The 72,089-nt window shown below is 37.5% G+C and overlaps 1 long non-coding RNA gene across 1 annotated transcript; it reads left to right on the plus strand.

Moving 5' to 3' along the window:
• The first annotated feature begins 5,180 nt into the window (after positions 1–5,180).
• Positions 5,181–35,568, plus strand: LOC134174999 (uncharacterized). Its single transcript, XR_009968860.1, has 4 exons — positions 5,181–5,276; positions 34,839–34,904; positions 35,355–35,405; positions 35,500–35,568. It is a non-coding gene; the product is annotated as an uncharacterized LOC134174999 (long non-coding RNA).
• Positions 35,569–72,089: the final 36,521 nt, after the last annotated feature.

The raw sequence follows: 72,089 nt of genomic DNA on the forward strand, positions 1-72,089 counted from the left end.
CCAGGACAAGCTACCAGGAGCTGTATCTGATTCAGCAAGTCTGGCAGCATGGGTGCAGCTGCTGAGGTCCCAGTGGACTGCAAGGTGTGATGGCTACTTCTGCAACGATGACTGCCTCTAGAGTAGTGGTATTACTCCATCCACAGTGCCACACTCACAGCAGAACAGGGACAGCAAGCTAGGGTCCTTAGACCTTGTTCCAGCTACTGCACCTCTCCATCTTTTTTCCTTTCCATTCCCGTCCCATGGCTTCAGTGACTGTCCCTTCACACTTGGAGCATTTAACTTGTGTTTGTTTTAAGAGATCTGGGCACAGAAAGAATGCAATGCAGTATTTTCCTATAAAGAGCTACTCACTGATCTTCAAACACTGCTTCTCTCCTTAACTGCTTCAATCTTTTTAGTTTAACACATCCTTCCCTCTATACATGGCACTTAGAAAATGATTTCTTTCTTCCCCACCTATAAACCATGCTGAGATTTCTTTGCTTTGTTGCCACATAAATGAGAACATGTTGTGTGTATGCCAGGAAATAACAAATACCAATCTATTGTCACTTACTTTTTATATGGCTACTTTCATCTGAGGATATTAAATCACTTTAGAACTATCAGTTAGTTGAGAGCAGGTTTCACTGTATCTCTGAAGTTATAAAGTAATGAAATAAGAAGGCACTTCAAATTTTTATATGTTTTGTTGCCTTTTGGGGCAGGAGGATGGGCTAGGATTTGTTTTCTTGTTTGTTGGGGGGGTTGTTTTTCTGGTTGTTCCTTTTTTTTTTCCATTGGGTTTGCAGAGCTCAATGAACTCTCCTAGACTCTGTGTTTTAGAGCAATATGTAATCTGATCATCATGGGTACGGGGGAGAGCTTCAAGCCAGGATTGTGTCTACCCTCTCATGCACCTTTGCAATAGGATTGCCAAGTGGGCCACATTGGCATATGTCTTTCTATTTACAATAAAGGCATGTTCCTGTGAATAAGATATTTGCATGAAACTATAGCATAATTCTTTTTCTGTATTCCAGAGAACTCAAAAGGATTTCAAGTTTATTATACATGCATTCAACTCTTCACACTTCCAGAAATGCAGCCTTTCCCAAGATTCGTGGTGGGAGGGGGAAAGGGATTAAGGTCACTTATTTTAAATCCTGTTGTTGCCATTTAGATAAACTAGAGCAAACCAGTATTTTAGGCTTGAATGAAAAGTTCTTTGACAAGCCTGTGATACTTCGGTTATGCCTTATACATTCCTGGCACTCTGCTGTCAGACAGAAAAGTTAGATAGAAATAATATCAATATTTGCAGTTCATCTTTAGTAGAATCTGCACAGGTACAATTGTTCATTGTCTAACAAATCAAACAGTAGCTTTTCATCTTTAAGAATGTGCTTAAAACCATCATTCCATGTATTTTCTGTGTTCTGTTGGATTAAGACAAAGCAGTCAGTGCTGCTAAGTGCTCAGTGCTGCTCAAGGGAATTTCTCCATGAACTATGTCAAATAGTTGTATGTCATGAACTTGATGAAAAATCATCATCATGATGTTGTGGGTGCCTTCCTTATGGGTAGGTTTATCTCAATGAATGACTCTACTGCTATTTTGATATCTCTCTCATTACCATCAATCACTTGTTCAGTGCAAAAAACCCTGAATTCTTTTTCTGCTGTCTGAGAGATAGGGTTATCTAAATTGTTCTCCTCCTTGCTTTAGCACTGCAATTCATAATGCTATGAGGAAAACAATTTGTTTCCCATTTCACCATAAATTAATGCCCTATGTTTGTTTCTAGAGGATTTATTTGAAACAGTCAAAAACTTTTAATGGGACTTGGGCACTTATTTGCCCTTCTGTGCCCTTGAAAATTCTTCTCTTGTGTCATTTGCCTTTGTAATGCCCTCAGAAGAATGGAAATGATTTTCAGCAGCAGTGAAATGACTTTCAACTTCCATTAATTTTTATTTTTTCCTTCTTAATTGCTTTTAAAAGACATGTCTTATGTTCATGGCTGGTTTTAGAGCAATATTGATCAACCACCCCGCAGTGTTAGGGATTTCCCTGCCTTCCCCAGATTTCTTCTGCTGTAACAATTTTACCTTGAGTTAATTGAGCTCTTTGTAAATGTAATTTACCAATGGAAATAATGGCATTCATGAATGCAAGCTCATTATCACAGGAATCCCTTTGTACCATCTTAAATGAGTTTCTTAGTTAACACTACTATAGAAAAACATGAATATACAGCAATAATTTTTCTCTTTCTAAAATGGCACCTAATTTTTTAATTTGCATTTCATTGGCTGTGAATTGTGAACTAAGTTAAATTTTTATCTCAAATTCTTATGATATTTTTGGCCATTCGCAGAAAAGTAATCATTCACACTGTCATAAACTTACATTTAAATAGTTTGCTTTAAGAATAAACCATTCTGCATAGACAGCTTGTAGGAAGATGAAAAAAAGAATTATTCTAGGGTCAAAGTCAGTATAAAATTCATATCAGCATTAACACAGAAGACATATTTGAGTGTGTTATTTAGTAACTGAACATTTTCAGTATTCAGTAATTCCATGCTATACTAAAAGGGATGATTTATCAAAAGCTACTGCACGATCAATTTTTAGCAACAAAATAGATTATTTGCCTGGCTTAAGTGCTGCTGAATTTTCTATGTGTAATTATCTATAGTGTAACTATGTAAACTGCTTTGTAGGACTGCTAAAAAACTTTAGTATCTTCTAATAAACATTAGTATTACTAGCCACTCTCCCCAGTCCTACATGGAAGTGTCAGTCCAAGAAAGTACCTAAATTTCAATGGGAAATGATAAATTTATAAATTATTTGGGAATTAATTGAAGGCCCTGAGGGCATTTTAGTTTTATTCTTGAAATATTTTAAAAACTTCAGTCATAAGAGGTGAGATTTCCAAAACTGTTTAAGCAATAAATGACTAAAGGGTATAAAGTGCTGGTTCTCCAGCTTACAGCCTGGAAGTCTGGAAATGTACAACTACCAGTTGCAGGACTTAGAGGGGATGTCCCAGAGAAAGGTTCCTTGCATTTCTGCTGTGTTTTGTGGTCCCTGCCGGAGAGGAGAGAGTTGGCTTTCTTCTGATTTGGCTAAAAAATTTTATATCCCTCTTAAAGTGGAATAGTAGAAACTGCATAAAATACATTAAGTAAATGGCAAAAAGAAATATTAAAAAAAAATTATTCTTAAATTATAAACTGTATATTATAATCTGTATTACAGGAAGTTAAACCAGCACATGAATGGTGCATTTTGACTTTACTGATCTGTTGTGCCAGAAATGGACTCTATCTGGCAGGTTAGAGGATGTTGATACAAAACTGCTCTGTCAAAACATTTTCTATCTGATTGACTTAGGATCACATGCAAATGACTGAGATACACATTTGTCGGTAATGTACAGCTGGATTTGAAGTTATAGGAGGAGCTGAGTCATGGATACTGGATGTCTGACTAGGGGCCAGGTTTGTAAATCCTAATAAATGCTTAGCTGTGTTGTTTGTACTTAGATTTATATGTTACAGGAGAAAAGGTGCTCAAGCAGACTTAGAATGAGCTCAGGCTGAGACCAGAAATGATACTGCCACATTAGGTGGGCTGTGAAGAAAAAAAAACAGTTTCAAGTTCTGATTTGGTACTAGCTTGGCTGTCTGCATGGTGCTCTATCATCTCGATGCACCTAACTTTGACTAATTCTGAGAATACCAGTGGATTAGTAACTTCCCCCTACCTATTACCAAAATAAATGCATGAAATAGTCATTAGAACAACAGAGAAAGGAGAGCATAAAATCAGAAGCTGGGTATTTTTTTCTGGCAATGTTTCCTGACTTCAGCTTGGAATTCTAGCACTGCATATGTAAGATCTCTTACTGATTCAAGTTAAGTTAAAGCTGAAGAAAATGGATGCAGAAGCCCATGCTCCTGAATCTGTATTCTGAGAATGGGTTTTACAGTGTGTGCTTATTATTAATGTATGCTTCTCTCTACTTCCTGCCTTAAAGTTGGGAAGTTATTGCAATTCATCATTTACAGATCATGCAAGGAGTGATTAAGCACGTGTATTTTGTGACAGATGTAAATTAAGAAAGAATGCCAAATACCCAGAAAGCACCTCCCTGAGTGCTTTGTAAATATGTGACTGCCTTTTTTATCTGAAGAAAAGATTTAAGATATCCAGGAAAAACCGTATTGCACTTTGTTTTTAGTTGCACCTTCTCATGCCAGAGTGAACACCCGGACACCTGAAGACAGCTAGATACCAATAACCAATGTTAACAACTAATAGGTGTGAATCCCCTGGAATCTTTTTCATTCAACACTCATGATATACCTTGCTTACCAAGCATGAATGCTCACATAATACACTATTGATTTTGGAGAATATCTGAGTGCCATATGAATACCTGCACAAAGGTAGTCATGCTGGAACACTCAGTTCTGCTGTTCACTCTTCTTTATTTACTCTTCCCTATTTTCCTGAACGATACTTCAGGCATCTGTTTGGACAGCAGAAAAAAAAAGAAGTCATTTGGCTTAGATCACAAATCACATGCGATGAATAATGGCTAGCAGACAGTTAAAGGGGTCAGGAACTCTTGAGGAGGGCTGAAATGTGTTCACCAAAACTTTGCCTTCATCACTGAATACATCAGTTTGCCAGTGTTTCACAAGTAAAAAGGGTTAAGTTCTGTTACTGAGCCGTATCAACCCCAGCCAGCCCAAATACAATCAGTTCCCTGGTACAAGGATTTGAGATCAGCATGAAGCAAGACTGTAGGACTGAGGTGTTAGGGCCGTAAATCGTGGCGAAAGGATTAACGAGATGTAGTAGTTGCAACACCTTAATGGGCTGCTGATGGGGTGATTAGGCGGTCAGGCAGAGGCCCAATGGCCCTTAATGCAGCCTCACCCGGCTGGAAGGAGGGGTGATAGGAACGTTTGCACCGCCCTTGCACACGACCCGCAGCCTTTGAGCCGGTTGACCTAAGGTAACCCAAACTCTCATTACCTCTCATTTGATATAAGAAACACACCAGGGTGAGAAAGTGGCTGTCCGTCCTCCCCATACACGTACACTTTTGACGGCAGGTAATGACTGCAAACTCCTATCTCCTTCTCTCAAAAGTACAAATCTGGCGTTTGGACTTCCCTATGGCAGAGGATGAGAGCACAACTCTACCAGCCTGCAAAGTGCTTGCTTCCTTCTTCTCCCCAAAGCACGGGCACCTCTTTGCTAAGAGGTAAGATTTGTGCTCCCAGACTTCCTGAAATTAATTTATATATCTATGTATTTTCAGGCAGATCTGTAAACTGATTTGTCCATCTTAAAAAATCGGGAAGAAACAAAATCTAGGAGGTTTGGGTCTGGCTTTCCAGATCTAAATAGAGGATTTTGGTGTCTATTCTATAATCTGAAAAAAAAAAAGTGAGATTACATTAAAGGGAACGTTAAGCACAAAGTATTGCAAGATTGTGATGATATTATAGTCTGCTTTAGTACAGAAATACGATTTTAAAAAGAGAGTTTTCAAAAAGCAGCAGTATGCAAATATTTTTCCTATGTTGATTTACCTTTTCCCTTTGTAGCCCTTTTTACATCTTGAAAGCATAACATAGTTTTTGGTAAGGGATAGTAGCCCTGTGCTGCCTGGAACATCTTTCATGGTCTAATTTGAGTAGAAAATAGAGAATGTAGTAACTGATCAGGCTTCCTTAGATGTTGAAAAAGTACAGAGTTTAGTCTTTTTGAATACAGTGTAAGATTTCCTCTTGGTAGAGCTTAATATCTTATCAGTATATAACTGTTTTCTGGGTAATAAAACTGTATGCTCTCAGAGTTAAATATTCGCATCTTCATCTGCTGAAAAAAGCACACAATCATGAAAAAGATTTATAAATCCTCAGCTGCTAGGGCAAAGTGTCAAGTTATGTTGGTAGTAAAAATGTGCCACCATACAGCTTTTCATGCAAAGCCTGAATCATCTAAAAATACCCTAATCTAATTACAGACTTCCTTTGGCTGTTATTTATGTGTACAATGATATAAAATGTTATAAAGCCTCCCCAGATTCTTCCTGATTACTGGTTGTTTCTTTCCAACCTTCCACTTCCTCTACTGTGAAATCAGATATCCTGATACCTTTTCCACCTATGACTGCCCCGTGAGCAGGGCTTTGTTAAATGGTTAACTCCCAGAAAAGAGGAGCTGGATCTGATGGACCAGGAAATCTCATCTATTCTCCTTGACCTATGAAATGTTTTGGCTAAATGACAAGGAATATGTCAGAATAATTACCAAAGAATATAAAAAGCCAAATTACTTTCAGTCAGTGAACTGCCATGAATCATTTTTTAAAATAAGGTCGAATTGACTAAAGCATTATTTATTTTCAGGTCTTGTAATTGTTCCATTGTCATGGAAGCTTATCAGAAGTACCAAACCTGAATATTTGTATAAAATGAGCTTGGCTTATGTTAAATCCCCAATGAGTCTGTTTGTGACAGATATGGCTGCTAGCTAAATGGCCATCCAAAACACCTAACTCTTGTAAAATAGAAACAAAACAACAAATAAGGCTTGTTTAGTTTTCAGCACAGACCTCATATATATATATATGGGCAAGCAATTCTTCCTATTTAAGTGGCTATTTAAATGAGCTGGGATTTTCTAGCACCCTTGTTTTAACTTAGCTTTAGATCATCAAAGTCAACAAGACTAAGTGGAGTAGTAAGCTGAGCAAGGCTGAAACTCTTAGGAAAATCCGTCTCATTCTTTAGAGTAAGGAAGAGATGCTGCTTTTTTTTCTTGTGAGTTCTGTGGAACATGTGTCCGGTGTAAGATCCTATAGTTCCTAGTAAGAAATTTCTAGAAGTGGTTCAGTGCCTTTGGTTTTGGTATGCCCACTTGTAGTTTTAAATGAAGTTAAAAATCCAGTCCACAAAGTGTTCCTATGAGGTGTGCTTGTAATGAACTAGGAGGGCTTGAAAAACGCTAGAAAAAATAGAATTAGGCCAAAAAATGATAAATGACAAGAAAAAGGGAAAGCGCTTGTATCATTTGAAGACATTTGATTTAAGTTTCAAGAGGCTATGGACATGATGTAGACATACTGGCTGTACAGCTGTTGTTTTTTCAAACAGCCCACCCCCTGCCAGCCCCTTTCATAGAAGATTTTGTACTTGGATGTTTTTATGCTACTATAATGTAATGCTTTGTCCTCTTTTAACTACATATGCCAATTGCAGCAAGCTGTTTGATGCTTTCAACATGTGAAATAAACAGGCCTAGGGATAAGGTATCAGATTCTTTTAGATGGCAAATTGAGCCAAATTCTAAGTATAGTCTAAAAAGCTGAAATAAGGACTATGCTGTGTGAGGACTATGCAGTTGTAGCAGTATATAAATGCCCGGTTGTTTTTCTTGTAGATGGGAGATTATTTTTATGGCTGTTTGTAAATTTGGTAATGAAAGTTGTCTAATGCAAATATATTATGAGTGTCCTCCCCCATCACCCTGTTTTTAATTCTGTTGATGCTATATAAGCAGTTTTGTAGGAAAGAACACCAGTATTTCTCTGCCTTTTGATGTCTGTGCAAATAGCTGTGTTCACCTCCTCTGGTCCATGGGGGGACATTTGGACAAGATGGAATTTTGAGGTTTGAGAAAGGGGAGAAAGTCATATTTTTCATGATGTACATACAAAATGAAATTAAATATGAGGCTATGACACAATGTAGCAGTGGCAGTCCATGAAAATAATCACATTAGTCTTTAATTATGGGTTGTGGTTGTGTATTAACAGATTTTACAAAAAAAAAATAAAAATGCTCTGAGTCAAATTTGTATCTTTAGTTTAATTTTACCATCCATTTTAGGATTAACTAATTGTGTGTCAGGGCAACTACTTGTCTGCTTCTACAAATGAAAAATGTCAGACCATGTCCAAACACCCATGTCTGTAAGACAGACCCAGCTGTGCTCAGTTTTGCCTGGAATGTGAGTGAGAGCCCACAGCTATAAGGAAGGGGCAGTGCATGTACTCAGTGGTGCAGAAGCTTGCGAGAGATGAGCTGGCTTCGTTCAAACAGCTAGGAATCAGGCATAACATCAGCAATAATCCCTTCCTCTAGGCACTGCTTGAGGAATCCCAGAGGTTACAAAACCACCTGGGTTTAACCCTGCTCCAAAATTCTTTGCAATTTAACTTGAAAGACCATTGCTCTGCCTGGGTCATCTCATTCTCACTGAGAGCTGCAGAGATGCAGTCATCTCAGAGATGTACATCATCTTGCACAGAAGAGCACCAAGGTCCTTCACTAGCAAATCTTTCTTACCAACTGCTTTACTGAACAGCCAGATTTGTTAACTGTCCTTCTGGAGGAACTTCCAAGGATGATAACATTGCTGGAGGCAGGCTGATTATGGAAGTCATGACCATTTCTGTTCTGCTTGGCATAGCTGTTTGGCAGTATTCCTTCTTGACTTCCAAGATTCAACATGTATAAACAGCATTCAACAACTGTATAAACTCACTCATGAAAATAAAGTTGGGGTTTGTTGTTACTTAAAACAGGAATGTTTTGTAGTGACAGGCAACTAAAAAGATGGCACTGTCTGAACATGATATATCGCCTAGTAATGTCATAGCGCATAATGGAGGCACTGTTCTGTGAGATCGTGATGCCTTGTGATATGTCATGAGGCGATTTAGTTGGAAATTAACCTGTGTCTAATCTAATCAGCAGGCTGTTTCAGGTGATTCAAAAAGTGCAAAAGTGTGGATAGAGGGATGCTTTTTTGCAGGCAGGTGGGGGAAGGTGACTATTTTGCATTTTTAAAGCTAGAGATAGCACGATTATAGTCTGTCTCTTGAAACTGCCTTCCAGTAGGAGTTCTAATTGTTGAATTTTTCCTCGAAGGGAAGAAAAATAGAACAGAAATAAATACTTGAAATGTTGCATACATCCAGTTATTGTGTAGTGGATATTAAGGCAATACCTTAAATAATGTAAATCAGCACAGCTGCAATACTGTAGTGTACTTTCATTGCTCTGAGTTTTTAAATTCCATGTTCTTTTATATATATATATATAATCATTTCGTAATCACTTTGACTATAATGTTTCAATCTTTGAATTATTCAGCAGACGATTCAATCAGGTGAAACAGGTTAATACAGCCAGGGATTGTTTTGTTGTTGCTGTTGGGTTCTTTGTTTGGTTTTGTGTTGTGTGGGTTCTAGTTTTGTTTGTTTGTTTTCTTTTATTGCCCTTTCAAATTTGTTGTTAAAAATCTGCTCAAATGAACCTAGAAATGTTTTTGTGGAAGTAATAGTTTTGTTTTGGTCTGTAGACATAGATTTTGTAAAAATAATGTTTTAATGAGCCATCAAGTCAGCTGGTTCTGTGGCTTTCTACAAGTCTAAAGAAAGGAACTGATGCTTTGGAATTTAACATGCTATATTGTTCTTTGTAACCTGGACATTGCAATGTGTCATGGTGACTGATGCGTGTAACCACTTACGTATTTGAATTTCTGGATATGATGAAAGCAACTGAGGGGTTTTTTTCCACTGCCAAATGAGAAGTGGAGGAGAAAAATAACCTAAATGAGGAAATATCTAGAAAACAGAAAATGAGAATAGAGTCAGAGTTCTAAAATGCAGCAATTTCAAATCTTAATATATTAAATAAGCGTGCATATAAGAATTTGCTTTTAATGTGTGTAGCAGTTTTCATTTGGCAGTATTCCTATTGAGTAGAGACCATTTAACAGAAAAATGTGATGGTCTTGACCCTTCAGATCAAGCATGTGTTCTGTAGGACTGCTGATGAAATAATTTATTATCTAAGACTCTAAACTAATATTTGTGTTGAATATTATCTTGCTCCACAAGTGGCCTTACATAATTCAATGGGACCTTTACTGGAGCAAGATGTTCCCACAGCTGAAGGGCAATCACACAATTATCAGTTCCTTCCTCTAAAATTAAGTTCTAATTATGTGTTTCATTTTCTTGAGCAGTCTTGTTTACAGAGTTAAGTTCTTGATTTTTAACATGCAAAAGGGAATGGGGTTGGAATTTTCTATTGGGTGGAAGACATTTCTTTTAGTAACAGAATTACATTTTTCAGGGGCTAGATATTTACTTCACTGCTTTTGCATGTGTAAATTATCATCGAGTGTATATGGCTTTATCAGAACGCGTGCCATATGATATGTCAATGAATGCTAGTGCCAGTTACTTTTAATTCCTGCAGTGGAAAAATGGCCATTTTCCCTGTGTCAAGGAGAAGAGAAAGACCACCCTGCTTCTGTTTAATACTGGAAATTATTAGTGGCTGATGGTTTTCAATACCCACCATGGTTATTAACTGTGTCAAGTAACTCAGCTGTAGGATAGAAGCTGCAAACAAATGGTTCTGACTTTAGGAGAAATGAATGCAGAATGTTGGATGAGTCTCAGAACCAGTAAGATTTTCCTGAGGTCTCAAGCCGTACTGAATTTGCAAACCTTGCTGCTCCTTTTTGAAGCCTAATATTTTCTCATTGTGCTCTTCTGAAAGAAATGTCCCCTCCATTAATAGCAGACACTAATAGAGAAGGTTTGGACTTTTCTCCATACCATCTTGCTTCCAGGACTCCTGTAGGATTATGATTTTTAGAAGCAGACACATCTATTTTTTGTTAGTAGCCAGTAAAGGTTTTGTCTATGAAAGAAAACATCATGGACAGTGCTTGTTGATTTATCTTTAAAGTGCCATGAACTTAATAGAACTGTAAGAATATATATATATATATTAATTGATTAAACCTGTTGGCAGAGAAAGAAATGCTAGAGATATAAAGAGGGAATTGGGAGAAATGGGAAACAATTTCCTGAGCAGAATGCAAACCCCAAAAGCCTTTTAGTTAGGACATGAGTAGACTTTGCAAACAGTTGGTATTTAAAAATGTATTAGCTCATGCATTTCAGAAGGCTTGTTTTTAAGCATCCTTATAGGATTATTCAACACCTTTTAAAATTTAGGATCTGGCTGTACTGAAACAATTTTAAGGTATGAAGTCCTAAATACACCCAGTGCCTAAAATAATATTAAAAACTCCGCTTGTTTGATTCTAAATACAATGTAGTGCAGTTTCATGGGTCTTTTGCAGGCCCCTCTTAAGATACTTGGTGACCTCTGAACCAACTAGGAGCCATCCTGTCATGGTTAATGAGGCACTCAGCCCAAGCTAATAAGCTCAGTGGGAAGCAGGACACTTTAACTGAGTTTGAGAGTCCTGGTACAAGCCTGTTTCTGGTTAGCTTAAAGGAAGGCGGAGCACATCTGCTTAGTGTGCATAACGGAGTATGTTCAGGGTTATGTGAAAAGATCATGTACCTTAATCTTTTTGAGGAAACTTGTAGACATGGTAGTAAAGACTCGGATTCTTGGTTTTCTAAATACTTTGAAATATGCAAAACACATTTATCTGTCACAGAACAGTGAAGTCTGTAATGCTTGTCATAGAGGAATAGCTGTTTGTCATCTCGGCATTCTTCACATTTTGCAAAGGATTTTGGTTGTACGCTGATCAAAAGCCATGTGTTGTAATTGTTAGGCATGACATCTCCCCATCAGTCATAGATGCTGAAGGAATAGCAAACCATATTCTGTCTGGTTGTTTTGCCTTTAGGGTGGAGAAACTCTTACTGGTGTTAGTCAAGTTACTTTTGATGCTCATGTGGGTGAATACAGGCAAAGCTGAAGATAATCAACTTATTCCGTTTAAGTGAATTCCCAAATCACATCTCTACTTCCAAGACTTCAAGACTTGTTTCTGTTTTTCCTTGTAGCCATACACTCGGGGGGGGGAAGACAAAACCAAGTACAAAAATACCACAGTGGCACCAGAACTAAATCTGTACGCCTAACCACTGTGTTTCTTGCAATACTGTAGTAATTATAATCTTTACTGTGACTGACAACTGTAATAAATCTCTGATCAGTAGGTGTGAGTGCTGTATTATGTAAATTGCTTTGAGAACAAAAAGGGAGGACAACGCTGTTAAAAACTGGTTGAAAAGCCACAGTCCTTTTCATCAGGCTCCTCAGTCTACTGAGCATGGAAATTAAAACCCTTCTGGGACATGCAACTGTGAAGAAAAATTTGCATAAGAAGTACTAGTTACCAAAGGCAAAATTCAAACAGTCATCAATAACTCTTCTTTTATATGAGTAAAGGGGGATAACCCTATTAAAGATCCTTCTGTTGTGGACATCCTAGTTTAGAATCTCAGAACCATAGAGTCATTTAGCTGGAAAAGATCTTTCAGATCGTTGAGTGTAAATATAAAGCTAGCACTGCTTCAGCACGTCAGTGTCTTTCTTTTAGTGAGGAGCCCCAAACTGAACACGGTATTCAAGGTGCAGCCTCACCAGTGCAGAGTACAGGGGGATGATCACTGCCCTGGTCCTGCTGGCTATGCTAGTGCTGGTACAAGCCAGGATGCTGTTGGCCTTTCTGGCCACCTGGGCGCAAGCTGGCTCACACTCAGCTGGTGATTGATCAATACCCCCAGGCCCTTTTCCACCAAGCAGCAGTCCAGTGACACTCCTCCAAGCCTGTAGTGTTGCATGAGGTTGTTGTGATCCAGGTGAAGTACCCAGCACTGAGCCTCGTTGAATCTCATGCATTCGGCCTTGGCTCATCAGTCCAGCCTGTCCAGATCTCTTTGTGGATCTTTTCTATCCTCAAGCAGATGAACACTCCTGCCCAACTTGGTGTCATCTGCAGACTTAATGAAGGTACGCTTGAATCCCTCATTCAGATCATTGGTCTTACAAGAGAACTGGTACCAATCTTGAGTACTGGAAAACACCACTTGTGACCAGCTGCCAACTATGTTTAACTTCATTCACCACAACTCATTGAGCCTGACCATCCAGAAATGGAATGACTGTGCTGTCAAACATCAAACACCTGTGAGAGCTCAGTGTGGCCTCTTTGCTGCTTCACAAGTGTTCAGGCAGTTAGTAAACTTTTATCATCTTGCTGGACTTGTCTCTCAACTGTATAAGACATCCTGTTGCTGGATGGTAAACACAAGGCCCTCTGTCAGTCATCTGTCTTTCATAGTTTGTCTGCTTTCTTGTGTTCACAGCTCTCAGCACCCATGCTCTTCAGAGCTACTTACTGTATTTTGTCTCTCCCAGAGGTAATGTGTGTGGTGCTGATTGGTCTTCGTCATCCAGCTTGTGTCTGGCCGGTTTTGTCCACACAGTGATTTTTTTTTTTTTCTGGGGGGATTCTTTTTGTTGTTTTCTTTTAGTTCATTCTCAAGATTAATTTCACTTAAATTTCACATCTGTTTCTTTTCCTTGCTCTTTTGCAGCATAAAGCTGTACTTCTCCTTCCTGTAAATTATGTGCAATAGCTCTGCTGAGTTTGGTTTTATTCATGAGGCAAAATAATTTACACGTGTATTTCTTACGTTCTTTGTGCCAGTTACAGACCAGTACAAATTGATACTTGGTTCCATATGAGCCAAGAATCTAGCCAATAAAGTAATATTCTGCTTTGCAAATCAGTAAATGCCTGTTCCTTATGATGTGTTTTGTCTTGCAAATGCACCCATGTTTTAACATTTGATTATATCTGGAGTAAGTAGTGATCTCCTTCTGCTGCTTGTCAAGGTGTATATATTTCAGGTCGTATTTAATAATGCAGCTTCCTAAGGTGACCTCTTTTCTGCATGAATGTTGGCTCTGACCTTCATTTTGTTGAGCTCAGTTCATTACATATTCTCTCTTGCTTGCTTCTACACTCTCTAGGGAATACTCTTACTTCCACACACAAGGGGTTTCACTGCTAATGAAAATCCCTAAGTATTACAATTAGAATTTACTCTGCTGTGCTCAGTCTAAGACAAAGAGCAATGTATATTGCAGTTAATAATCTAGATCTCATTTAAACCAACTTTAGTTATTTTTTTCCATGTCAAGTCAAAGTCATTTACATGTATATATTAAACTTATATCTAAAGGTTTAAACAAAATAAGCCATATTCTGGCATTAGTCTCACTGGAACATGGACATTTTTTTTTCCAATATAACCTAGTAAAGATATTGCTTCAAAAAAAAAAAAGCTACTTCAATATTTCTTTCCTCAGATAGCACAAGCTAGTGTCACCATTACAGAAAAGGAAGACTTACTCCATTGTTGTGTATCTTGGTTTTCTTATGTTTGACCACTTCATATGCTAATAATACTGTCTAACATGAACAGTCTAGAAATGTTTTAGAGTAAAAGCTTTTCCTCAGAAATTAATGGCTATTTCTTCTGTTGCTCTGACTAGAAATGGATGAGTTTCTAAAACAAGTTTAATTAGAATGAGTAAATAAATGTTGGATGAAGAGAAATGGTGCAGAGGGATTATCTCTGTCCATTTGAGTAAATCTGAATAATAATTTGTGATAAGAGTTGTCTCTGTAAGTACTTCCGTATTTCATATCTCTGTATATATCTCTGTCTCTTGTTCTCTGCTGAAAACAGGTTTTTGAATTAATGACCATTTAGTAATGGTAGAGATCCAATTCATCTCAATTTATATCTTGCCAAGCTGTACATAAAGTAGCTGTCCCAGCCTTCTGAATCATTTGTATGGAGCACCTATACAAGGCCTCTCTGATGCTGGAACGGAAGTCAAAACATGGATTTAAGCCAATACTCCCCCATTTTGTTTCCTCTCCCAAGAAAGAAGCCTGAGCTTCCTCCCACCCATATAAATCTCAGGCAAGCATCTATCCCACTGGCATTTCCTGAGGCAACCCAGCAGGCATTGCTACAGCAGTAATGGCTGTAATGTTCAATTTAGTATTTATCCTTTGTTAGGAATGTATCTATGAGTCAAATCTCCATCTTTGCCAAGCACTAATTATTGGCATCCGTGCGGATGCCTTGTCCATTTGGCTTTAAGCCCCTGTATGGGCAGCAGTCACAATACCAGCAGCATTTATCAGCTGTTTCACCATCATCTCTGTTACCACTACGCTGTAATTTTAAACAACTGAAAAATTAACTAAATTCCATATGTTTTAAGGGAAGATCCTTACTTGATCACAATGCATGAAGGTATTCTACATATTTTTTCTTTAACAAAAGTAAAAAAAAAATAATTTAGAATTGGAATGGTAATTGAATTAATTGAGTCTTAAAATTAATAGTCATGGTAAGCTATAATGAAAGTGTGATTTAAGTCTCTTTAGTCAGCAGAGTATAAACTAATTTCATTTTTTTCTCTATATTATAAATTTAGTTCTTCATTATAACTTTACATTTAAATGATATTTTCTCTTATAAACATCCAAAAGAAGTTGCATTATGTTTGTGAGATGTACACAAAAAACATGCTTAATTTCTTAGCATTTCATACCCTTTGACTGAATAAAAACAAATCTTCCCCTAGAGATCTTTCAGAGGTCTTAGATTCAGACTTAAAGCCAGGACTCTGAAGCTCTCAGAATAGACAAAGTTAGGCTCAGTGCTGGCAGAAGTACCAAGAAGAACAACATTAGACTTCCCAAGTTCCAATTAGTTCTCCTTCAGGAAGAAAGAAAAGTAATAGAAGCCTTCAAGGTAAATATATACAGTGAAGAAATTTCAACTGAGCCCTTGACAAGTAAGCATTTTTTGAAATTATTAACAAAACATTATAAGCCTGAAAAATCAAAACTGTTCTCTTAAAGTCATATGAGATTACACTGGGGATTGTCACTGGAATATTTCATATGCAGGTAATTTATTTGCTAATTCGTTAATTGAATTTGAAATTGAAAAATATTTTCATTTAAGAATAATCATCAGCAACTCGTATTTTTTTGTCTGAGAGCTTTTCCTTTCATGTTAGAATACAGTGGAATGTAAATCACAGTGTTGTAAATTTTTAAAACTACTGAAAGACTAATGCTTGAAACTTTTTAAGAAGCAGAGTTTATTACTGTTATCATAGTAAGGCATTTTGTATTACTGTTCATATTTGCCTATTTTTAAGTTCCTGGGAAAATCTGAAACTGGTGTAGTAGCACTGTGTTATCTCCAGTGATTTTTTTGCAAAAAGAGCCATCGTGTGACTAAAATAAGACAATTTTGGCATATAATGCATATGTATGGCAGTATTTAACAAGGCAGAGAAGTTTTGCCTCTACAGGAGTACGAGATGAACTCTCATTTGTGAAATAACTGATGCACTGCAGCTTAATCATATATGGGCAAGTAAATAGAGTTTAAATAGGGCATTTTGCATATATTTAGGAAGAAAAAGTATTCTGCATGTACAAGCCAAAACAAGCAATTTGTTGGTTAAATAATGACCATAGACTTGGGCGTGTGAATGCAACAGAATGCAGCATTTGTATCCGAATGACAACATTTTTCTGAAAGATTTGCTTTGGCTTAGGCACACATTTTTAGGCCTATTTCTGAGAATGGACATCTGCCTTCAAAAACTGGTAAGTGTTTTACCATGAAATGGTAAAGTGACAGCCTCAAAGACATTAACAGCAGGGTGCATGTTCCCAGCATACTTAGTAGCTTTGTCATGGAAAGTAGCAAACAGTTCAGATTTAAATTAAAAAGTAGGATGTTCATGGTAATTTTTCAGAAATTAGGAGACAGAGATTTTCCACGTTTGCATGCAAAAGGCAGATCTTCTGACATGAATTCACAACTGCATCTCTTCTGGTCAGCTTTTCTCATTGTGCTCTCCAGTGAAAAGGACCTAAGGTGTGCTGAGTTTAGGCAGAATCTTTTATGTGTGCATTTGTAATTTATAATGAACTTAGGCTTCTGGGGAGGTGTTAGAGCAAGGGAAAATTTTAAGGAAGATAAAATCTGAAAGCTTTAAAGGTAATTTTATTTTCCAAATCTCACTGCAGGATAAGTGACTGAAAGAATGTGATGCTCAATTACTAATTTCCTATTCCCGTGCACTGTAAGATCTACATAAAACGCATCACATTAGTGAAAAACCCAAGCACCTATTTCATTAACTGATACCACACCATCAAAGGCAGGAAACAGTCTCCTGAAAGTGCTCTGAAATGCATGCAAAGGACTTTTACTTGATTCAGTTTGAAACTCAAGCATTATAAAATCAGCTAGCTACATTTTCCTTATTGGCATAATGTATGAAGTAGAATTTCCGGAACTGCAGTTGTTTTTTAGTTTACATTTTCTCCCCTATTCTCAGTAAAATAATCATGTTCATCACTCACTAGCAGTAGGAAAAAGAAGCAGCATCTTTCTTACAAGGTGTATTCAACTTAGATTTCCTACACATGAATACCTCTTAGTTACTCCAAACACTTTTCATTTGTGTATAAAAATGCTCATACTGAAATTTTCTCACTTTTGAGTAATTGAGTGCTATATCTCATAATGCTATGAGAAACACAGTGCAATAAAATACAATAAGATGCTGTCACTAGTTGATTCAGTTACATTTTTCATATAAAATTTTAAGCCCAGACACTGTGAAACGTGAAATACTGTGGGCTCCAATTCTTATAAATTGGTCATCATGATTCAGACGTAGCAGGAGCCTCATAGCCATCTGGCTGTAGCTTGGGATCTCTCTCCAGAGAGCAAATCAAGTGTCAGAGTACATCTTTATGTTAGAGTGAAGCAACTATAATTTACTATACCAAACCCAAAATGTTTTGAAATAACCATAGTGAACCCACGTATAACTGCATAACTTGAAACAGAATTACACTGCCTGTAACCACACTGACATTGATAGGATCTATAGGCAGAATTAAGCCCTTAACTCTGGAATGTGTAACTATCACTAGCTGTAATTTTGCAGAGCATCATTTGAGTACATTTTGAAAGTGTGTGGAGTGGTAAGAGAACCATCACTGAACTGAAGAGTCACTGTCACAGTCAATAGCATCAACTTAAGTTTGTGGTAACCTTTACTTACAGAAAGCCTATTTTCAACAACTGGAAGATCTTTTGTCAGTGAGAAGCTGGGTGCTAGATAGTGAACCCTTGTTGGCTGCCGAGATAATGAAATACCTTTGAGGACAGGCCTACAAGATGCAGAGCTGCAGAAGAGTGTAATTAATAGAGCAGATTTCATTCTTTGTGGCACAAAGATTGTCATCTTAGAAGAGGATAATACAGACCTTGCTTGCTCTGGGATTCCCAAAATAGCCTGAGCTCCTGTGGTAAAATTCCTGTTGTGAATGAAGGAACATGAGCTTAGATATGTCCTTTACTGTTTCTATGAAAGCCCATTATTTAACCACCAAGGCAACAGCCAGACTAATGTGAAGCAGAAGAATGTCACTGATGTGGAACAGCAGAGGATTGATATACAAGTCCTATATAATCTCCGCAATCCAGTTCTTAGTATAAGAAATGAAGGCTGCTGAAGCCCTTTGCAGCTGAACAGCTGAGTGGTCTCTATGTTGGTCAGTGTCTGGCAGAAGGGTCTTTCCCCATGGCGTCTTTGGGGTGGTGCACAGCCTGGCAGAGGCTTTTACATTACTTAGAGAAATGTTAGCAAAGTAATTAAGTGTGATTGATTGTCCTTGTCTCTCCCTTCTTACCAGGTATAGCTTTTAAGGGATGTCTTAGAGGACTCCCAATAAGCCATGGTATGAATTCCTTCCCATTGTCATGTACAGCTTGGTGTTGCATTGCTATGCCAGTGAAAAATGCTTCACTTACTGGGACTGGCATTTAATTTCTGTGAAGAAAGGGTGAAATACTGAGCACACAGATTGCACAAAAGAGGTGAATTCTTCTGTCATTTCTTTTATCCTTCAAAGTAAATTAAAATGCACAAACAGCTGGTGCACACCTCCTGCATTCAGGTCCTACTTGCCTCATAGCTTCAGCTCCGGAGACTGAGTTTTTTGTATTTGTTAAATGTTATTTTTCAGAGTTTTTCTAGCTTAATTTTGCTTTCATGCTTTCGGTGTTATACTTGGGAAACATAAGTTTTTTAAAAACGTTTTGTTTACCAGAAAATAAATAAATAAGGCTGCAGAGGAAAAAAGTCAAGAAATTTAAAATATTCTGTATGCCTTATTTATACAAATTGGAAGCGTATGGATCTAGAGCTGCTGAGAAAGGGAAGTTTCTGTCCTAAGGGGAATTTCAATATTTTGATGTTGGTTTTGTCATTGGGTAAAACGATAATGAAAATATTGTTACGCTTTTCAGAACAAAGCCTTTATTTCTTCCCTCTTTCCTCCCCCCAGCCTCCCTCAGTAAGGAACATTTAAATGAACATTTGGTAAAAACTTATATGGAGTGTCAGCGTACTCTTTTTATATGAAATATTTTAAAATTACACATGAGATTAACTGAATTAACTGGAGTGGGTGTCATTCAGAGATTCTTTTTATTATTACCTTCCAGATCAACTTTATATTTCATTACTATTCTTTAAATAAAACATAAATTATGAACAGCTGGGGATTTTGTGCTCTCCTGCAAGAAATCTGAGACTTAATATATGAAATAACTTACTGTAGTTGTTGTGGTTTCCTCATATAATTTGTATAAAATCACTTAATGACTTAAAATAGCGCAAAACTTTCCAGTCTCTAAATACAAGCTTCCCTACCGTCTCTGGTTTTCATGGATTTGGATTCTTTTGTTTTCTGCTTGTAGTCCTAGAAATTGGGTCCCAGGTTTTCCCAATTAATTTAGATCCTGTCCAAGAGCAAAACGCCTACCTAAAGCATTATGCTCGCAATCCATCTTTGACTGCAATCTTATTGCAGAAAACCTTACTGCAATAAACTGCTGAAAAATGCATGCTGTCATTTGCTTACTGTGTTCTAAGCAGCAAACTGAACACTGAAATTCAACAGCCATTCCGTTACTTCACATGAACTTTGGCCTTGTAAGACCATGATCGTGAAATGACTGATGATTATTCTGTGGCATATGGACAGCAAAAATGGTTCATACTTTCTTTGTTATTTACAGTAAAATATAAATGAACAACCTAAAAGGGGAAGAAGAAAAGCTTGTAAGTATACATGATGAGGTTGGAATAAAGTAATACATCATACAAGGTCTTCATTACATTCCACATTTGAACAAAAGGACCAGTGGCTATCTGAAAAATGAAATGTTGGCTTTAGTACAGCATCCAGAGAGACTATGCCACAAGCAACCAGTAATTAGTCCTACAAGATCTTGTGAACAGGTTTTCTTTTTAAATACGAGAAATGAGAACACACAGCTTAGTGGACCCAGGGTACCGCTATAGGCATATTTAATTTGTTTGCACAGTATAAGCTCTTATGACAAATAAAATAATAAAGAATACTTACAACAGAGAGAAGCTAAAGCACAAATGCCAATATTTGTGTACTTGTCTGTCAGACTATGACTCATTCATCTACAGTCTGGTGTGTTTCATGCTTTAGTGTGAGGTGTCCCTGCCCGTGGCAGGGGGGTTGGAACTAGATGATCTTAAGGTCCTTTCCAACCCTAACTGTTCTATGATTCTGTGATTGATTTTCAAATGTTAAGAACTGTTGCTCTCCTGGAGCAGAGGCAAAGTTCCACTTTCTTCTTCTGGACATCAGATTACATGCTCAGACCTGGAAACTATTAAAGCCCATACTTTAAATTTTATCTGTCCATATATATACTTAATATTGACTCCTTAATACATTTATTCATATCCCAAGATATTCTTGCCTAGATGTGATCGTTGTGTAAGTTTTGCTTAGTCTTAACTAACTTGTCTTAAGCAACATAAACATAAACCAGTGGATTTAGCTATTATGTGTGAAGACAGCAAGATGATGAAAAAAAAAACAGGATAAGGTAACCTATGATTATATACCTGCTTTTCATATCAGAAGGAAAATTTTCACCAGGGTTTTTGTTTGTTTGTTTGTTTAATTTTTCACTGAGTTATCTCCAGCTGCACCATTTCTTTCATGATGATTTTATTCCAAAGAACTCAAAGAACTCCCTATGAGAATTCATAGGGAGGTGTGTTTACCAACTACCTTCTTTCTTCTGTAGAAGAAACCTCAAAAGTTTATTGATAGTTTGGGTCAGCTGTTTTAATGTTTGTCAGCTTTTCTGAATTAGAATCAGGAGCTTATTTTCTGTCTGCAAAACCAACAATAAAATACTACTAGTTCAGGTGTCAAGATGCGTTTTCAGTCTTTTTTGGAGCTGTGTTTGCCCTGCATGTTCTATGACTAAGTTTGGATTCGCTGTATATTGTCTGAATTTGGTAAGTAACAGCTAAGAGTTTAGTCAGCTTCTATGGCATTGCTTTCTCCCTCATTGGGAAGCCAACCTCTAAGGCTCTGAACATCTGCTGCCATGTGGCAGAATGGCAGTGTTGGTGTCAGAGTGTAACACTGGTGCTGGAATTAGGGACAACTCTCTTTTCGTATAGCATATGGCAGCATGTGTTCTCATCAGTCATTTATCTGCTAATATGTGCATACATCTGAATACTAATGAGGGGGAGAGAGTGATGAGGGAAAGCCTGCCCTTAGGATATAGAGTTCTCTAGAATTGTCACATACAAGGTTAAGCAAAGATCACTTGAAATGAGATCTGCCTAAAAGTCCACATTGCATACTTGCACTAATTGCTACAAGTAATTGGAAAGCTTCTAGCCTTTCTGTCAGTTCCTATGGAATTGCTACAAGTAATTGGAAAACTTCTAGCCTTTCTAACTATCAGTTCCTATGGACATGTTCTACAGGTTCTGCAAACAGAAAGGGGATATTCAAGTTACTGGTAGTAATCAGGATTATGTCCCTAAAACATTGACTGGAAGTTGTCTCCAGTGGTTAACACGTGTATTGGAAAAAAAAAAAACACTAGCTTTTACTTCAATAATGGAATAGAATAGTTCTTTCTTTGCTAACTATATAAATCTGTACAGAAGCTGATAAACGGATTCACTTTACTGATAATTGTTCCACATTTCTGAGAGAGAAGATGATAAAAAAAACCAGAACATCCGCTTCAAATAGTTTGGCTATTAGACAGACAGTCCTAAATTCAAATTGTTTCCATGTCAAATTGTTTCCAAGTTACACAACAGCACTAAAGGCTCTTCACATTGCTTTGTTTTTTCCTTTTAAGACTGAACAGCATGTACAGTTTGTATATTTCTATAAATCTATGTGTTTGTAGATGTTGTGTAAAGATTTGCTATAATTTAATTCACTGCATCTCAGTGGAGCTTGTGTTGGGTGTTCTTCATGCTAGGTATTAAATTGTGAGGATGTGGAACTGATCCAAAATTTGAAAAGAGCTGTAATCTCTACTTGATTACAATTACTTTTTATAATCAGGATATAGGTTTGAATATGTCAACAGACCTGTTATAAGAGCTACCAAAGGTGTGGCAAGATCTAACCCTAAAAGTCCAGTTCCTGTTAGAAAGCAGAGGTAGGTTTCCATCATCATTAATTATTTCTGGATTAGAGTCCAGAGTGCCTTTGTCTGATTTTGCTGTGCTCTGTTGGCAAATGGTAAGTTGAAGCTGCACAGGAGGAAGCAGACTCTGGAAACTGTCTTTAACACAGGGGAGCATTTAAAATTAGAAAAGTCTTTTCAGTGCTACCAGAAGAGGAATTCTTATCCTCACTTGTTCATTCCAGCCTCTACCTTTTGTTTGCAAGTCACATCCATGGAATAATGCAAAAAAACCTCCAAGCCTGGGAACTGATATGTTTGTTTTGACCAGTGTGTTGTATGTGGGATCAGTTATCTGACCAGCCACATGAATGCTTCTTCTAGCCTAAATGAAAGGATGGTTTTGCTGGTATATGGAGGGCTTTCAGCACCAACATTGGCTGCTTACAACAGCTTTTAGTGCTCAAGGAACCGTGAGTGTAATTCTCAAGGGAAGACTGGCAACTTGCTTTAAAACTAGGGGCAAATGAAGAAATGGCTACCTTAACCCTGATGTTGTTCTCACTATCTCTCTTGCATTTGTAAATCAATACTACATAGTGCATGCATTGCTAAGCCCACAAAGAAGATGTAGGAGGGCATTCTGTCCGCGAAGCACTGAGCTTTGTGCAATTTCCATTAACAGTGAGTTAAAAATATAGCCCAAAGCATGAATCTAGGATAGATACCGGGTGTAGAGAATAAAAGATATGGTTTAGTCTATCCTTTATCTGGACACCTGGAATTTCATGGCCGTTTCCCAGCTTATTTGTGTTAACCTGACTTTATATCACACTCAGTTTCTCTTCTTGCTTATCCATTGATGCTCCCTCTGGGGCAGGTTGTTCGTGGCTGTGTTGTGAGAGCACACAGTCTGTGCAACATCAGGATATGGCTGCAGTTCCTGCATTTCCCTGTGACTATTTTTTGTGTTCACTCCTTGAAATTATGAGTACATTAAAGGAATGGGAACTATCTGAGGTCATGTCTTCAGTTCATAGCCTTGTATCAGGTAAAGTGAAGACAATGACGACAAATCAGATTGCCTAGTTTCCAGGTCTTCACATTTACTACTTAGCCATCTGCAGTTAAAGCATGCTAACCTGATGGGGCAAGTGGTCAGTTCTAATGTTCTGTTTTCAGCTTCTCACCTCATTATATTCCTGCATAGGGAAACCAGTAAAATTCTTTTTCTACTATTATTTTATTTCAAAGAATAACATTCTTGCCTGGGCTAAGGCTTTATATGACAAGTTTCAGTGCCATGCGAGTTCTTTATACTATAAACCAAGGCAGGGAAGAAAGGATTTTCATAATAGAAATGCTCACACACCACATTAATTGTATCAGCATGAACTGTGGCATGACAATAAAGGTTGCTTTAATTTGACTAAAAATGACTAGATTGCTGTGAATCAATTGCAATCTAATAAGGGTCTTATTGTAATACCTACTGATAAGCTGGAGTGGCATTGTTCTGAACTGTGCTTCCTGGGAATGAGGTTTCAAAAGAGCTTTAATACTGACTTTTATAAATCTTTGATCAGTGGTATTAATGGAAATACAGAAATGCCTATCTCCCGATGTTTTCACTTTTCAATAAGCTGTTGCCAGATTATCATTAAAAGTGAATTTTTTTCCTTAAACCTTTAGTCTGAGGGGGACTGAGCTGTTTCTGGGTAGAGTTCTATGCTGTTAACTTCTATTGTCTGTATGGGAAGCTTAGTATACTTAGCAGTTCACAGAATTTGGCTCATAACACAGGAAAATGTTGCAAGTAGATTGTCTATGGTGTCCAACATAGATGTCTATGGTGTCATAGGTGTCTAACATAGATGTCTTAAGGTGGGTGTCTAAGACAGGAGTGATTGATCCCAGTCTTAAACAGTTGTTTCCAGGTGGACTCTAAAATCAGCCCATTTCTCTGTATTGTCCAAACTGTAGCCTAAATAACTGGTTTGACTAAATGCTTGATTTTTATTTAGGTTTTTTTTTTAAATGGCTAAAATTAGAAGAGAATAAGAATGGCAGTGCAACTTATGGACATGCTTTTACTCACACTAAAGGCTAAGCAACACATAATCAAACCTTGTCTGTGTGTTAATTCTTCTCCCAGAAAAAAATTCTCTATCCACTCAAACCTGCTCAGAAGAAATGTAAAACATGTAAAACAATTTTGTGTCTCCTTAAAAAAGAAAAAACAAAACAGAAAATACCTCCTCAGTTTCTGAGGGATCCTTCTGTTATCCCTGAGGCTTTTTTTTTATCAATACTGTTGCTGCTAGCTAGGAGTCCAAAAGTTCTTTTTCATAACTAGAATTACTAAGTCTTTTTTCCTAGTACTTTTAGGCACACATGTAGTCATTTTGACAGGTTTTCCATGTTGCTGAATATATTGATACTGAAAGGCTTGTAAATGGCTGTTTGACTAAGCATTTATGCCACAAAATCTGAAATTGTCATTTGCTATTTTGAAAGAAAAGAATTTAAATTGAACTGACGTGTAAATTGATGTGTAAAAGTAAAAAGTGTAAGGACGTAAAATTATCAGGAATATTTACAGACAGAATTAATAATGATGACAGTGTTAGAAAGCATTTTGACTTGAAGATGTTAACCAATCTCTAACTGGCAGAGTTTAGGCAAAGAACTATGAGTTGTACGATTATTTTCCCTCAGCTGTGAGAGGTTTCTTCTGCCTTCTTTTGAAGGATCCAGTACTGACAACTGTCAGATGCAAAGTATTGGGCTATGTTCAAGATAGTTTATTAAAGGATGGCAGATTCTATGATCCTACAGGCTTTTTCTCATTTGCAATTCTAATTTTTTTCTTTTCTTTTTCATTTTTAGGTTGTTTTTTTTTTTTGTTCCCCTAGGCCTCAGTCATACTGTCAAGGAGAAGGAATAAGTCTGTGTGATTTAGCTCACCAAATATGTCAGAAATCATGAAAAATTGCTAGTCCTGTAGTAAATGGTGAAAAAAGGAAAGAGTAGAAGAAAAATTATAGACCCAGACAAGCACTTATTGATAGCAAATGCATTTGTAGAATTTAGGAATAGCTTATGAATGATGCATAAGCAGAATGGTGATAGATTTTCCAGCAAGTAGAATCAGCAAATAATTTGAAATACCTTGAAAATACAATGTGTTATATTCTCAGATTAATCACTTGACTGAGGCTCTGGTTTAAATTAGTAATGACTACATTCAGGCAATCATATTTACCTGAATTACTTTGACCTAATTGTAGATTTATTTTCTGCACAGTGAGGCAGGATGCTAAGGAATGGGAGTTTCTTCTCCTCCCTTTGGCTTTAGAAATATTCTGTTTTGCTTAGATACTTTATCATTTCTGATCCTGATCAGATCCAGAAGAATAAAAGCAGTATGAAAATGCAATCAAATTTAAATTCAGTTATAACTTAGCTGACTAAATAAAGATAGGATTATGTTTAATTTTAAATTACTGTTTGCTTACAGCCTATTTCAGCCTCCTTCAATGACAGATTAAAAGACTGACCATTATCTTTAAACTTTATATAGACAAACACTAAAAAAAACACATACAGGTTTTAGCCTTCTCAGAGAGAAATACAGACACTACCACATGCTCCTTCATACATTGAAGTATGTTAAAAATTTCTTCCTCTTGTATTTCTTCATCAGTGATCACTGAAGCAGACGGACATGAGGTAAGGTTGACATCACTAGTTGCCTTTGGTATATGTACTAGGAGAGATTTATCCTGTCTTTCATTTTAAAGTAAATTTCATGGGCAACTTAAAGCACATTGAGAAGGCTGGAAGATGTGATCCTCTACTCATTTAGGTAAGGCCCACAACACAGCTGTCTTCATAGAGGAACTTTCTAGGCTGTGTACCTTCTGGAAATGCTGCATCAACAATGAGTGGAATAACTTGGTATGTTTCCATTAATTCTCTAGTCATGTTTAGAAGAAAACTAAAATCCATTCAGAGTCTATTTTCTCCATTTATGTCTAAGAATTTAGGGGATGAATTAACTCACCTGAGATGTGGAAGATGTTGATTAGATGAATATTGTCTGTCTGAAAAAGAGTAAGATTTAAAGTCCAGGATTCCCTGATTTAAGGAGACTGAACAATTCATTGTGTGATTTTTAAGGAATGAAGCTACCCCAGCCTTTGCTATAAAAGCCGCTGTTCTGCTTTGAATGCAATGCATAAGTATTTATTGTATAAGAACAAGTAAGGATAATTCTTTGGCCTGGTGGTTTGGTAGGTTAAAATTATAATTCCTAATGCAAAAAAAAAAATAATCTGATTTTTACACTGAAAACTAACTTCAACAGGAGAGTTATCAGGAAATATCCATTCCAAGACATTTAGTGGCTAAAAATTTAGGGTATTAACTTGATAGCTTAAAAGAATGATAAAGATACAGCATCACCCTCACCCAAGCCAGGCACAGAGGTACTCAAATTACTGGAGCAGTTGCTTATAGGGAAAACACATGTCTCCTTGCTTGTATCTGTAGTTAAGAGGCATATAACATGTCCAGAGGCTCAGGCACTGCAGAGAACACTGGAGGAAGAAGCAGATTTTTTGCAACTCCCGTTGGTGCTCACAAGTAAGGTAGAATGAGCACTTTTCAGTGTCATTATGGCTTAAGAAATTCCAGGCTTTCTCAAAAACTGAAATGTAGACCCTATGGGATTTTACAAAGTGAGCCACAGGTACCAAGAGATTTACTGCACTAAGCAGTAGCTGAACAGGGATAAAACATATTCCAGTTGAGATGGTTTCAAGTGCCCAAAGCATAGTTGGATGATTGATTTACTACATGAAATGAATGGCAAGTCTTGAGAGCCTTCTGAAATCAGAATATTATGGCCTAGTTCTACTCTTTGCTCTCTAATTCAGAACTATATACTGTAGACCAGTTTCGTATTACAGGATTAATTCACACGATGCTTTGTGGCACCACTGTATTTCCATTGTATTTGTCTTTTGAGTAAAATTTATATATATGCATATGTTTTTAATCTATAATTTTTCATCTCTATAGTACTTTTGAGAAATTTAGCCCAGAAAATTAAGACCAAAGATCTTACAGACAAAACAAAGAATTGTGTTTTGGACTAATTGTTGCTTTGGACATCTCTCTTCCTCACACTTTTTTATGAATTAAAGGAATGTCCTGCTATGATAAACATAGGTAAACAGTGGGAGCTAAAAACTATTTCTGTGTAAGTCAGTGTGAGTACCTGTAAACAGCAAAGGTGTGTCTTTAAGAAAAGCATAAGCAGATCTTGCACGTAAGTGGAGAAGGCTTATTTTGTGCATGGTGCGGGCTATCTAGAAGAGCATATGGAGGTGAGGTTAGGAATACGACAAATGAGCAGGTGTGTCTGGAAGTAACAGCAAACCAAAGAGTTTGGTAATGGGATATTTAATGAAAAAAGGATGAAGATAAGGTGATAAATGATCAGGCTGCTTTCTGCCCACATATGGTTCCAAGACTCTATTAAATCTTTACCCGTGGCATTCAAGGGTTGATGCTGTATGCTACCATTAAGGAATTTTCCAAATGGTTACCCAAGTTTAGCAAATGCATGAGTCTCTAGTCTAGAAGCCAGAAATTACTTGAACCTTCGTGTTTCTGTTTATGCTCCTTGACACTGTTTTTTTCAGTAGGGCATTCAAGCACATACTTTATTTTTCCCAACAACTCCCCAAGCACAATCATTGCCTCTTCATAATGGAAACTGAAAAAAAAAAAAAAGAAAAAAAAACCAGAATGCACCCCTTGCCTAGCGCTAAAAAAAAAAAAAAAACTAAAAAAAAACAACTAAAAAAAAAATTTGCTGGGATTTGAATTTGGTATCATTCATCATTCGCAACAAGTGTTGTTCCTGTTTTAGCTCTGAGTCTTAACCCAACTTCCCACATAAATATTAGTGGGCATGGAGGTGGAGTCAGTGACATTCCTCCCAGCAGCTCTAGAGGTATTTCACATTATTTTCTAGCTACCCTTGAAGTACTGCATATAATGCTCCCAGCTTTCCTTGCTCTGGGAAAGTACTTCTCATTCCAGATCTCTGCTGGCTGTTGCAGAGTACACAGTTGTTTAAGTAGATAGTCATGAAGTAATAGCTGTTTCTTCATAATTAACTTATTTCTTCTCTATCCATAATAACAGGTTATTTCAAACATTCCTGATTCATTAAGAAAGCTACACCACTCACAGATGATAGATATTGAATAGATTTTCAGTTTTCTCCTCTAAGTGTTATATGATGGCTTTCAATTATCACTTTGGACTAAGGTTTTAAGAATTAGATCAACCTCATTAAAGTAGGACAGAGTAATTTCAAAGTAAACTGTGAATATTATGTGCTGAGAAACTGAGAAAAAGATACGATAATTTAAAATTGCTGTTTTCATAGTGATAGAATCAGCCAGGCTTTCTTTCCTTGAAAAGCCATACATTTCCATGGACATAACCACTGCATTTGAGAGTAAAAGCCAGCACTTTGCAACTGTTAATGTGATGTGATGGTAACAGTGTTTCGTATCAGAACCTGACCTTGACACTTACATGTAGCTTTTAGTTCCAGCCCCCAGGTAATCCTTCATTGGAGGGCATATACAGGTTGGCCCCTTTTAGGGGCCTCTTTCATATTCATGATAAGAATTTAAACAAATGAGTTATTGAGCATATGTGAAATGCCATAGGATCAAAAAAAGATTTTGTTTTAAATGTGAATACTATTAAAGTTAAGCACATATTAATGTTCTGCTGAATGAAGATGGGTTTAACTGTTGCTTAAATATTTCCCTGAGTCAGTGATTTGGTTTGTTCCATTACAGTGTAAGGCCATCTGTGAGTTTTAGATGTAAATCTGAAGTCTGGGAATCTTTGGAACAGAAGAGATGTGTTGTTGTGGGTTTTAAGATTCAATGTGAAAACTTTAGAATAATGTTGTTAACATTGTTTGCAAAATAACTGCAGTAGCTATATATTCTGTCTTGTCCAGATGGATAGAATCTCCAAGGGACATTTGTTTTTATGGCCTCTAGCTTATTTTTTTAACGCTAACTTTTATGAGGCAAACTCATTATTTTTAGCAGTCTTTTACTGTCTCTTAAATGCAGTGAAAGGCAAAAAAAGACCACAAATCTGTTATATTTAAAGCTACTGAACTAAGTTTCAACAATTGCCATTAACCTTGTGTATTTCTTAAGCAAAAATAAGGGTAATTTTTGCTTCACCAAAATTAAAATCCAGACATTATATTTCAGGATTTGTCTGTCTTGCTGACTCAGTGGTGGTTGGTGACAATTTTCCACCAGGCTGTGTTAAAATCAGTGTAATCTGGCTCAGAGTTCAGCTCAATACAGGCAATGTATTGGTTTAGAGTTTTTAAAAAAAAAATCCAAAGAACACAGAACCATAAGAATAGGAAAGATGTGACCCCAGGAGGTCATTGATTTCCTTTACTAATCCCAGACAGATTCTGCTTTATCTAAATAATGTTTGACAGCCATTTGTCTAACCTGTTTCTAAAATAATCCAGTGATGCAGAATTCCCAGCTTCTCTCGACAGTTGTGTTTTAGCACTTAACTCTCTTGCCGTTCAGCATGTTCTTAATGTGTAGGTTAAATCTCCCTTGTGGCAACTTAAATCCATTACTTATTGTCCTGGAGAATACATTAGTGCTTTGCGCTCTTTGCCAGCCTTTTTGATGGCATCAGCTGTCATGTCAGTACTCATTTCTCCCCTTGGTCTTGTCTCAGCTAAATAAAGCTGGTACTTTCCATCTTTGTTCAGTGTTTGTTGCTCCTTTCTGGACTAGTTGATCCAGCTATAATGTTGTGCCCAGATCTGATGTAGTACTCCAGCTGAGCCACACCAAGTCACAGAGACTTCAGGTATCTTACATACAGCATGACTACATGTACCTCCTGGTACATTGTGGCTCTGTAGGCATGTGCTCCATTTTTGGTCCATTCAGCCTCAGCTCATCTTCTGTAGAACCCTTTCTATTATTCTGTCTTTCACTGTCTTGTAGCTGTGTGTCACTTTGTATTTAATGCAACTGAATTACTTACTATTTAGCTGATTTCATCACATCACTTTACATTTCATTCCCGTCCTTTAAAGTGCTTGCCATCCCTCCCAGCTTGTTATCATCTTCAAATTAAATGTGCTTTCTATTCTGACATCTAAATCATCAATAATAAATCTAACGGCTAGAGTTAGATGGATTTAAGATGGCAGAGTTGTTAATGGAAGGCTTGAACAAGTTCTTCATGGGATCCAGTTTACTTCTAAAATGATTCACCTGTTCCACTTTTATTATTTGCTTGTGGAGTAGCAATGTTCAATGTTCTGAGAATTAGCACCTCCTTAGAAGTCTCGTATCACACTTGCAGATGAGAAAGAACCATTTTGAGCTGACTAGACTGTGAGGATTGTTATTACTTCACAATGGATGTGGAACAGACCTCTGAGGTTTAGCAAGGTCGGTATTGCGTGAAGAAACAGGTGCTACTGAATGTGTGATTTGTTTTCTCAGATCTGTTTGTTAATATTAGAAACTATTTGTGAATCATTTGTCAGCCAGTTTTATTGTGGTTTAACCAATCCACAGTTCCCCTGCCTACTTACATGTGCTACTTAGACATGTATTCACAATACTTTTAAATGTAATTCTTTCACATCCTGATATTGTAATCATAAGCACAGCTGTAACCCTACAGCATTTCTTGGATGACTGAAAGGATTTTTATTTAACAAATAATGTACATAATTTCACTAAAATGCAGTTTAAAACCAGCTCATAGCACTTTGTGCTGAATAATATGAAGGTTTAGGATTTTTTTCATGGTTGTGCATGGAACAGTAAACATTTCTTCTCATGTTGACCACAACTTTGACCTGAAAGAATTTAATTTTCAGTTTGCCAAAAATATATTTTGGAAGATGTGAATCTTTCTGGCTGACTCAAATTTCTCATGTTTGCCTCCTATAAAAATGTTCTGTAAGTGCAGAACAAAAATTAAAACCAACAAAGTTTAAAAGATTTTATTTGCTATAGGGAAAGATAATATTCAGAGGGTTTTTTTTATTTCTTCATTAGGCTTTGTACCAAAATAATGAAAGACTACAAATACTGGATTTATTTTCTTTTTTAACATCCTTCTAAATATTGTAGACCATCTTAATACCAATGAAGAGCATTGAAAATATTAATGAATATATGTTTCTGAAAAGTTGTGCAACAGTAATGGCTCAGATGAAGTTTTGGTCAAACTGAAAAGTTTTTCTACTTCTAGTTCCTCTGTAGTTGTATGTTGATGGCATTAGCCTGATTTGAAATAAAATAGTAGCTACCAATTATCACAGATACTTTGCATGTAATGCTGAATTACTGGTTGTGATAATTTCTTAGAGTGAAATAAGCTACAAGAACATTGAAGTGATTTTCATTTAAGAGATTTTCAATGGCAGGTGAAAAGCGTGATATTACTGGAACAGGGGACGAGTAGATGAGACATCATTTCCTTGCAAATATTCAGTACTGAGTGCTACTGACAGTGCATAAGCAATTTGTTGTGAAACAGATTTAAACATGAAAGAAAACCAATATGAGCCTAAGAAATATGCTTAGGGAAATTTCTGTTTAGGTGGCTAAAATGATTTTGATAAATTTACTTTATCATTCCAAATAAATTAGTTTCACACCATTTGCAGTCCAATATAATTAAATCTTGGGTAACGTGTAACTGATTCTATTTGAAGAGCAAACAAAACCCAACTGTGATGCTGTAGATCAGAATATAGATGGTTTCAGGTGGAAAAATAGATTAGAGACACAGATGGCTTAAGAGATCATGTTGACACTGCACCTTTCTGAAACTCAGTGGCATGCTAGGAGTATAACCCTGTGCTTTTGCAGCTACTGAAAGATGACCAGTATGTGACACTGGATTTCTGTTAATTATGGGAAGGTACAGTCATCCATAAACCAGACAGCCTGTACCTTTATGTAGGTACCAGAAAGAGTCAGAGCAAAAGGGTCAGCTTTTTTAGTTCCTTGACATCAGCACTGTTCTCACTCTTTGCTGACGACAGTACTGTGCAAAATGCTACTATTTATTTCATAGCAGCTTTGAGCCATTTAATCCTTAATCTCTGGGTTGAGGATTTTTGTCATAAACTTTCAAAACCTAGAATAAATGTCAGATTATTTTTATATTTGGATTCTTGTGAAAATGTTTTCTCTGCATAGTCATCTCAGATTTTGACATTAAATGTGCCTTGAGCATTCAGAGACACATCCAGACTGAATTCACTTGACAGCCGGATCATAAAAAAAAGAGAATCTTGACAGTTTGCTACATAAACATGTTGATGGACTTCTGCTGATCACTATCAGCTTAATTCAGTGTACTAACCCACCTTTGTGGACTATACTCTGCAAGTCCTTTATCAGAAAATGTAACGGGGAAAAGGAAGGATACTTTTAGACAGCGTTTACAGGTTCATGTTTAAATATTCCTGAATGAAGTGCAATGAATCAATAACATGAATATATTAAAGAACATCTGTGATCATATTTGCTTACGTACATATCACTGGTATGATGCATTGTGAATTTATAAGGTTGTTATGGGAGAAGTTAAAGATGTGATGGATTTTTATTTCAGGAAGGGATAAAGGAAACAAATACTGTGGAAACTTAATTAGGTGAACGGGGTAATGCATTTTGAAAGTGGTTTTGGAAGAGTGCAGAGAAACGGGAAATGAACTGACTTATGTAAGCACAAAATTGATGGACCTACTCTGAGATTATATTAAGAAAGTGTCCTTTGGAGGCAAGTTTAGTTCTTTAGGGAATGAAAGAGACAAGTAGAAAATATCTGAAGATGTGGAGTGGGGTAGCCTGGTGATCATTTGGACTCATTGAGAAATCTCAAGAATGAGCTTTGTGTAAAGTATAAAAGATTAGTCATCATCAGTAGTTATTTAACGGTAAGACTGGGAGGCTTTAGAAGAGACAAAATGCTTCAAAGAACTAAGTGAAATGTGGGTTGGTTTGGTATAGGCAGTTTTTTAGTAAATATTTAATGAATCCATAATATCAAATGATTAATATTCTCACAAACAGATGGTTCCTTAATCTATTTGATGAAAACACAGAGTAATCTAATGTCTAGGACTTGAAGGTAGCAAAATTGAAGTAAATGCAAATAAAGAAAACACAGGTAACTGGATACCATTAATTATTGGAATTATTTACATTTGCATTATTAGCTGACCCCGTAACATACTGGATTCTATCAACTCTACCTGCCATTCTAAAGGAAGGCTACCATTAATAAACTAATCTGAGAATCCAAAGCTCTTTATACAACAAGAAAAAAATGAAAATGTCCTGGTGTTTATTCTTGGAGTTCCTGTCTTAGGAAACTAGGACTTACACCATGTATGCCAAAAGATCATCTGTGCTTGTGCAATAAATCTGACACAATAAACACCTTGAATTGCAGACACTTCTCTTGCCTGTTCAGATATCTGGAACTGGATGCTCAGAGCTGTCAGATTCTGGAAATTCTGAACACAAATGGAAAAAAAAAATCTTCCCAGTCAAAATAACTTTCAGGTAAGCTTCTTTAAAGCATTTTCTAGAAAAATAATATTTTTTTTTTTTTTTACTTGCTTCCCTATCCCACTGGGGGAGTGAGTGAGTTGCTCTGTGGCACTTAGTTGGTGGCAATAAAATGTCGTTAGGGGCACCTTAGAACAAGTTATTTTCTTTATCTGTTTTTGTTAAAAAGAATGAAGACAGCCAGTAATCAAACCATTTATCTTTGTTTCCTGTAGTGTTAGAACACTGTAGATTGTATAATTCAGTGTCAAAAAAAAAAAATAAATCTATAAGCATTTGACCTTACATTATACCACATTTAAAAAAAAAAAAAAAGAAACATGCTTAATTGAATAGTATTTCATTCTCTTGTCTTTCCACCCAATACTCATTAAAAAGCTGGATCATGCATACAGGTTTTTAAAGGTGCATTTTTAGTCTTCTGGGTATTTTAGGATGACACTCAATTTCCTGCTGGACCAAAATTCTTCTCTGGGGGAGCTCAAGAGATGAATCTTTCCCACTTGCCAGGAACTGTAAAAATCATATTCAACATGAAAGTTGAATTTATTTTTCATTTATTGTTCATTTTGAAGTTGACCAAAGTGTCAGACTCACATTCAGAAAAAAATCTTGATACAAGCCTAGTACAAAAATTCTTACCCGCAAACCTTCTCTTTGAAGACATGATTTAGATACAAGGGCTTATCTGCAGGTCAGGTCCAAAGATCACACAATTTCACTTGAAAATACGGATACAAAAAGGCTGCTCAGCCTCACTGTAAGTACTTGCATGCCAAGTATGCTACAGCAGTCTGTGAGATGATCAAATGACTTTCAGCTGCTGCTTTCTTGCAAAAGGGAATGAAGAAAAGCATCCCTTTTTCACAGTGGTGGGTGATACAAGGGACAATATGCAAATATACCTCACCTAAGTCATATTTAAAGAGGTTTTGGGTTCTTTTCATACCAGCAGGATGGGGTCATGTACACTGATCTTGCTGTGAAGTGGTGAGGGGCAAGGGCAAAACATGTGGGAATAAAACAAGATGCAATATGAATGCAAATGAAGGGAATTATAAAACTTGATCTAAATTGCCTGGTGGCCTTTCATTTTTGAATATGCTATGAGACTATGGAATAAGCCCAGCTATTGATCTGTTCATTAGCTGGCCTTAAGCAAGTTGTGCACACATTATTTATTAATTTCCACTTTCTTTTATGTTTCTAGGAATCTGGATCTTTAGAAGGAAAACTTGCTCTCCATAGTCATAGCAAAGTGGTAAGTAATCAGTATTTTGGGAAATGGAACTTTTGTGGGGCAGCTTACTTTGAACAAATTGTATCCTGAAATCTTTAAGTTTCTTTCTTCCCAGATTGAAGAACACTGATGAAATAAACAGGTACAGGGGCTGTCCAATAAAAGTGAGAAAGTGCAAAATGTAACGACTCAGGTGAACCTATTGTGCCATAAACCACAGCAGAAACATGAAGAACACAGGAGAAGAAAAATTATCTGCCTTATTTAAGCATAATTTTTCTGTGAATACTTCAAGGACTGCAAAAGACTTTAATCAGCAAAGACAAAATATCACCTCAAAAACCTAGGAAGAAATAATACCTTTGTTTTTATATAAAGTCAATTGTAAGCGTATTTGGTTATGTTTATCTCCACTCTGTCTTAGCATCAGAGCCTCTCCTGTAGCCACAGTGACCTTGATGCCTATCACAAAGTCTGCCTTGAAAAATACACAAAAAGCTTCTTCTATGATATGCATGCAGAGAAAGAAACACTGGAACAGCCATTAAGATGCTGAGCTCCTTTGTTGAGAGTGAGGAAATCAGCAACAGATGCTAATGCTAGGATGAAAGGGGAGAAGAGGCAGTAGCTGTTATATCAGAAATCTCAGACAGATAAAGCAAGCTTCTTACTGCTGTTTTGAAATGGACCACTACACCAGCTGCTCAAAGAAAGACCATTTCTGAAGGCCCTTCTCCCAGCTCTTCCTGCTCTGCATCGTTCTAGTTTCTGGGATGAAGCGTGCTGTATTGAGGCAGGTATTGCTTGGCAACCTCAAGGCTTCTTCCAGCAAGCCTTTGCCTGCTATTCTTCATGTTCCCAAACGTTCATACTACAGCTGAAGAGAGGAAAGCTGCAGATGACACTGCTTTGCAGACGCAAATTTGCAATTAGTAACATGACTTGGTTTGCAAAGTTGCAGAAGCTACACGACAGAGATGTCCACACAGGCTGCTGCATATGTCCAACTACCCGAATCAGAGCACTCAAATGTGTTTTATTCAAAATGAGAGCTATATGGTGAGAGCTGTGGCTACAGTTATTATATGTAAGTTTACAGTCCAATCTCTTCAAACAGTTTGACTTTAAAATACATCTTTTTGCTTACACAAATCTTTTATACTTTAGGCTAGTCCATTTCAAAAGTGAGTAAGATGAAATAAAGTCAATCCTAAACTACAGGAAAACTATCTGCATAGAGACTTATTTCCTGGAAACCTCTGTGAACCATAATTTTGGTAATGTTCTTATACAAAATATTTTTCACCTGCTTTTGGTCAGTGCTGCAACTTCTTAGAGCTTTTTCAACTGTGGATATCGCACAGGATTTCTAAAATTAAGACATCCTCAGAGTAAAGTATTGGAAGCCAGTTCAAACAGTAGCACATAGGGTGACATTGCCTGTGTTACATCTCATTTAATGCATGCCTGCAAATGCAGTCAGAAGGACCTTTTAAATTAAATTTTCTAATTGGGCTTAGAACCTGAAATCAACTTACCTCCACAGAAGTCAACAATTCTATAACAACAGTAGTACAGATCCCGGGAGTGGGTGAAGATGTGTAGGTGGAAACAGAACATAATTTTATTCTGCTTTCTTGGTGCTGGTAATGTCATAAACATCCTGCCATTCTGATATTATTGTGCTAATGTTAAAATATTTGGTTGATGCAAATAGGAGTTGAGATGTAATATTCTTTATATGGCATTGCCCAGAGCAAAGTAAGAACACCATGACAACAAGTAGCCTGCAAGCTGTCATGTTATTTGTGTTCAACTTGCAGAACAGCTTATAAAAAGCTATCGGCTGACAGGCATCCTGAACATCAATAGTAATTGAGACAGAAAGAATAGAAGAATAACAAATGGTGAACATGAAAAAAAAAAAAAAGTACAATAATACACCCTAGGAACAATGCTTTTCTATACACTTCAAATTCTCTTAAATGGCAGTCATTTATTAAAAAATACAACTTCTCAGATAAACCCTTTGAATGCAACCATATTAGCTTTCAGACATCACCAGCCACCCTCTAAAGAACTTAATTAATCAAAGGTGACAGAACACAAGAAACCCTTCTAACATTCCACTGAACAAAACTATCAAGCAATTATAAAAGTGACAAAGATGACTACAGGGATATGAAGAGAATTCTTTTAAATGTACATATATTACATAGAAAAAATATCTAAAGAACAACAAACTGTGAACAGGATCACAGCATTTAAGAATATTGGCCATTGGTCAGTATCTTGATAGACATACCTCTTAAACATCACAGCAGCTACTAACCTATTTTTTTTTTATTCTAAATTTATCTTTTGAGTTTAGGATTTTAGACTAGCTTATTATTGGTTTGCCAGATACAGAAGTACTAACTGACATTGAAGCAAATCACATTTTTGTATTGGTGAACTTGGTCACACAGGTCACTGCCCTGGGACAATTCAGTCCTGGGAAACAAACAATAAGCAAGAGACCACCTATTACACAGCTGGCTTAGTTTTAATGGGACTATTTGTGAGAGTAAAGTGAGTGGGATTTAAGCCTTTAATTTTTGTTTCATTTGGAATTTAAAGGATGTGAAATTGTAAACAGGTGTTTTAGAACCTGAATTTTTACACACAGCACACTACTAGCTCACTACAATTTTATGTTGTCCCCCACTGAATAGACTTTTCTAGATGTAGCAAAAAATATAATAGGTAATACAAAGCTAAAACAACCTACTGATTGGCATTTCTAGCTGTCCCAGGGCTTTCTGGGTCCCTTGACACCTTGCACTGGCGTATGTCAGGAAACACAGAGCTACACTACCACTGCTAGAGATGTAAAGCAGTATTTTAGCACTTCCTTGTGGAAAAATAAAATTTGTCAGAAAGAATGCAGGACACCATTAACTGGAAACTGCTGATTTTTTTCCATGTCACAGATCTAGTATAACTGGTTTCTTTGAGTGACACACAGGATCTAATAAATCACTTTCACAGTATACTGCACCACTTTTTTAATAGTCGGGAGCTGAAAATGCAAACTTGTATTTGGTTTCATTAATGATGTACCCTAGTAAAAGTATGAACAATTCTGCTGACAGGCCATCTGTTTGCTGTCAGCTAGGAATCAATAACATGGCCCTCTACTACATCAGGTGCATAGGAACTTCTCGAAGAATTCAGCAAGCAGTCCCTAGAAAGTAAACTGCTTAATTGTGCCTTTCTTAGCTGCCACTGTAAGAAATTAACATCTCAATTTTTCTCTAGGTGTGAAGAGAGAAAAAGAAAAAACCACCATGAACCAAAAAAACCCAAACAAATTAACAAAAACCCTCCACTGATACATTATTCATGCCAGGGAAAGAGAGAGAGGCAATGAGGGAGGAAGTAAATAGACCATCAAGAATAAGTTTCCTGGGTTTGGAGCCAGTACATATACTTTTGAAGTTCATAGTGTTGCTTCTCAGTAGTTCTTCAAAACACAAATTGCAGATCATCTTGGGAAACAGTGCTTTGAATGCCAGGGTCATGGATGTAGTTGTGATTCAGCGAGGAAAGGCAAAATTTTATTTCTTCAGTACATAGTTTTTGTCTTTAGTTAGATGAGGGTTAACAGAAGTTAATGACCCAATTGACCCAATCTGGTTTGATATCAAGAGATTAAAAAAAAAAAAAAAAGTTAAGTATGTTCAGAGAAAGGAACTGAATCCACATTGCATGGTTTTGGATAAGCGCTCTAAGCTTAAGGTTGCCACACAAAAGGATTGTCCCCTTGCCGTGAAGTTTGTGCTTCATTTTAGAAGACAAGGATCTCCTTCCAGCAGGATGTTTCTGCTGTGGGACCCTACAGGTGATGAATTCCTGAGACTCTGATTAACTTCTCACAGTGGAGAAGGGTAGCAACAGTTCATTGTTATCTACGGAAGCCAGCCTATTGCTTTTAAATGGCTTTGAAGGGACCACTTCTTCATTGTACAGCTACTCGCTGTACCTAGCATTGGGAATTAGATTCCACTCCAAGATCCAGATAGCTTAAGTCAGGTGTGAGAGCATCCATGCTTCTGTTTGGATTCAGTACTGATGAGCTGTACAGTGCCTGTAAGAGAACAGGGGCCAGAATTGGCATTCTCAGCATCCTGGGCAAGGATGGTAAGCACTGAGTCATTACACTGCAGTGCTGAACTTGTCCATGCCACAGTCATGAACTGAAACTGCCACTGCCTGTCTGGCTAATTCACAACACAACAGAGAAGTCATTTGGGCCAGCAGCACTTGGACCTCTTTAACAACTGCAAAAGACAGGCTGGTCTTTCTTTCTCCTGTCTCTCAAAAATCTTACCAGAAATAACAGCAGTTATTATCTGCCACAGGGCTATAAGCAGCTGAGTCAAACCTGCTGGCATTTGCAATATGATTGTTTATCCAATTATTGAAATTGTCAGCTGCTAGCACCTTGCTGTAATAATAAAATAATGATTTACACAAGGCTTTTTGGGGAGCATCTTTCATTCCACACCATTCTTAAGTGTGCTGTGAACCAATGCACAAGCTATATATAGGAAGTGCTTCACCCACCCATGACAGGCAGCCACCTACGGGATGAATCACTGAGCCTCCTCACAGCTCCCCTTATCAGGATCAGAACTCAGAGCAAACAAGGATGGTACAATGCTGATCCTCAGCTCGCTCATGCTTGTTTTTCTGTACACTTACCCAGGCCATGCACCAGAAGAAAGCACTTGGTAATTTTTATTTCTCGTTATCTAACTCCCAGGCTAATATCTATTCATTTATTATAAACACCTGTGTTCTTGCAAAAGAACCCCATGAAACCACAAAATGTCCCCTGTTCATATTTGGTCAGGTTATAAAGCTTCATCAACACAGCTCTAAGATCACATACATGACCTCATAATTAATATGTCTCATATCAAATTAATATAAAAATCATTAATAGCTAAGACATTTTCTATCACAGAGAAAAAAAAAAAGGTGGCAAGGCACCTCTGTCACTAGAACCATCTCCATAACCATGCCTTCATCTTCTCCCGTATCACTCCACTTAGCCTGTGAAATGTTAACAGCGTCACGCTGTAGGATTTGTCAGCTCAGGGAAGGTACTTTTTCATTGCGATTACACTTGTGTCTCAAAGAAATAATGGAAATCATGTAAACATCCAAGCCATCATCAGCTGTAAGAGTGAAGAAAAGCTCTGCTTGCGCTGTGCTAACACTGTCTGGGTACTGGAATAATATTATTGAGTCTGCTGAGTCCCACCATATCCCCGATACCTCCTGAGTGTCTTCACTCAGCAGGGGCCAGAGACACATAATTTGCCATCCTGCGATAACCATGAAGGAGTCCTACTGAAAGCCAGAGGGACCACTGTCAAAGGATTTATATTTTTTTTTAAATCTGAAACAAGATTATATTCCATGTGGGAGCTGCAGAAAGCCTCATGGAAGCAGCATAGCCTAACTTTCAAAATCAAATGCTTTAGTAAAGAGATATTTATAAATTTGCAGAATAAGATTTTTTACAAGCTACTGCATTTTTTTCAGCTTTTTAGCACACAGAAAGAGTCTCTTACATTTTTAATAGAAAAGGAAAATGAGAATAGGTTGAAAGTATATCTGAGCTCTGGAAACAGCTGCAATTCAACTGTTCTTTTGGTGTATCTCAACTCAAAGCTCATAATTTTCAAAGCGTTTTTTCAGAGGAAGCTTGCTGTTTAATTCAAAACAGTGTTACTCAAAACTAATTTGTTTGGGGATCTTCTCCTTATTCTGAAATTCAGCCTAATTCTCTGTAACTGAAAATGTTACATTTGGAAGAAAAGCTGCAGATCAGCTGTTGAACACTTTCTACTCCTTTCATCTAGCACTTTCTCATCTTGTATTCAAATAATGACATAAGAATAGTTTACAATTAGTAGTTGGAGTGAGTCAAGGAAGCACACCAAGTCCAGTGTTGCTGGATAGCAACATTCACATAAAGAGTTGGTTTAGAGTTTTTGACAGATTCTATATGGACACCCCTCCCAGTTCACATTACATCAAAACTCAGTCACATTGCTGAACCTCCAGTAAGAGTTTTCATGAATAGAGAAATTCTCACATAGAAAATCTGATAGATCTTTTGATCACAAGATGTAAGATTTGGATATTTCCTGTCCATCACCTTAAATATAGGCACAGAACACTTTCACCCATGCCTCTATAATACACTTTAGTCACAAATGTACTTTAACTGGTGATCTTCCTATGTGAATTGTTATTTTGAAGGAATGGCACAAAATATTTCTAATTGAGATTCATGAACTTGGGAAATGTGTACTGATAGACTATTTCCCTACATAATAAGTCCAGTGCCAAACCTTGCTCACAGTAGCATTGAAATAGCCAAGGCACTCAACAAAATGACGACTGGTGTTGTGTAGGATGCCCCAGTTGGAAAGCATGTCAAAATCGCAGATTTAACATAATAAGGTGTAAAATCACAGGCCATAGTTTATGTCTCATTCTGCTCCAAGCTTTTTTTTTTTTTGTTCTAATTTAATTTCTTCCATGGCTTGCAGTAAAATACTGTAGTTTACTTTAGGTGCATTCATTCCTAAGTTGGCAATCACTGCTGCGATCACATAAGACAGCATAAATTCTTACAACAATAGCCATAATAGTTTGGAATAAGGTAGAGGTTTTTCATATTTTCATGATTACTTAAACATTTTTATGACACTGTACAGTATTTCATTCCTTTTTATTTCTACTCTGTTTTGGCAAAATTACAGTATATGTATTTTCAAAGTACTATTAATACACAATAGAATATGAGATACATTTTGAGTTTAATATTCTACCAATACCTGCATTAGGATTTAGTCAAGATTTGTGAGTTATATTTGATGCTTGTTACCTCCTACATTTTAATAGCTCCTTTGGGGTCCAGCTGGATGAATAGAGAAACGAATGTGTATTCCATATTATAGATTTTTAATAGAGCACAAATTATTCATAGAGTTATATAATGTTAGAATAAGTCATAATGATTTCCTTAGAAAAAGACACCTCATGCTTAACCACACCTTTAAATTTTACAGGTCACAACTATACGTTTGTTATTATTGTCATGACAATTATTATTTAATTATAGAGTTTTGCAAATGTATGTTGCAGTTTTATATTCTAAATCAAAGAAAACTAGCAGAGAGGATGCCTTTTGGCAATAAACAGTAACTATTCCTCATTGACAGCACAAGAATTTTTTCCAAGAGAGTTAACTGCCAGCTCAAGTACAGATTTCCTTTTGAGCCTTTGGACAGATAAATACATGGTCTTGGACCCACAAAGGACCTTACGAGTAGATAAAACTAAAATATTGACCTTCAAACATGCCGCTTGTCATCTCACTGTGGAGCAATATAATTTCTCCAGGCACAAGAGGCTCCCAAAGGTGCATCTAACTCAGTTGCAAAGTCATTCTCTCCCTCTCTCAGGCCCTGTGATGAAATAATTTTTTGGGGATAGAAAGTGGACCAGTTTTGGAAGTGAGTAAGGTGAAGCTTGTTGAGAACACCTCCTGCCTTGATGTACTGGCACACTCAGTCAGAACTGCATTCCTGAATTTTCTATTGGATGACACGAAGTTAAGTGAGTTTCCTGATCTGACAGAAAAAACTTTACTGTGATTCCTGACTGGATGGACTCATCATCGTCAAGTCCAAATTACGTGCTCTTGCAATGTATTTCTTCTTGACTAGCTTGGCTTCAATTCCTGGTTGCTCTCAGTCCTCACTTTCCAAGGTTAAGTTATGCAAAGATGAGCTTACAACTTGGCAATAGCTTCCATCTCTCTTTATCCTCATTTTCAAAACATGAAGACTATTTCCTTGGTTTATAGGGCATATTGAATGCCAAATAAACATGGTAGTGTGAGGAGATGCTCAGACATAGGCTCAGGGAAATCAGGACATCCAGGCTGCTCCTCAGGAAGAACTCCTCCATGAAAGCTTTGGCAAACCTGAATACGACCAAGTCTTCCACACCCCAACTCACTATTCTTAATTCATAGGAATGTCTTTGGTTGTTCTGACCCTCTGAAAGCTCTGGAAAACTGGTGCTTAATTATTATTTATCAATTTTCATTTTAAAAAAAGCTGATCAAATTCTGTACTCTTACAAACACTATTATGATCAAAATGATATATATATTATTTGCTTTCATAAGAAATTCAGAAAACTCATCTCCATACTGAAATAAAATCTTGCTCAAAATATCATAAATTCTAATGAAAAAAATTGGATTTCATCCATCTTTGATCTAAACAAAGCTTTTCCCAGCATCAGAGTCTAATTTCACCTTTTAAGGAGTTATTAAAATGCTGAAGCCGTGTGATAAATCTCAGCCTATAAAAGGAATTTTAGTGGTATAGTATTAATCTATCTCATGAGAATTCTGTCAAGGTCATAATAATACTACTATAAATATAAATATGGACAGGTTACCTCAGTTTTTACTTAATCTCAAGGTCCTTATGGTTTCTTATGCCAAGCAGCCTCATAACAACTAAGACATGATTTGGTGAAAATGCTTTAAAAATCAAGACACAACTAACAAACTTCAGACAGCCATGAACTGATGTGTATCTCCACAATCTGCAGGTATTTTTTTCTAATTACAGCTCCTCGTTTAATTTTTAATTAAAGAAAAAAACCCACCAAAACCCAGAAACACTGAAGGTGAATTTATAAAAATACATATTTCTGTTTATAACCTTGATCAACGGTGACTTTGCCATTATAGTACCCTTTTTCTCCCTTCTTAGCCATTTGATCCCATTAGAGTTACTCTGATTATCAATTTAGGATGAAATCCAGGATAGCATTTAGGCACCTAGACTGTGATATATGCAGGTAGCAGGAGTTAAATGACTTAAAAAATTCCTCATATGCTAAAAAGGTGAAAACTTCCCTGGATTCTCAGTGTTATGTCGCTCTGTATGTCCAAAAGTGCTACTTTAGTACTCATCTTCCATTTATTTTAGTAGATTTTTTACTTAAAAAGTCTAGAAGTAAGCACAGCCCCTTTGTGGTGCACATAATGATTGAAATCTTTGTGATATTGAGAGCTGTAAACTTCTAAGGCTCTGGAGGAACAAGGCTATTCTTAGACAGTGGGTGCTTTGTCAGACCCTTGTTTGTAACAAAATGTTTGCATATGTATTTTGGCAGTATAAGCATAGCACTGAACTGATATTTTTGGGAAGAGGTATATTTACATGGACATATTACAGAGAACCTCAGTGAGATATTCTTCCTTTCCTATTTGGAGAATGGATGGACTTTGAAACTTAAAAAGGTCATTGCATAAACTTGTCTGGTTCTAGCTATGGCTACTATTTAAAATAATGCCTTGAAGAATGAGCAGAAAAGGACTTCTGTTGTGTGTGCACAACTGTATATTTATATATACACATTGTTTTGAGCCCTAGAATGTATTGCAGACTTCATGCATATTTAGATTTTCAGTATGTAATAATTACCCGATGCAGACTCCTGTGCCAGTTGTCACTGTTCGTTAATGGCATAAATTCATATATGCCAGTATATTTAACTTCTGAAATTTATTCCATTGGTTTATTTTTATTTATTTACATTTGATCTGAATGTGTATATAAATAATTATTCTTTTAATTATGGCAGCTTTGTAAGGCACCACATATTAAACAGTTGTTCACCCAAAGGCAAGGGAGAGAGTCTGGGTTTACATTGTATGTAGAGCCTTCTGGCCCCAAGTATTAAATACCAGTATAATGAGGACCTTGTGCTAGTTGTATACCAGACAGGGATTCAGCTTATACTGCCAAAGATCTGGCAGCAATGAAAGACTGAGCAGCAACTGCCAAAAATTACTTGATATTGTGTAAGCCCTTGCACTATACAGTTTGATAGTTGAATAGGTTTATGTGCATGAGCAGAATCTGCAAATAAAATGTATACAGCAAAGCAACATTTGTAATAACCATCTGCTATGTATCCCCTCCTTTCCCTTTATGCATGTACATACATTCACACAAATTGCGTAGCTATGAAACACTATGAGTCCACATTAGCACTTTGGGATTAATGATATGATGAAAAACATTTTATATTCACTATATGTTTTTGTGTGTGGAGAGGAAGAAAAGCCTCAAGGAAGCAGAAGCTGAGATTAGGCCCTGCAAAAGTTGCCTATTTCCAAGTGAACCTCCTTAATTTGTTTCTTAAAGTATTGAGAGTGAAAGTAGGCTTAGGGAAGTTGAGGGGAAGGAGTGTTTTAAATTTTAGATAAGATTTCAGTTTCATTTCTAGAATAACAGTAATGAAACAACTTTGCAAAATTACATGAAAGATAATCCAAATATTTTTGAACTGGATAAAAAGTCCCATTAAGCCTTTTCCTATGTAACTCCTGCTGTCTTTGAATAGAAGTGGTTCTAATTAGCGGCTCTTAGAGAAGTACTTGACAAAATGAATGCTTACATACCCTGCTCACTTACTTATCCAACCTTTCTCCAGAAATCAAGGCATAGGTCATTTTAACATAGTTTTATAATATTATGGTTTTAACGTCTTTGCAGTGTATGCTATGAGTTCCTGAAATTTTTTGAACATGAAGGCACAAGCTTTATTAATTCTGTATTTACTCCTCAAGATGGTTAGCCTGATTACAAGACTAAGAAACCAAGATGGTATTTTAAAATGAAATTTAAATAATTGTTGTGCCCTGACAATTCTTTTACTTTGCAGCATCTCAAAGAGGGTAAGATGGAGGGTGACAGTACTGAAGGAAATTAAACAGATGAAAACTATTTGTAGACAAATTGGAGACATACTAATCTTGTTAATTTACATTAAATCCTAACACTTATCCAGACCTCTGTCATTTCAAAAGGCAACAAAAGAGAGGCACTGCTAATTTCTCAAGTGCACTTCAGATTAAATTATGTTCTGCTACATCTGCTGAAGAATCTTATTAATGTATATTTGCAATTGCAATCCCTGGGTCAAATTCAGCTCTGTTTTATTTATTAATTTTTTTTTCTGGTGATATTAGATCATTGCTTTAGTTTATTTGCTTGTACTTCTCCCCATCCTCTGCCAATTGCTTTCTTTGTCCCAGATGTTACCAGTATAGTAATCATCATCAATTTTAACAAATTATGCAGAAGGACTCTCTGCTTGTATAATCTTATTCTTACTGTATTCTGCTGCATTAGAATGAAATAATGTAGACAAAACAACTTTGCTCATTGTTTTCTGACAAGTACACATAATCGAAACTAGTCCTTGTAAGCCCTGCTGGTAACAAGAGCTTGTATGTAATTTGTATAGACTATATCTCACCTAACTTTAGCCATTCAGAATTAAATATCTTGTTGCAGTTAATCATCTGAACTCTCTTTAAAGTCGACAGACAGTCTAGCACTTCCAGAGTATGATCCCTGTCAGTGATTTTAGGCATCTGTCTTAGACTGACATGTACCAGCCACAACATTTCAAGGTTAGGCATTTACTCAAAGACAGGAAAGGCAAAATCTCACCCTTAGGATTACAGGTTGATGGTGGTGCAAAACTCAAGTCTCTGTGCCCGATATCTTTCCTACTTGGAGCCACAGTGGAGCATAGTTCTGTGCCATCTTAAAGGTCTAATGCAAGTTCTTGCTGTTACATATGAACAAATGAATCAGCATTTCTCAAAGGCCACAGAAAACCATTTGGGGTCTGCCAGCCTACTCACACCAACGGGGTTTCATTCTGTTAGAATCCTAACACAACTGCTGGGTGAGTTTTTGGAGATCCAGGACTCCCCTGGATGATCAGCAAGGGGAGTAACATGCCACTCCTGTTTTAAAAGTATCAGTGTGCAAACTGACAACATAGGTTCATGTAAGGAAAGGAAGTTATATGTCCTGACTGAGTGACTACATGGGTTTCGTGGCATTCCATTTACTAACGATAACAAATGGACATTTTAAGCCTTTAGTAAAAGCAGGAAAATAGCATACTGCCTGACTGATCTATTAACAGAGTTTCCCCAGTATAAGTCACACTAAGATAAATGTTTCCCAGTTAAGTAGGTACTACACAGCTGCAGCAAAATCTGTTGGCACTGGTAATTTCCAGACACTTACTTATCATCATACACTGTCTTAGGAAAAAACATTTGTCATTTTCTTTTAATGAGCACTCAGAATTTTTGCTAGCTGCCAATAGAATTATTTTAACAGGATGTTGGAACAGAAGAAAAATAGACTGCCCTTGTGTAGGAAGGCATTAATTGTTCAGACCACATCTTTCTGTGGATTTCCATATGTAACATGAAACTGGTTTTGAGCAGTGACTTAGAACAATTATCACTGTGAAGAAAACTATTTTGCACAATTTATGACTTCATCTCAGGCACGAATTTAGTACTGTAGAAGAATGACAAATGAATAAACACGTTTTTGAAGTAGTATGAATTGGTGAAGTGGATTAGCTTTAGATAAATTTGAAATCAAGACTAACAAATACGAACCTCCTTAGAGTCAGAACAGAAATGTAATGTAGCCATTCTCAAATAAGGCTGAGGATTAAATGATGAAATATTTGACAGAAGCTAATGAGCCATCATCATAAGCAATAGGGTGTTAAAATGGAAAAAGGCAACTGCTATGAAACATTTTTTCTGATTAACTTTTAGATTTTTTTCTGAGTACATTTTTTCCCACATGCATATGAATTCTGAACTGCTACTTTCTTAGCCAATTTGAAGCTGAAACTAATGGCTTGTGACCATATAATGAGCTGTAATATTTAACTTGGATTCTGTGATCCCAGATGTACGTGAAAGTTTTGATATTTTTGTTCTGCATGTGGCAGTGCAGGGAATATGTCCTCCTAGTCATATGGAGTTACAAAAATATTCATTATTATTAGAGACAAAATTTATACCTTCACCCTTTTCTCTTGTCCTACTCTACAGAGGAGAAAACAGTGCATTCATAGAGTTCTCATAAGCACTGCACCTTCAGTTCTCAGCAGGTGGATGAAGCATCTGAAAAATTCCCTATAAAGGCAGAGTGATGTGGTGGTTGGAAGAAGTGACCCAAGTGACCTGCCTGTTTCTGCTAACGTCTTTGTACGCCAAGTTGGCTGAAGTCACTTAGGAAAAGCTTTTTCAAAGGCCATTGTCATTGATTTCTCTCTCCTGCTACTGAGGTCAATGAGAGAGTTACTGTTATCATGATTCTTGCCCATAAATACCAATGTGAAAACTCTTATTGACTTCAGCACAAGTGAGGACAGGCAATACCAGACACTCCTGGAAATCCCATCTGCTTCATTGCAGTTTACTGCTTCATAAAAACAGACAGTGACTGTAGTGTATGATGTGTTATGAAGGTTGGACTACTAGTACTTGAAATAGCATTTAATTAGTTCAGATAGGTCATAGGTGCTAAGTACCAATTGTTATTATAAATTTATCCCCTAGAAATACTGATGCCAATTTCTCCCCAGCTGACAGCTGGAAAGAATGCTTGCGGTGACCTTCCTTGGATTTTTTTTATTTCAAATCATAATACAATGAGTAACGAATTCCTTTGATAATTTGAACCACATACATCCTTCTATTTAAGCAATCACTGACCTCCTATATTGTGAAAGGAGCTCCTATTACCAAGCCATACCATCTAAAAATAATTATCATCAGAAAATCAGCTTTCAGATTGCTACAGTGCAAAAGCTTAAACTATCTACCACATGGGTTTTTAGTCCTATGGTTGGAAGCTTTTTCCAGTAGTGTCCATGACTTAGGACACAGCTAAAAGGAATCATTTTTGTTATTCTAATCTGAAAAGGTAAACTTATTTCTTTGCCTGATTTGTTCTCAGTTCAAGATAGTTTTTCTTGACTTTGTTAATTCTTAAAGCCTGCCAGTCTCGCCCTTATTACCCTACATTCTCTAAAGAAGTAATTCTCCTCCCAGGCTAAAGTGATCTTGCACCTCTTACTTCCACCATCATGTCATCGTAGTTCCACCAAAATCTCTCTGAACCTGTAATGCTTAAAAATCTGAGATCTGCCTTTCCACACCTAGTAGCAGCTCACTCTCTCTATGCCTAGGACAGGTTAGGGTACTAGATATTTAGTTTCAATGTGTTGCACTCCTATAAAGAAATAGTTTGTCTGTATCCTAAAACCTGAAAATATTCAGATGCTGGATATGCTTTTATGGCCTTAGTGTGAAATTCCTGCTCATGGAATAGTTGGTTGTGGTTACAGTATCAACAGACACATCAGTGCTTGGATGACTATAAAGTTTAAAATGTTTCCTTTGAGATGTAGTCCAAAACCAGTGCTAGACTGCACCATGATATGATCTGGGAAAGTTTCAACTACCACTGTTATTCTTGTACTACACACAGTTGAACAGAAGGTATCTACCCATGCCTGTCGATCCAGCAGAACTACATTCGTTTTCAAAAGATGGCAACAATCAATGACAAATTAAAGAATATATCTATAAATTATTCATGACCATAAATCCCAATAATTGAAGTATGCCACATGATGCAGAACATTAAAAATTTGCATTGCTTGTCATAACCAGATCAATATAAAAGAGATTGTTAAAATGAGATAGGGGAAAACAGCAAACATGGAAAAAAGCAAAAGAGAATCACAACCTAAAAATCCATAAATCACTCAGTCATAAATAATTAAGGTGAACAATCCTCCTTTTTATAGAATATACAATACATTTAGGGGTCAGCACTTGTTTTGAAAACATTTCAAAACTTACACTATACAACTCCCTAGGTTTGAAGTTCTATTTACTAGCAGCATTAGTTGTTCAGTTCATTGCAATTTAGATGAAAACTCAGAACCACACTTTCAGCTGATGCAAACCTATTTAACTCCACTAAAGCTGCTGGCCTTCTTAACCAGCAGGTAATGTAGTATCTTACAGCACCCTAAAATTTAGTACATTTGAGCAGAATTTTACAAGTAAGCAAACAAACACTTGAACAATACTCTGGCCTACCCCCAGTCTGCTGAAAATGAAAAGGCTCTCAGTGGATCTGGACCAGGCCTGCTGTTGTGATTCTGTTCTCAGATCTAGAAATTTAGTGATCATAACTCTGCAAGTACAGAGAACAATTTGTCATGAACTACCTACTCTGAAAACATTTAATGCAATAGGCCAGATGAATTATCACAGGACTTCTTTCTCTGCTGGGGAGTTTATGTGGTTCTACATCCCAAAAGAATGGCACCCAATTCCCCCTGAATGTAAACTTCATATCTGCAAGCACTGATATCCTGGGGAGCTGATGGCAGTAACAGGTCCAGATTCTTCCAGAAAGTCATGAAAAAGGCATCCGCAGTTATGGAACATGTAGATCTTTCATGTCAAAGCCTCTCACATAGCATCCTGATGATGCAAGTGACAGGTTGAATCACATCACCACACAGAGGCTATGGTGGTATTCTGGGGCTGACAAATGCATCAGGTAGTACCGAAGGTCTCATGCACCTCTCTAGATGATCCCAAATGGGCAAAGAGCCAAGACACTGCATAATATCACCCTGGGAGAAATCTGCTGAAGTCTCAGCACACTAAAAATGTTAAGCATCATTAGCAAGTTTCCTAATTACCTATTTTGAATTAAGTATTGGCACATTCTATTCGCTGCTACATTAAAATAAAAAGTGATAACTTATTTGCACACAAATAATTTTGCCTATGAAATTACTCCAGCACTGGAGCCAAGTTAAAACTATATTTGTAAATATATTACATAAATTGAATTCAAATTATGTAATTGACAACATTTCCTAACATGACAAGTAATGAGAACTCACATTGAATTTTCTGCAACAACCATTTGAACTGAAGAGACACTCAATTCCTTCTGAAACGAATGGGAATGCAGCCTGCAGTGCCCAGAGGCAGATTTTGAGAAACTTATCCTTGATCTTTTTTGATTCAGTGGATTCTGCTCTAGTGAAGAGCACTAACAGTTGAATGAAAAGTTGTGTTTCACTTGCTTTCTGACAACCACGCTTAAACTGTTCCTGTCAATGCAGAATGACCAAATGCACCCATTTTTTCCATTACGTACAGTTTGCTTTTTCCACTTCTGTCCAACCAGGTCCATTTTCCACTTAAATACACATATTAATAACAGAGTGCATTATATGTAAAAAACCCATTCATGCAAGTAACATGCCAGTACTGTTTCTTAGTGTGGTGCAAACCTCACATAGATACATCATAACAACCACCTCTGTCCTACTGAATGTACAAAACTATTTCTTAATTTCAGCTTCAGGAGAGAAAAAGTGAATTTTTCAGCAGTTTATTTCAGGTGGCTTCAAAGGAAAGCATTTTTGGACCTTGTTATAAATAACAAATACTTTGGATGCACATGAAACCCTATTTCCATTTTTTAATGATATTTTTTATTTGGGGTTTCTGTTCAGAGGGATCTGTCCTGTTTGTTTTATCTGTTCTGCATATGCTAAGTTGGAAAGACCATAAAAATTGAAAGCAGACTGATGGCTTAAGCCTTACTCTCTAAAGGGACAATTTGCAGCTTCATTCTTGTAAATATCAAATATATTGCTTCTAAACAAAACTATATAATCATAGTGTGCCTTTACAAGAGTACCCAATGCGATCAGTGTAACACCCAGTGCCATCAGCAGAGGCTTGTCTATTTATGGCCAAGTAGAAGTCAGATACCTCTCAAATTGTTCTTTCTATTCAAATCCTCACAGCATGTCCATTTCTACTAGAATGGAATAAGTACTCTCACAGCAATGTCAATAAAGGTATCAACTTAGGGCCATCCATAAAGACCTGCTGGAGTATTTCAGAGGGAATGCGGCATAAAGTTAAGATCTAAATTTGAAACAAAGAGGGAGGACCAGCGTCTTGTGTAAATCAGTAGCTGAACATGGCAAGTAGAAAAATATAAAAATAAAGAACAGTGGATAGCAGAAGATGTGCTCTTACCATGAGATGTAAAGAGTGTGGGGGAGAGGGCTACGTTACTGACAGACCTCAGAAGCTACTTCTATTGTATGTGTTTAGTTGAGTGAGGTTTCAAAGCACTCAAGAAGTTCTTGGAACCAGAATGAGTCTATTATCATAAAGGATCTGCAGAAAACAGACTGCAGGCTGGAGCTGCAAGAAAGATTAGTAAGTCAAGGTCTACATTAAAACACAGCGTTCAAGAACATTTACATTAGTTTGAAATACTAGAGCAGGTTGTACTATGCTGTGCTTGGGAAACTTGCCTTGAGAAAGGGGAAAAAAACTGAACAGGGTGGCGGCTTTTCCATAAGCATCATCATCACATCTGCAAAGCAGAGGGTTTTTTGCCAGCAGTATCTCCCTCTATTCTTCCAGTTGGCAGGGCCATGGCATTAGAATCATTATATAATCTTAGCCAAATAACTTCAGATAGGGGATTTCAGAGAGTGACACACAGCACCTCATGATGTCAGGATTCATCTGCAAATGGAGATGTATCTCTTGAAAGTGGATGGCTAATAGCAAAGAGCAGTAACAGAAGTACAGAGGAAAAAAAAAAAAAATCTCAGACTTTCTGATGAATATGAAAGACATTCCATTTGTGAATAATACAGGGGGAGCAATGTGTTCTGCCTGCCAAGCAATGTGTTTTGCCAGCAGGTGCTGGATTGCCAAATACTCGAGCCACTTCAACTGGCAGAATGCCCTGATGAAATCATCTTATTGGCAGCTCTGGATTTCTAATGAACCGTTTTCCTAATTCCATAGCAAGAATGATCAGTGTGCCATGGGAATTTTGCAGGAAGAATGGTGTCAAAAACTAAACCATGAGACAAAATCATAGCTCTTCTGTAGGGGATCCTGGATATCATTGTCCTAAGAACTGGACTTAAGAAGGGTAAGTAAGTTAGGAGAAGCTGATTAACTTAATCACCCCTGTTATTTTAGACTCTGGCTGACTTCTCAGCATTGCCATTCAGCAATGAGACAAAGATGCTTTGGGTTTTGACCTTTATGTTTCCTTTCCCCCACATATAGAAAGTAAAATGGCAAGTGATGGTGGGGGCTGCATAAGATTTATAGCATAGCTTGTTGCTTGAGCTAGCCTAGATCAATCAAAGGCAAGGAGGGCTGGGTCTGGTGGCTACAATTGTAGAAACAGTCAGGTTTGAGCGTTTGTACTCACTCATATAGGGGTAGGGGCCACCTGCCTGTGGCAGTTTCTCTCTGCTGTGCTGTGATTTATTATGACAGAAGCCAGGGTTAGTGTTATCTCACCCTGCTGCTGAGACAATGATTATGTGCTTTACCTTGACATTACTTGATGCAGTGCTCTCCCTCTGTACAGAAACTCTGTTTACAGGATTTCTGTAGAAATTTTGCCAGCATCTGGCAGGTAAGCTCTGCAATTGCACCTCTGCATCAAGAATAACAACAACCAGAGAATCATCTCAGGGCAACAGAAAGATCAGAAATCGTCCTTTTCCTGGTAAAAATAACAGGTCTGCTCTTATAAATCTGGAGGGGAACTTTTTACTAGGAGATGTAGTGACAGGACATGGGGTAATGGCTTCAAGCTGAAAGATTTACATTAGACATTAGGAATTCTTCCCTGTGAGGGTGGTGAGACATTCAAACAGGTTTCCCAGAGAAGCTGTGGCTGCCCTATCCCTGGAAGTGTTCAAGGCCAGATGGGACAGGGCTTTGAACAACCTGGTCTAGAGGAAGGTGTCCTTGCCTGTTGGGACTGGATGATCTTTAAAGTCCCTTCTGACACAAATCACTCTCTGATGCTGTGAAAAAGTTAAAAACAAAACAAAACCAACCAACCCAAAAAAACAAAACAAACATCAAACAAAAACAGACAAGCATCCAAAAAGACCACAAAACTCCTGCAAACTAACCTAGGATGTTTCAGCCAGTCTATAAACTACCCTTTTCCCTTGTTTCTGTCTTGCTGGATAGTATTAAAGTTTGGGCAGATCATAATTCTGTCCCCACTTGTCCAGGTAGGAGAGGGTGATGTGGCCTGGGAGAAAGGCACAGACTGAAGGCACAGAGAATGCTAGAGAGTATCCTACACTCCTGGACCTCATGTAGTTCATCTAGTGGTGGTGGGTATGTTCTTCCTGCCTCTTATTCACTCAAGCAGTCTTGGCAATCACAGCCTTACTATCAAGTTGTGACCTCAGCTAGATCTATGAAACCTGGATGGAAAGGGATGGGGGTGGAGAAAGGAGCACGGGCTTGTTTGTGGGTGTGTGGGGGGGGGTATTTTTAAATGCAGATATTTTAGATATTTATTATTTTAGTAAAATTTACCTTACCACGGTCCTTTTACAAGGTCTTTTCAAACAGTTCATTACACTACTATTAGTATTTCACTGTTTCTGGGGATTAACTGGCAAGTTGAAACACAGATCAGGAATGGACCACTGTCCCAATGCAGCAGTAACAATAAGGAAACAGAGCAAATGAACCTGAGGAACTCGGGGTTTAGAAAAGTCAAGGGACACAGTGCAGGGAATTTTAACAGTGAGTACCTTCTAAGACTGCTTTTTTATTACTGACAAACTGTCTGACAGGATTTCCTAAAAACTCTAATTTACGACGTTGCTCTTTGTTTAAAAAAGCAAGTCTTTAATGACATAAAGCCATGCAAGTTCACATACTGAAAGAAAGACGTATAAAGGTTACATAATGGAGTGAACACATATGGCATGATGGTGCTTTTTACACATAAAAGCAATTGTTGCTTGTTGTCTGGCAATTTGTTGCTTACAGACACCTGCTTAAAAATGATGCCAAAGCCCACCTGCTTCCTTAGCTTTGACAGATGACCAATCCCACCTAACAGCCTTGATCCTGACACACAGCTGATTTACTTAGCCATAGAAAAACTCCCTAACTAGTTGATAAAACCAAATATATATATATATATATATATAAAAATAGGCTTTTGAATACTGAAAATTTTATTTGTCCTGTTGTAGAATTTAGCATGGAACAATGATCAAAATTTTGGATTTGCAGAAAATTAGAGCCTTGACTTTTGTGTTCTTTGGACACCAGACAGTCTTTTACATATATACATACAGTCTGCTATATATCATTAGAATGACTAAAGTAATTACTATCTAGGTATTTGTTATTACCTCAATGCTGAAAAAAAAAAAACATTCTGTTTATTTAAGAGTTCTGTTATTTGTTACTACCTTGGGGGTGACTTTGTCTAATTCAGCTGATTCAGCAGAGAAAGCAATGAGCACCACAGACACAGTCCTGTCAGGTATTTCAAGCGTGGGACAATAATCACTGGCTGAAGTAAGAACAGGTGGAGGAGAATGTCTGACTGTGCCCATAAACACATTATGGTGGTATCTGAAAAGAATCCAAATATGTACACATTTTGTGCATAACCTCTTTGGAGCTGCTTAATTTTGAAAGTCAATTTTTTAGTTTCTATCTTGTAAATATGAAGCAGATTTCTCAAGAAATAATCATGTTTAATTTTTTTTCTTCACATTAAAAAATCATATTTAAAATATATTATTGAAAAAAAATATAAATGTTTCTGCTACCTGTGATTTATACGTAATTCCCCAAAAATAAAACTATAATGGAACTATGAATCACAATTAATTGTGGTTACACTGCTTTATTTCTCAGAAATACCTTTCAAAAATACTTCAGCAGTAGCCTCTATGATTTATTCACAGTTGTGAAATCTGTTTGCTGAGACATTTCCATATTTTGCTTTATGTTTAATGATTTAGTATTGGCTTTTTCCACTTTAAGTGAATAACTGAAGCTTGTTTAATGTTTACATTTCACTGCTGTAGATCTCTAATAATTCTACTGGCATTCAATTTAAAGCTGTAATGCTACAATTCCTTACATACATTAATATTAATGGAAAATACAGCAGAGGATGTAAAAAATAAAATATCTGGAGGGGGGGAAAACACCTCCTTATGAAGACTGGACTTGTCTTAGAATTCTTACTTTTTGGAATTAATTGATATTTCAAAAGTAGATGTCAAGTTTGAAACTACACTTTAAATTATACCCATCAATTAAAGTCTACATCAGGTTCTAAATGCTAATTTCTTAACATTGCTTCTTTAACTTTATATTCAATTTGCAGTGTCTGTTTCACAGCTGCCAAAGCCTAACCATGCAAGCCACAACCTCAGCTAGGGTAAATCAGCACATGTTCAGCACTGAAATCTGTAACCCTAACAAACAGTTTTCATCAGCTAATGCCCAAGACCAGTTTTGCAGAGGTTGTTGTGGCAAATCAACATTTACTTTTATCTACACAGCCCTGGGCATTCTCTTCTTACAGAAACACAAGAAATCTATGACTTCTATGTACTACTGAAAATTTCTGACAAATCTATTATGGGCAACAGATGTTCCTGCCAAGAAGATGAGCTCCACCAGCACTGCTGAATAAGAGTGAGAACAGTGGCAGAAGCAAACTTTTCCCACTTCCCAGGTTTTGTTTTGAAGCTGGCCTAAGCTGGACCAAAAAATGTGGTTATCTGAAAGTAGTTTCATCTGAAAAGAGCTACTGACTGCAAGTCAGGGTTCATTGTAGCTTCTTGTCATCTCACATGCCTTTTATATAGCTACCTTCCTGATCATTATCTAAAAAAACCCCACCACATTCTGCAGTTGTGTTCACAGTTTTGAGCTAAGCACTGAAAGTTCAGAAGATGGACAGGTCTAGAGGACAGGCAGTCTTCCTACTCCCAAAATGATTTTTCTACAAACTGAGGGTACAGAAAACTTCATTAAATACATGGTAAACAGAGAATCACCTACCTTGATTTTGGTGGATCTAGACTCATCTAACAGTAGGCGAACAGTCCAGGTTTTGCCACAGTAGGGACCCAATAGGGACAGAGTGCTTCTGACATAGCAATACTGGCACAGCTGCTAATGTAGTACTTTTGTAGTGGATAAATCAAAAAATCTCCTCTTAGGGAAGGTAAATGTAGCACCTTTCATGGGCATGGTGCTCATCAATAGGTATCTTGCCTTTCTAAAACCCTGGCTTTAGATAAAAAACAAACAAACAAAAACCAACAAAAAAAACCAAACAACAACCCCTCTTATGCACAGTTACTTATATTGCCTTCTCATAACTTCATGGGGTCTTAGACATGAAGAAAATTACTACACTGCATTAGTACATCCATAAATGGCAATAAGCCTTTTAAAATGTAAACATCACTGTAGATTTGCATGCCTTTTGAGAGCAAATCTCATTGGAGAACTCTGTAACCCAGCATACTCTTCATTATTTGTATAAACATATAATTTATTTTTAATACTCTGTTCTTGTCATTATGGTGATTTGGATCCCAGTCCAACCAGGTACTTGAAGCTGAGGTCCAACATTAAACCTGCATCCAATCCTGGTGCCTACATCGGGCTTTAGCAAGAACCCAGGCAGTGCACAGAATGGGACTCCATGGGATGAGGGTGGTTTGGGAGCTGCATAAGCACTCTACCTGAAGGTCAGCATAAAGCAGTTTATTACAAAAACTGATTTTCGACAGAAAGAAAATGAAACTGCACTGAGTACAGTGAATATTTTAAAGTAGTTTCTTAGGATAGAAGTTTCCCTGTTGGGGTTGATGGGGCTATTGTGGATTTTGCAACTGAAACCTACTTCCAGAATGCAGAGGTTTTGTCACTAGTATGACCATTCTTGATCTCAAGTAGAGAAGCAAGAAAGGAAGGGAAACATCCCACTGTCTTGTTTTTTATCATTCCTGACAAGTGCACTAAAGACGCTGGAAAAGCACCATACTGCTAATGCTGTCATCTGAGCAATAAGATATGCCAAATCTAAAAACCACCTCCTTCAGGGGAGCAACTAAAAGCTGTTTATAATAGACCAGAAATTCCTGTCTGAAATTTATCAGTGACTGTCACAGGTGAGAAGTGTTTACTAACAAAGCCAGACCAAGTGACAGAGAAGGTGATGACTCCTTCAAGATGCTCAGCCTTTGGAATAATTCATCCTTCAGCAAGCAGCCTCAGCAAGTCCCAGACCGGAGCTTTCAGCAGGCCAGCTTGTGCACAGCAAAAGCACTCCCTTCCATGGGCAGATCTAATCTAGCCCGATTCTATCTGCAGCTACCCTGAGGCTGTAGGGGAAATGGAAAATGAATCAAAGTGGATCTGATTCTGACTTCCATGAGGGCACCGCAGAGTTTCATTGCCCTGCATTTGATTTGCTTGAAATCTTGGCTGATGGTCAAGCCTTCAGACAGATAATCATCTTAGCAACCAAATACTATACATGCATCCTTTTTTCTCCCACAGACTCTTACATTTTTTATAACAATATGAAATACATGAATCTGGAGGGAAAGAATCTGGGCTCAGTAGTTTCAGAAGTTACTGACCTAAGTTCTAAGGCACACAAGCCCCTCAGGGTTGCTTGCATTCTTGAACAATGCAGCAAGGACTCACTCACAAGGTGATATGCTTCAACAGCATGGTGATCAGCCAGCAAAGATTCCCCCTTGACAGAGTATTGTTAGCTGGGGATGGGGAAAGGAGAATGAAGCAAGCATCTTATCATTTACCCCATCCATGAGAAGTAGCTCTTAGACTAGCAGACCCTTTGAAAACTCCCAGAAACCATTTTCTTTAATTGTGTAAGGAAAACAGAAGCTTAGCCTACCTGAGGACTGAATTTCTAGTATGTCAGTTGTACCATAGAACCAATAGAAATATTGTCCTATTCTGCTCTCAGAGTTCACAAATTGAACTCCAGGGATTAAGTGGAATCATAGACTTATAGAATGGTTAGGGTTGAAAAGGACCTTAAGATCATTTAGTTTCAACCCCTCTGCCATGGGCAGGGACACCTCACCCTATTTCATCCAAGGCTCTGTTGAACCTGGCCTTGAACCAGGGATGGAGCATTTACCACTTCTTTGGGAAGCTGCAGTTGGCAACTAAAGAAGGACACTAAGAAATTTCTAAAGAAAACAGAAATTTCTCATTATATCTCATCATATCACATTTTGACTGCTCAACCAGTTGCTCTTTTCTTAAAATAAAGCCTTCATTCAGGTTTGCTACAATTTTTTTTTGAGATTCCAGACAGTGTTTCTTTCAACTTTCAGGCCCCGACAAATATCTTCAAGGAAAATTGACTCCAAGTGCACTTGCCTTATTAAACATAACACCCACTGCCATTTACAAGCAGATTTATTTAGAGGCAAGGATCAAATGAGTGTGAATTGCCATGCAGACATCAGCCCCTCCTTTCTTTAGGACTCCAGCAGACAGTAACATGTCATGTAATGGTTTGAGGTTGGAAGGAACCTTAAGGATTTCTAGTTTCAACCCCCCTGGTATGGGCAGGGACACCTTCCACTAGACCAGGTTGCTCAAAGCCCTCTTCTTAAAGGGCTCATCACATGGTTGCTTCAATCTCAATGCAATACACAATACAACATTGTTTCCTCACCACACCAGCATATACTGCTCATTACAACTATGAACTGGAAGGAAGGATCATTATCAGGTTTGACGGATGTGTAGCATTTCTGTTCTGCATCTCTTGGTAGCTGATACTCTGTGCCAGGAACTTCTCTGTTCTGTGGCCCCATATTAAGTTTTCCTACTAAACGTCTGTTGTAACATAAATATTAATCAAAAGTAAGCTAAAGGAAGATAGTATAAGGAAGATAGCATATGGCTAATACAAAAGAAACTATGTTTTCTCATATATCTTTTCGAATTTTGACATTATTATTAAACTTCTGCTTCCAGTGGGCCTTTTCCTGTGGCCTTAGCAATTGCAGATAATAACCCTTCCTTTCTCACATACTCACTCCCCCTTGTTTTGACTGCAGACTCTATGGGAAATAGATGACCTTTACTGCATAGCTTTAGAAAGTACCAAAATTGCACTCCAATCTCAGTTCCTGTTTAAGTGCTTTAGCTTAAGTAGTGCTAGATAAAAAAATAAATAAAAATTGCCTATGTTTTTACATCCACATCTTTACAGTAGAGTCATTAGAAGTTTTCCAGCAATATGTACCTTTCAAGGCATAAAACAAAGTTCCACCAAAACTCCTTTAGGCACCTTGAGGTTACAATACACTGTGATAACCAGCAGTTTGCAAATGGTAGCCTGCAGCCATAACAAAAAGCTTGCTTGATTTCTCTATTCAAGAAGTGGAAGAGTAAAGCAATAAATATCATTGTGCTTTTCTCTGTGGAAGGAAAAAGAAAAGCAAACCACAAACAGAAAGAGACAACAACATTTGGAGAAAACACTATTAAAACAGGGTGCAGCCTGAAAGCACTAACCTGCCTTCCCTTAAACTCCTACTCTATAGAATCATTGCCTACAGGACCCCCATTTTGCTGAACTACTTACCATCCAGTGATGATTAATTAGATGGACCACATCAAACCATATGATGACCAAATGAACTTCCATCCTTTCTTCTACCTTCTCTCTCCCTACACCATAAATGAAACCAACTTCCATCACCCTTCCTCGATAAGCTTATCACTTGCCCCTCCATGCTGTTTATGTTGATCTATTGATTCCAGGAATTTCTTCTATTTTTAAGGTTTCGGAGAGCATTACAAAAGGGAGAAAAAAAAATAAATAAAGGCAGACATCTGAGATAGCAATAATAAAACTAGATGGCAGCTGGGAAAAAATAAAAAAAATAAATCACATGAATTAGGCAAGATTCATTGTTACTGAGAGTATGACTCCACTGACACCAACAACCTAACAAATGTGTACAGATACGTGTTTCTCTTATATTGACACAGAGTCAGCAACGCTGAAGAAACTCCCTGCCTTTCCACTAACACAGTGCAATCCTATTTCTTTCATACTACCAAATCATTTATATCTAAATTACAGAATTTATTACTTTATATTTCACTTCCTGACATATATTCATGGCTGATTCCCAGAGTTACTTCTCTCAGCAAAAAACATTAATTCCTCTGCAAGTGAGTATCTAGAGAATTTATTATGAGGAAATGGTTAGACAAATACAAATCTCAGAGCAATTTAATCTATGTATCAAAATTCTTGCCATTCCAAAGAAATTGAAAATGGAAAGCATGATACAGATCTGGATTTGGAATAGAGCCAAAGGAAGTCACTCAAGTAGTTTTGCTCTCCTAAATTGCAGTACTTAAGAAATCTTAATTCAGAGCAATAAAAAATAAAATAAACCTTCCTGTAGGCACTGCAGAGAAGTTATTTTTTTTTAATTACGATGAACAGCCTGGGCTTCTATCAAATCAGATTTGGTTTTTGTCTTTTTTTTTGTTAGGTGTTTTTTTTTCCCATCAATCAAATAAGAAATGCATTACAATGAAGACAATATGTTGTAGCTTCAGTGAAGCAGCAGATAGACTCAAAAAATCTTCAAAGTGGGAGTACTGATATCAGCAACCTTAAAGCAATCTATCATATACTGCTTTTAGAAATGTTTACAAATTGCAGCCCACCATAGAAACTGAAGTCTTATCTGCTAGAATTGAGTTCCATATATAAATGGGGAAAAATGCAAGATCTGAAACCTTAAACATTTGTAGCTGAAATAGTTTTACCTTTATCGAAAAGCCTCTAAGCACACTGCAGCTGAATACTGGTTCATTGTGACTTTTAGAGACTTCTTCCACTCCAATAAGAGCAGCTTAATTTCTCCTTTTTCTTTTCCCCCCTCCTCCCCCAGTGAGTCAGAAATTGTGCTTTCTGTAGCCTGAGGCAGGTTCTTCTGCTCTTCGGGGTGTTACAGCATTGTTATCAGTCTAGATATTACAGTGCCCAAATGCCATGTCATCTACAGTAGGGGAGATGTCTGGGCTCTGAAGCTTGGGGTTATTTTTACTGAAACAAATTAGTCTGTTTCACATGTACCTAAATCCCAAAGCAGAGGGTCTCACAGCACACAGGTAATTCAGTCTCACTGAAATCTCAGGTCAGCACAAAAGCCTGGAATCAGTGAATCCAGTCCTGCCCTACGCCTATGCTTTCATTTTAAACTCAGAGAGAAAGTGACTTCTCCTGCTGTTTGCACAGCTTCATCCCCACTGCTGCGCCTCAGAACCTGAACCATTAAAAGTATGCAACCACAGACATGGCTGCACCTGCCAGGTATGGAGCCCTGGTGCTGGGTGGCCCAGCTGCCCCATGGTGGCTATGAGCACAAGGCAGGATGCAGTGCTGGGTGATGTTACGTGGGCACTGCAGATCTACAAGACCTTACTATGCAGACGTGCTCATTTAAGAGAAAACTGATATCCATGTGTCTTCTAATGGTTATAAACTAGTAGATTAACATTAACTACAATAATTAGATAATATAGCCCTATTTTCAAAGGTATGCTGGCTGCTGTCTTTAAAGATAGGTGCTTGGTATTTGCAAGGACTTAAAGCACTTTGAAGATTTAAGTCTTGGTGCAGATCCACACAGCTCTTTTGAAAAGCAGTCAAACTGATGCTGAGCACTCTGGACTGCCAGTGAGACTGAAGTTCTTTTAAAGATTGGTTCCCAGATGAAAAAAATATATTTTTCTGTAAGAAACCTCTATTGACAAGCAAAAGAAAAACTAGAAAAATGCATGAAGTACACTTATACTGTAAGTACATCCTCTGTCCATCTTCCCAGATACTTTAAGAAAGCCTGAACAACTGGGGACAATCTGATTTCCCTGAGGTAGCACATCTTAATCCAGGAGTGTGAATACAACAGTATAAATAATGGGTGCACATCCAGATACACATGCTGGACCTATCCCAGTTCAGTACTTTGTGTCTTTTAGCTAGTGAAGAAACTATTCAAGCATAAACTCAAAGCAGCAGTTGATCTTGTGTTTTCGGAATACAACATATTTGTATAACATCTTGAATTCTCCAGGGGGTTGGCATAAGATTTGTCCCCTTTCACTAAAACACCTTATTGTTTGATTTGAGTTACTGCTTTTTATTTCTTTTTAAATGTCAGAAGAAAAAAAAAAATCTTGATGACTACAACCTGTATTCTGTTACTCTTACATTGATTCTTTAGCTTTTACACCCTTACATAGCTGACACACCATACAAATAGACTTACCAATGACAACAATACACCCGGTTTCAGATATATTAAAGCATTTTTATGATAAAAAGCTTCCCATTCAAGTAGCACCACAGATCTCATAGTGTTGCTGCACCTGTGTAAAGTTGGCAGAATCCAGTTGTGGCATTGCCTCTGCTCAGGTTGAGTTGGGAAAAGCTGTTGCTGTGGGTACAGCAGTTTATGGTAAAAGCTAAACACTGGCTAATTTATAGTGCTACTTAAATGCAAGATGCTAGTGAGCTCTCATTCTCATGAAATTGTATGGTAGCCTCAGAATTTGAATCGGTCCCAGGCACTGCTTCCAACCTCCAGCTGTTTTATTCTCTAGTATTTTTAATATTTCCACATCTGCACATGCTTATGTGTCAAGCACATACATTATGCTTATTAAAAAGGTGCTATATAAGCCAGTTTCTCTATTGCTACTGCTAAAACACAGGAGTTGTAATTTCTTTCCTGAAGGGAATTTAATGCACAGGAAAAGTACCATTTCCCCGTATGTGGCTTGAAAATTTATAAGGCCTGACAAGCTTTTGTCCATGTATCCTTACATTTACAGCAATGTGATCCATTGCTCAGTACGATTAGCACGTACCAGATCTACAGCCCTGACAGGGCTTCTTTGTTCATTTCTTAGAGGACACAAACCATCACTAACATGTTATCATTCTTTATCTGAGCCCCTTTCTGTGAAGTCAAATAGCCACCCAGTATAAAATGCACCTAGCTACACAGATACAGGGGCTTTTAGAGTCCCCTGTGATGCTACATCTGACAGTCTAGAGGATGAGAAAAAAAAAATAAAACAAAAAACAAACCAACCCCAAAACAAAAAATAAAACATTGATCTATTTCTGCTCTTAGATTTATACAACTCAGGCTCAGTGTGTACATGTGTGTGTATTTTTTGGTGTATATGGATATGTGAACCAAAACAATTATATTTGTGTACAGAGGAGTTAGTACCCTGAATTCAAATGAGAATGAAAAATCCACTCCAATTTCATTTACTACATGATGAAATCATACCGAATTATGTCAAATCCTCTTCTCCGTCTTAATTTCAAATAACATGTTCTGTTTTAACAGGGTCACAAATGGTCAAACAGCCACAATTGGTACCCACTGCTAGGCAAAAGGAGAGCAGCAATTTTGAGTGAGTTTGAGAGGCTGGTTAACTCTGGAGTAGAGGTTTCAGTATTTGTTCTACTTCTTAGAAATCAAGTAAGCGGGATTTTGACTACACTTGCACTGGAAGATGATTCTTCATTGTGCAAATATAAACGTGCCAAAGAAAATACAAATGTCAAAATAAGAATGCAAATATCCCAGTTATGCATGGAACAAAATTACTGGTTTTGCACACCCAAGAAGCCTGCCATCCTTGCAAGTGTCCTATAAAAAAAACGTTCCTACTTATCTAGTTTAGGTGCAGAAGCAATACTATCTGATTACAAAGCACAGTGGATTAACACTGGCAATCAGCGGGAAGGGTAGAATTCATTCTCACGCTTTCTCAGTTAACAACAATGAATAAGAAATCCATCTGCAGAAAATCAAAGAGTTGACGGGGTTCAGAAAGAGAGCTAATTTTGTTAGAACAAATAGTTGTATTTTTTTTTTCAGCAGTCCACAAAAGCAGCCTTATGTTTTTAAGCTATATTATTCAACATCTCCTAATCCTTTCAGTAGAAATCTCACCTCAATCTGTAAAAACCTTTTGCTCACAGGCTGCACCTTTAAATGACCAGCAATAAAGAAGGTTGGGTTACATTACAAATCTAGCCTTCTGGTTATGGATTTTTAATTACTCTCAATTACTCTCTCTTTTGTGATCCCTTATTACTTGTTTTTGCCAAACAGGATCCCAATCCAACAGCCATTCAACTCAGCAGGAGGCATTCCATTAATGAACTTCTGATCTGTAACAGCGTCTTTCATTTGCCCTACAGACTACCAGGATCAAATCATACTGAATGATGTGGCAAAACAAATTGTCTCATGAACAGCAGAAATGATAAAGTCTGGCTTCCAGATAATTCCTGTCCTGTTACCACCCCCACCCTATCTCCCCCCATAACTCCTGTTTCCCCACAGCTCTATCATAGTCACTGCCCTGACATTATTCTCCTCTCTGACAGAAGCTCCCTCATGTCCCCAGGCCCTTCCCCTGCTGTATTCTACGTCAGCCATCCTGCCATGCTGATAGCTCTGCCTCATTCTATGCAAGTGAGGAGTTGCCTGAAGGGTTACTAGTTATACAGCTGCTATAAACTTATCTGAGAGCAATGGAGTACTCCCTGTTTTTCTGTCAGTAAAGGCCCTTTCCCAATTCCCCAGCTTCCAATTTTAACAGAATCTGTAGGAATTTAACATCTTCCAGATCTCGCTATTAAATTAGTTGATATTTACATATTTGGTTGGAGTTTGCCATAAAAATCAGAAGCTGCTAGCAAGTAATGTACTCAACAGAGAGATGGACACTACCATGAGCTGCGTTTCCTTAAAATGCTAGACTAAGTGTCCCTAGAAGAAGGTTACAGTCTTATAAAACCACAGACCAGGTATGAATTATAGTTCACTGGCAGCCAAATCACTCATGTTCAAGAATCGGGTCATAAAAGAGGAGTTCATTTGCTCATGAGAAGTAATTCTGATGTACATTTGCAGGAGAGTGCGCAAAGCTCCCAGGGTTACTAAATCTGCATTGGGGAAGAACTGCTTCTAGTTCCTGGGCTGCAGGTCACTGCAATCCCAAGCAAGTAATCACAGTTAAATAGCTAATTCTGTTTATTCTAGAATTTAGCTTGAAACAGAATAGAAAAATCACAATTACCTTGAATTTTGTACTTGGAAACCGAGCTGAACATTACCATGTAGGCTTATGTCTTTGCAAGACTGAATTGCATTCTGAAATATGAAATGCTCAGGTTTAGGGGGAGTAATTTTCATTTTTATTTTATCTCCAAGGTTCACTTCCCCCTTCTGCTTTTGTAATGGGAAAAGAAAGCAAGCTTTGCTCACCGAGAGAGCTCACACAGAATGTCAAGCCATTGTCCTCTAGCTAAACGTTCAACAGATGTTTACATCTGTAAGTTCCACTGGAAAAATGAACACACTGAGCACAGTGCTGCCATCAGTTAAAATACCATGTTGCCTCTTCACAGGACAGCCCTTGCATAGCTAAGCATCAAAATATTTTCCCAGTAGTCTTATCATTACGATATAACCAAATAGTCTTCACATTTTAATGATGTTATCTTCTAGAGTGATGGCAATAATTTAATCTGCTTCAGTGAAGACAATAAAAATTCTTGTACTTTTACACATCTCCCTGCTGTCAGTGCTGATTTTTTCCACATTTTTCTTTCTGTAGAATGAGGAATCATTTACCAAACACAAATGGCAACTAGCAAGCTGAGATAGCCCCAACTAAAAATTAAGATCCTTGCCCGTTTCCTCCCTGTCCTTCAAACAAAAACTCTTAGAAGTTAAACTGTATTCTCTGACAGAAACACCAAACAATGCTTGGAAACATTGTCCACATCTGTGAAACTATATCTAATCAAATTCATGCCTGCGTTGGTTGCCTGGGTAACAATCAGACAGTCACTCATACAAACAAACTGCAAACAGCAGAAAGAAATGTACGTTAAGTGGAAGCATCTACTTTTCGGAGCTTAAACCTTGTTAATTTAAGAAATAATCATACAATACGATCTTATTCACAATGCAGTGGATGAATGGAGGGGGAATATTACATACTGATTGGCTCACTCATGAGGATGAGGAAGACGTGAAAGTGCGAGCAACTGAATTTAAAAGCACAGTTTCATTTTTATCATTCTTTCCTTTTCTTCTCCCTAAGCATCACAGCATGGTATTTGGATGTAACTATATGTCATTGCATAAAAGGGTGATTCATTACTGCTTTTTCAGCACACAGTTTAAGTTATTGTCTATGTTTTCCCCTCATAGCACAGGCCCTTAATTGATCGGCTTCGTTTTAGACTCCTTGTAATGATATACAGAAGAGATGGCTCTTCCAAACATATATAGATGCAATAGGCACTGCAAAGGCCGTTGTTTCCACAGCAACAGGGACCATAAGGGAGCTCTGAGCCAAACTTCATCTTCACCCCATCCCTCCCCCCTCATGTCTGACCACACAGGTTTCCTTCTTCATTCTTACTTCAGACGCTTCCGGGAGAATCCAGACACATTTGGATGGGTGAATGTTCCTCATACAGTTAAATGTAGGAGCTGTATAGTCAAGAATTGGCTTCAGGGCTTACATGGTGTTCAAAAAGATTCTACCTTATTAACCTCAAGAATTAAAAAACTATGTTTTAAAAAGTAAGATTTACTTAAATAAAATCTTGAGACTTCAATTTGAATATCTTTACATGTGGTTTAACTTGACTACTGGGTTATAAGGCTTAAGCCTCTTTTCATACTGAGGTTGGCTTGGAAGTTAGAGGGGCATTTATTGATGTTGCTTTAAATTAATAAAATGTAAGCATCTTACAAAATAACTCAGATCCAGGAGAAAGAGGATCTGATATAAACACTGTTATAATATTCATAGTAGCATGCTATAAATTAGGCATATTGCAGTTCTGCTGTAACATTGGCATGTAAAAAAAAAAAAAAGGAAAGAACATAGTCTGTTCAAAGTGATGCTCCTTACTGAAACCTGAATCGCTTGCCTGCTAAAAGCAAGTACTGCAGAGGAACGTATTCTTAGCGCAGATTCCCCACTCTGCTATGTGCAGCATAAAGCACCTAAATAGCACCTTACATCATGGGTTTCAAGTTGGTGGGTGTAACTGCAAAACTTAAAACTGAAGTCATCAGTAAAAATCAAATATAAAAATGCTAAGCTGACATTCTGTTCACCGCAGCAGAGCCAACAGAAACAAAACTAATGTGGGAAAGGTACATCAGCAGGATGGTTACTTGCTTACACACTGAATAAGTCTGTTGCAGTAGCAAGGATCAAATGTTGTCTTTTCTTCATGGTCAATTTTCCCCACCGAGTTCGTAGTTCTGTTTATTTTGGGGAGTTCAATTTGCCCTTAAGCAAAGAGTAGCCATGCACTAAATAATGCTGCGCTGGTTTTATGGCATGGATTACCAAAAACCAGCTGTGAAATAAATGCTTTCTTCTCAAATCTTTACACTTGTCATGTTTGTATGGTAGAGAGTAGACTGTTAAAAAAGGCTTCACCTCTGTGCACGGGCATGTGTGCATGTGTTCTCACTTTCCACTCAGTACAATCAGCTGGCCTTAGACTCTGGTGTTGTTATTGCAAGTCAAAGAGAGCTGCTGATATGGTGTTTAAATTTAACTAAACAGAGGGACTTTTTAAAAAGCTGATGAAGCTAAGGAAAAGCTTTCTGCTCCATATAGAGCTCTGAATCAAGCCTGTGTCTGGGTTCTGGAGGAAAAAGGGGAATTTATGTCTCCTGGAGCTTTAGTTTTATATATATATATTTTAAAGATAACATCATGCTTTTCATCAAGAGTAACTGTCCAACAATCCCTCATTTTCTGCCTCCTTCTCAGACGAGTCTACTTATGTATACATTAAGCAGACTGTCAAATAGGTTGCCCAGGATTGAAACAGGGCAAAAACCATCTCCTGCAGCTACTGCTAGCACTGGCCTCCAGCTACTGCAGTTTCTGCTTTGATCAAATGTCTTGAAGCGATTGACTTCTGTGGCTGCTAGCTCATATGCTTTTCCACATTACATTAAATACAGAGGAAAGCATAGGATATGAAGTTGTGAATATGAATTAGCAAATAAAAGAATATGCCATAAATGCAAAAAATAGACCTAGAGTCCTCAATGTTTGTCCACTGTATGTGCCTCTGCTGACCTTACCTACAGGATTTTGGTAGGCAAGATGAGAAAACTGTCCTCTGTGCTTTCTGAAATCAGTAACATATGGAAGTGTTGTTAAAATTTTTAGGACTGCTTTTTGCTGTTTGTTTTTTCTTAAAACTCTGGGAAAAAATGTGGAAATCCTCAATTTAATTAAAATTTCCCTATAGGGTTTTGCATACATATCAACCTGAAACAGATTACTTGGGTTTCTGCAATGAAAAATGAGATTTTTCCCAGTGGCTTAGCAACAAATACTTAAACATTATTTAAAACTTATTGCAAAGCAAAACTCCTTAATGTTTAGTGTAGTTTGTGGAACATTCCCCATCCATCCCCCACCTGAGACACATGTTTTTTTCTCCTTTCTCTGCTCCCATACCATGTTTTTCCAGATCTAGGGGAAAAAAAAACCCAAACAAAAACTAAGCAAAACAGGTCATGATGATACTGATGATTCTCTGGGAAAGACCAAGGAGAATGAAAGGGTCTGTTGCTTTGTCTGACTTCTTCCTGAAAGGCCTGGGGGTTTTTGTTCATGCATCTTATTGCTGAGGCATTTTGTAGCCAGCCAGGGCAGCTGAGCATGCTTTCTAAACCTAGCTTGGAACTGATCGGTTAAAATGAATGAATGAATGAATGAATGAAGGAAGGAAGGAAAGAAGGAAGATGACATTAACCTGGGAAGTAGAAATCGAGGCAGCAATATGTTGTACTCTGAAGTACTACAGTTACAGAAAGAAACAGATGGCAATTGCTGAGCCTGGAACCAGTCATTTCATCTGAGAAGAAAAAAAATCTCAACAAACTAGTGTTAAATGAAAGATACTCAGCAAACTGCCTTACGTAGGCAATTGTGTTAAAATATAATAGGCATAAGAAGATAAAATACAAGACAAATGAAAGATAAAAGGCATGCTATGTATACATTTCATTTTAAAAATCCTATTTTTTTCTTGGAGAGTTTATTACTTGCACTTACAAACGGACTTATTACGTAATGCAACAGCCTCTATGAAGACAAAATTTCATGTCAGCAGTTTGTTCCCCTCCACCAACATCAAAGAGAAAATTCAGCCATCAAAGCCTACTATGGCCAAAGCAAGAAATCCACAACCATCAATGTCTACTACAGTCACAACAGCTAAAAGTAGTGCTCTGTAGTATGTCCTATTTTATAAAACTAGAAAAGCATTATTTTTATTTTTCTTCTGTACATACTTCCCAACACAATCTGTGCTACCCATTTCTGGAAACAATGCACTAAACTTTGTAAACACTGGTCTTATGCATCATTTAGGTATCCGTGGTTACATAGATGTAAAGACTTCTTGAATGACATCCTGCTGTTTGCTAGTTTTTACGCCAGTGAGAGCTGCTACAACGGCAAATACCATGGGTCTGAACCAGGGTCTACCACGGTTTACAAGGAGATGCCATTAATTTACAAATCTGAATAAATTAGGCAGCTGGTACAACCACAGTTGGTCTCTGTTTATATGCAGAGTAAGCAAGAAAAGGAGAGAGGAATAAGCTTTAGCCAATATAAGGTGTTTTCTAAGTTCACATCCTCTTTCTGTGGTATCCACTGGAAAAAAAAGGATACTTGTTTTTCCACATAACACTTCCATGAACACCAGGGACACTGTGGATCCTAGCTCCCTTGGTCAAAATTCATCTTAGGGCTACTCAGGTCAGAGGAGTTCTGCTGACTCCAGCAGATGGAGAAGATGGTAAAAGAGGGCCTTTATGTTCCCTGATAGTGAGGACTGAGCCTACCTTTTCCACCTCCACCGTGAAGGCAAGGCTAGGAATAGCCTCAGGTCTCCATCCAGGAGCAGTTGCCTCCTGGAGGACACAGCAGAAGCAGAGTGTCCTGCAAGTCTTAAGATACAGGCAGATTTACTGCTGATTTTGGCGAGGAGCAAGCACGTCAGCCTCAATTTTTATTTGGCAATGTTTGGTCTGCATGCCCTCAAAACAAATGCTGTCTCTGTTCCTGCCCCTCAGTTGCACCTTCTGCAGAAAGTATAATCCTCACATCATTTCCAGCAAACGGTGCAGGAACTGCTTCAAAGTTAGTGCTAATGTTAGCATTGGCATCTGCAAAGCACACAGAAAGAAACAGGTCAGAGCCCTCAGCACCTGGTTCTGCGAGATAACACAGATGTCACTCTTCCCTTCCACTGAAAAGTCTGTACAAAATCAGTGCAAAAAGCTCTTCCCTCGGTATTTTCTATGTGTCTGCTGGACATTTCAGATCCGGCTTTCGCAAGAAGTCAGACTCAACATTGCCCAAACTCCACAAACTGACAAAAAGTGATTTGCCTTTTTTTCTGTGCTGCTACCATTCTGTTCCCCAGTACAGATCCATTGACGTCCACTGGTGTCCTCTAAGTGGTTACAAAAAATGAAGGCGGGTGAGACTGGCATTGCATATACACCTTTTGCTGACCACTGTATTAAACCAGGTGACTTCACCATTCACATACCAGAGTCAATTACCTAAAGTGCTGGGAAGGAGACCAAAATTCACTATTTTTACAGAGGCTAATGCATGCAGTGGCTCATTCCAGGCTA

This window comes from Pezoporus occidentalis, unplaced genomic scaffold (genome assembly GCF_034315485.1).
Source record: "Pezoporus occidentalis ecotype Australia unplaced genomic scaffold, CSIRO_AGI_Poc_V1 ctg65, whole genome shotgun sequence".
In the NCBI taxonomy this organism is placed as follows: Eukaryota; Metazoa; Chordata; class Aves; order Psittaciformes; family Psittacidae; genus Pezoporus; species Pezoporus occidentalis.